The sequence below is a fragment of the Canis lupus genome, chromosome 33, assembly GCF_011100685.1.
Source record: "Canis lupus familiaris isolate Mischka breed German Shepherd chromosome 33, alternate assembly UU_Cfam_GSD_1.0, whole genome shotgun sequence".
Taxonomy (NCBI): domain Eukaryota; kingdom Metazoa; phylum Chordata; class Mammalia; order Carnivora; family Canidae; genus Canis; species Canis lupus.
Window position 1 is genome coordinate 12,304,422 of NC_049254.1, and position 61,646 is coordinate 12,366,067.

Consider the following 61,646-nt stretch of genomic DNA (forward strand, 5'->3'; position numbering starts at 1 on the left):
TTTCCAAAAAAAAAAAAAAAAAAACCAACAAATTTACACATATCTGGGTTACAATTATCAAGTTAAATTATCACATGTTGTAATGTGTTCTTACAGTGTATAACCAGTATGTAGCTGATACCCCATGCAACTCATCATATGAATTTGACAGCAGAAAAACTGGTCAACACACAGTTAAATGTGACAGATTTACTCACCACATGGGATATAAGATCTCTCAAGTTGATATAAATATTATAAATTCTTACTCATAATTTCTGTGCTTACCTTGTCACTGATCAATAAATGATTCATGGAGCAGCTTTGATCTAATATACATCTCAAAGTTAATACAGCCAAAAAGGAGCTAATTAATTACCAAACCACAACAGCTCTTATCCCATCTTCCTTGTTCATTAAGTAGTATCATCATCCACCCAGTTGAAAATTAACACCAAAATTATAGGCATTATTCTTTTTTCTTCTTTTAAAGCAAAAATTATAAGAAATAGCTTGCCTTTGGAAGATATATAAAAGAATAGAGGATTGTTCAGCCATCTATCACATGAAAGTATCTACAGCAATATTCTTTTATTATATAGTTCTCAGGAAAAGACTTATTTTCAGAATAATACATTGTACTTGTTTTTTGGTTGGTGGTGTAATAAAGTACCACAAACTTAGTATCTTAACTCAAATTCAGTATCTTAGATTTCTGAGGTCAAAAGTTAAAAATGGGTCTTACTGGTCTAAAATCAAGGAATTAACAGGGCTGTATTCTTTCTGGAGGCCCTAGGGGAGAATCAGCTTCTTTGTGTATTCCAACTTCGTGAGGCTACTTGCATTCCTTGGCTTATGTCCTTTTTTTCCATCCTCAAAGCCACCAGTGTAACATCTTTAAATTCTCTCTCTGACTGTATTTTGGCTATCACATCAACTCCCTCCCTGATCCTCTTGTCTCCCTATTATAAAGACTCTTGTGATACATTGGGCCCACCCAGATAATCCAGTATTATCTTCCCATCTCAAGATACCTAATCACATCTGCAAAGTCTCTTCTGTCATGTAAGGTAACATATTCACAAGCTCTGGCGGTAAGAACATGAATGTCTTTGGAAAACCTTTATTCCATCTACCTTACATACTTTAACCAAAATTACACCAAGCCCCTTCCACTCCCCCCACTGACAAAACAAAACAACCCCCCCAAACCACCACATTTTAGTATCTGAAAAAAAAAAAAAAAAACAGAAAATTCACACTCAGGTAAATCAGAGAGACTCAAAAATGTTTGTTTTTAATATTAATGGATATATCAGTTTTCACTAGATGTTTTATTTGTAATATTCAGTTCTACAAATGTTTTTCTGTAATAATCTACAATGTAACTACTATGTGAGGATAGAATGATTTGCATTGAAAAAAAAAATAAAGTTAGACTCCTAATTCCACAAAACTCTACAGGGAAAAACTTTAACAAATCCAAAGCAAAGTAGTCAAGAAAAAATAGATCTGTTCCCATACATTCAAAAAGAGAGTGCAACCACCCTACTTTATGAATAAACATTTACATTTGGCAATGTATGGGCTTGAGACCACTGTAAAATTCATTTCATTACTACTGGGACTCATGAGTTATATGGGATGCTGGAAATATGATCTGTGAAGTGGGAACAATTAATTGGCCTTTTATGGAATTTATTTTTTGGAGTTTTATAGATAAATTGGCTCACTATTTAAGCTTTTCTTCACTCCCACGGGCAACATCCATGTCCATCCCATGAAATAACCTGGTGACTGACACAAATCAAGGAACCCCAGGAGCTGGGTTGCCACTGCCTATGAAGCAACCTGCCTTAAAGACTGGAAGGGAACCAGCCAGGAGTTATTCTTGATTTTACTTTTCCCCCTACCTCCTACAAGTTATCAATATTCTATTTCTAAATCATATTGAAAATCTGAGTCCATCTACTTCTCTCCATTTCTACTCTCACTTTCCTTGTGAAATCATCATTATTCCTGGTGTGTATTATTACAATAACCTCTTACTGGTAACTTCCTCTCCCTTTTTGCTTTTAGAATTCTTTACATAGAACTCAGATTGAGCTTTTAAAAGAGCAAATTGAACCAAAAATATAAAACTCCCAGAAAACAATATAGGAGAAAATCTACATGACCTTGGGTATGGAGATGACTTTTTTCACACAACACTGAAGACATGACACAGGGGAAAAAAAATCACCAATAAGCTGGATATCATGAAAATGAAAAATTTCTCTGCCAAAGGAACTGTCAAAAGAGAATGAGAAGATAAGACATAAACTGGGGGGGGGACCATTTGCAAAAGACATATTTGGTAAGGGCTGTTATTGAAAATACACACAGAACTCTTAAGATTTAACAATAAAATGAAAAACCTGATTTAAAAATGAGCTAAAATCTGAACAGACACCTCACCAAAGAAGAGAGATGAATGGTAAATAAGCATATGAAGAGATGTTAAATATATCTCAGAAGAGAATTGCAAATTAAAACAGCAATGAGAGGGGCACCTGGATGGCTCAGTGTTTGAGAGGCTGCCTTTGGCTCAGGTCATGATCCTGTGGTCCTGGGATAGTCCTGGGATGAGTCCCACATCAGGCTCCCCAGGGGAAGCCTTTTTCTCCCTCTGCCTATGTCTCTGTCTCTCTCTATGACATATTTATTTATGAATGAATAAATAAAATCTTAAAAAATAAACAAACAAAAATCAAGATACTGCCATGCACCTATTTGAATGGCCAAGTTCCAAAACACTGGCAACACCAATTGCTGGTGAGTATGTGGAACAACGGAAACTCTCATTTGTTGCTGGTGGGAATGCAAAGTAGCACAGAAACCTTGTAAGTTTGATGATTTTTTACAAAACTGAAGAAAATTCTTACAATACAGCAATTACTCTCCTTGGTATTTACCCAAATTAACTGAAAACCTACGTCCACACAAAAGCCTGCATACACGTATTGATAGCAGCTTTATTCATAATTCCCAAACTTAGAAGCAACTGCCCTTCAATAGGTGAATGGATAAACTACGGTAAATCCAGATGACGGAATATTGTTTATGGCTAAAAAGAAATGAGTTATTACAACATAGAAAGACATGAAAGAAATGCATGTTAATAAGTGAAAGTAGGCAACCTGAAAAGGCAACATACTATATGATTCTAACTATATGACATTCAAAAAAAGCAAACAATGGAGATAGTAAAGGATCGGTGGTTGTCAGGATTCAGAGGGGAAGGAAGAATGAATTGGGAGAGCACAGAGGACTTTTGTGGCAGTGAGACTCTTCTGTACGTTATTCTAACCATGGATACATGTCATTATACCAAAATCCATAGAATCTACAACACCAAGAGTGAGCCCTAATGTAAATTATGGACTTCGAGTGATGATGATGTGTCAGTGTAGTTTTACTGATTATAACAAAAGTTCCTCTGGTGAAGTGACAGTGGAGGAGACTGGGCATGTGTGGGGTGAAGGGTATTTGGGAACTCTGTACTTTCCACTCAATTTTGCTGTGAATGTAAAACTGCTCTTCAAAATGAAGTCAATCTTTTTAAACAGCAGCAATAATTTTTTTAAACATTATAAAAAGTTAATAAAAGAGTCAACAATGTTATAAATACACCTAAAAATAATGCTTTACAAACTACCTAGACACCTCTTAGCCCAGTCAAGTTGACACATAAAATTAACCATCAAAATGAATAAATGAAATTATGGAGCAGGGCTGGGCTTAGGGTGAAGCAAGGCTTTCACTGGCACAAAGTTTCAGATGTGCTCACTCTGCAGTTAGTTCAAGAGCTGATCTTGCACCTGCAGGGTTTGGAGGCCATGTACAACCTTCATAGTGACCCCCCACACATGGTTCAGTGTTCCTCTCTCACTGCCTTGGAATTTTAAACAATTTTTTAACAAGTGCTTATATTTTCATTTTGTCCTGGGCCCTACAAATTGTGTAGCAGGTCTTACCTGAGAGTGAAATCTATAAGAGTGAAGCATTTAGGTCATAAAATTTAAGAGAAGCTCACACTCAGTTTTGTGTTAAGTTCTCAGCCCATACTTTCAGCAAGCTGGGAGCAGTGCTTCCTAGGCACTTCACTTGTTTCACCCTAATCTGGCCCCACCGTGAAACCCACTTTCATTAGCCATCTCCAATATTACAGAGAATTGGAAAAAGACTTGACATTTGGACCATCCCTGTTCTTAACGTCTTTGGGAAGTTTGGTAGCGGTGGTGATGGCAATGACAAGAAGCTTCAGAAGAAGATACTCCTACCCAAGGATAGATGGGAACTAGAGAGATTAATCTGAAAAATTAAAAAGACATATTCCCCCCCCAATCCCTCCACCCTATAGTTATACCACAGATCTTAGATATCTTCCATAATTTATTCAAGACACTGAGCATCTGCCTTGGTGTTGGGCCCTCTCAGAGCCTGCTCTGGCTTCCCAGGGTTCCAGACTTATTACTCATTCTTTTAAAAGCAGATTCATTGCTGTAGTCTTTTAATCTCTTGATCAGATCCAGGTTAAAAAAATAAATAATGACCCTCTTCCTTATGCCCACTCTCAGGTCCAGTATTCTAAGGGTGACTATCTTTACTCCTAGAGTGACACCAACATCTTATTGATAAGAATATCTCTAAAAGGGTCATCCCATGGATTTTTACCTTTTAAAAAATCAGTATCATTAGTTTATACCATCGTCATTACCAATGTTCAGAGGATAGATATATAGCTTTCTGAAATATTGGTCTTTTAGGTCTCTTAAACAGTACTTTAGTCAATTGAATCAATTTAGTACTTTAAAATTTATTTCCATACAGAATACCTTATTCATATTTGTTAACAGAAAGAGCAACCATTACTTTATTTCTATTTGTTGTTTATTTGTTTATTTATTTACTTATTCATTACAAGCTTTCATGTTTCATTCATCACCCGAGCATTGCATAGTATAGCCAACGTACAATTTGGAACGGAAAGTTGGAAAAAATAAATGAGGAAAATTCAAGGCAAATGGTAGTGTGATAGGTTTTGTTAGGCTCGTTGGGTTGCAGGGAATGGGACTGCACCCTACCTCATGAAATGAAAGTTTAGTTTATATATATCTCTATATAGATATCTCCCATAATCCTGAATATATGTAATATATGCAGTCTTGGAAAAACTGAACAACTAGGCCATACCTTTTTAATGGAGATTGGAACCAGAAGGTTCTTTAGAATGCAAGACAGCTCCAGGGACCAGAGCCACAGGAATTAATGGATATTTATTCTAATTGCCTGCCATTAGAGCAACCCGGCTATGCTCTGTGAGTCAGCTTCTGTCTGTTTCTTAAATTCTCTCCCAACTGGCCTCTTACCCTCCACTCCCAGGGTCACAAATTGGCAGACTAGAGCAGAATAAACCCAGGAGACAATTTTCTGTTCAGACACAGCACATGTTGGATTTTTGTTTCTTTTTCTTTTCTTTTTTTTTTTTTTTAACTGAGTTTGAATGTCTTCAAGGCAGTATTTGCATTTTCCAGTTTGCCACAAGCTGTCCACAGCTGCCCCTTTGGCTGAGGGGTGGGATGTCTCCTTTGAGGGGGAGGGTTGAGCAGAACAGGACAGACAGTCTGCTGCACCCTGTCGCAGTGCAAAGAGCAATTACTGGACGCTCCCTGATACACTTGTGTTAGCTGCTTTGTGCCTCTATTTCCTTATATACAAAATGGGAATAATACTTGGGGATAGTACCCCAAGTAGATATTTGGGGAATTAAACAAAGAGCAGAATGCTTAAGAGACCAAGTTATAGACTCTCACAATCTGGGTTCAAAGTGGTCCTTGAATGTAGTAATTTGCCACATAGTTTCATGATCTTAATTTAACCTCTCTAGCTTCTTTTTTCCTCTTTGGTCAAATAGAGATAATATCTTCCTCATATACTTATTTTGAGAATTAGACAAGGTAACCATATATACATATATAAACAGTGTCCTTGACCCTAATGACTTAGATGTGTTGAAGCGGTAAGTGGTAGCTGGTACTTTTAGCTCATGTGAAGCATCACGAACGAGGCAGCCGGGTCAGTTAGCTCTCTCCTCCTTGAAACTGTTCTGAACCATTTGACCAGTAGGAACTCCTTGTTGATCTTACATCTCAGGGAAATATTTACAACTTGCAAAGGTTTTCTTGGTTGACTAGCATTTGACTGATTACACTCATTCCATCCTACCCTGTGATCATTGTCCCTGCCTATTCCCGCCTTCCTCCTAATTCTAACAAATATCTCAACTTCTTTTCTCTTAGAGTCTGATATTCCCCTCATTCCGCCCCCCGAAAAGACTCTGATATGCCATCTCAGCACTCACATTTCAAAATCGTAACAACTAAATTTTGGCAGAAGTCTTCCAAAAATTATGTTCTGTATTTAATTGTCTTCATAATGAAAGTGTTCTGAACATGGTTTGCACTTTTATCCATGACACTAAGTCATTGCTATGAGCCTCACTTATTGTGCTATATTTTACCAAACTGCTACTTTATTATTCAAGAGCCCTAATAGCACTGCAGTTAGGATATTTTTAAAGTTCAAATTGCTATTTTTTTGTATCTGCTTCTTTGCTCTCACGCTGTTTGTGTATTTTCTGTTTTTAGTCTTATGTCCATGTTCACATAGGGAAGATCTCATATTTGCCAGTGGATTCTGATTTTTAATTCCTTACATGTTAGATCCTATTCTTCTCTTTGAAGTGAAATTTCTGGGCTTTGTAATTGACTTTTTCTTAGTTATCCAGGTGTTGCTGGGATTTTTATGTTTTGCTTTGCTTTTCTTTATCTTGTTTTTTCCTTTTCTGTACTTACTTCTTTATGACTGTCCTTATGCATAGAATTGAGAGGGTTATTGAGTGCCTTATGTAATTTGAAGAACATAGAAAAGCCTCCTGTTGGGCAGCCCGGGTGGCTCAGCCCAGGGCCTGATCCTGGAGACCCAGGATCGAGTCCCACTTCGGGCTCCCTGCATGGAGCCTGCTCTTCTCCCTCTGCCTGTGTCTCTGCTTCTCTCTCTCTCTCTCTCCCTCTCTCTCATGAATAGATAAATAAAATCTTAAAAAAAAAAAAAAAGAATAGAAAAGCTTCCTGTTCTTCACCAATATCGTATTCCTTAAGTTTCCTCACACATCTATGAAGGGGCTAAAAACTGTTAGCATTAAAATATAGTTTTAACACTTTTAGGTTCAACGTGGCAAAAACAGTATAACATACAGAACAATTCTAAAAAATTCAAATGATGAACTGAACACCTCAGATAAGTATCTCTGAACCAACATACTACATTGTTGTTTTGTTCATGTTGTCAGGTAAAAGAATTTGAAATGAAAAAAATGATTACTGGGTACTGTTATAATGGAACATTAAGCATTATGTAAGAGACCCTTATTGAGTTTTCTGAGTCTATAAGAATATGTGCCCTTCAATTTCTTTGACTATTTTGTAACGCTCTGGAGATAATTTGTAAAGAGATGATGGTGATGCAAATGTTTTCTGTTCATAGAAGTGCAAATAAATTTTGGATGATAGAGATAAAATTGATTTCTAGCTTGTTAAAGGCACCAGTTTAGTATCCATTAGCAAATTTACCTCAACATTCCTCGAGTCTATATATATCTATCTAATCTTTGATTCTCTTTTGAAATGTTTTTTAAGATCTTATGGATTTCATAAATAATGAATAGAACAAAAATTAGCTAAATAAAATCCTTGACATGTTTTATGTTTATTTTATATTTTATGAGTCATGATTTGAGCTTTTGAAGAATTTTCCTTCTATAATTTCATTTCATTCATCTGGAATGGTCTCTTCTCTCCTCTTTCTTTCTTCAATTTTTTTTTTAATTTATTTATGATAGGCACGCAGTGAGAGAGAGAGAGAGAGAGGCAGAGACACAGGCAGAGGGAGAAGCAGGCTCCATGCACTGGGAGCCCGATGTGGGATTCGATCCCGGGTCTCCAGGATTGCGCCCTAGGCCAAAGGCAGGCGCCAAACCGCTGCGCCACCCAGGGATCCCTTTCTTCAATTTCTATATAAGCTTTAGCACTAGGCTCGGTGGTCATCCTCTTAGTGATATTTTTCCTGACCTGGCAGGGTCCTACAGACACTATGACTTAGCAAAGCATTGCTATGAGCCGTGGAGAACAAGCCTGGGAATCTGCCTCTGCCCTCCTCTCTCTCTGCTCCCATGCTTATCTCACTAGCACCTGGCTGGGCCTCACTGTTGTCAGGGTTACCTGCCTTTTGGGACCTCAGGTGTGGGCGACTGCCTGGGGTGGAATCTACCCATTGGTAGCATACCAGCTCGGGAACTGGCAATTCAATGGGCCTCCTTGCTTCTGGTCACATCTTATTTGAGAGGGATAAGTCTCTGAGAAGAGAGAAGAATGGAGTGAGGTCTGAGTGTCACTGGAGCAGAGGATGACTTTGACTACCTCAGCTGCCTCTTACACTCCCACATAGGCCCCTCCACCTCAGGCTGGTTTTCTTGGTCTGGAGAATACATACTGGTGACTGCAGCTGACCCCAAAATGGCCCACAACCATGAATGGTCTACCCTAAGTAAATGCAATATGGCTGCGTAGGGCAAGAGTAGTCCCTCTTCTTAAATAACTGGTTACATAGTATCTTTTGCTTTTCATCTAGGCCTATGAAGTCTACATACTTATTATCTGAGCTTTTACAGAAAAAGTTTGTTGATCCTTGCTATAGATTGCTAAATTTCAATGTATGACTTGTCTTCCCTGAAGGATTATAAACTCCTTAGGGCAGCAAAAAAGCACAACAGTCCGTCATGTTCAATAATTATTAGGTGATTAGCTGTTTGCTATACTCTTTAGAATCAAAGTCTTCCATTTATCTCCATTTAACCTCTATAGGTTTATAACTTTAAAGACTGCTTATGCTTCAAAATAAGAGATAACCATTAAGTGTTGTTATTCATGTGAGATGTTTAAAGAGAGTTTTGAGACTTTAAATTTAAAAAAAAAATAACATATCTATTTGACAGCAATGACTAAAAGAAAGATACAGGACAGGCCCTAGGTCACAAAGAAATTTTTTTAAAGAAAATGGATTTAAAAATAGGTCTTATTTAATTATAGAATGTTAAATATTTCATGAGTTTTGAAAAGAAATAATATCTTTTCCAGAGTTTCAAGGTATCTATCTCAGTAAGTTGGACATTGAGCTCTTGCTTCCTCATCTTCTGTTTGACTTCCACATATCTAGCCTATGACTCAGGTGTGTCACATATTGGGTGTAGTCCTGAGACAGTGACACTACAAACATATTTTCTTATTGATATTTATAAAGTGAGCTAAGGATTTTATCAGACAGGGCTCATGTTTTAGAGATTCTTCTGGTCAATAAGCAGGCCCCCAGCTTTATTTTAGACAAATGACTCATGCTATAGTCTGAATTCTACTAATCTAGTCATCCTGTATTTATAAGCTATAAGGCCATATGCTCAGGGTAAATTCTATTTATTATTGGAACATACTTGTTTGAGAATTTTGGAACTGGATGAGAAAAAGCCTCAGGTGAAAGGTATGTTTGAACGAATAAGCCTGGAAAGTGGCATATCCTTGAGTATTTCATAAGATGAACTTTTGAAATTAAACTTCTCTGTCAGATGTGTTCCAGAATATCTATTGCTTGTTGTCTCCTAAATATCTATCGGGAGGAGCTCCCGGGAGGTATGTATGGTCATGTGAAAAGGCACATTCTGAAGCAAATATTAACTATGAATATTCAGCTACATCCCGTAGCTTAGTGGGATCATTCTTACTGTCTAAATTATTACTGTTAATACACAATTTTAAGATTTTCAGAAGAGTTTGCTTAACTGTTTGGAGCATGACGCCAGGGAAGTTGAACCAGTGTTGTCTGTGTATCTAAATGAAAGATAGCTTTACATGGTTAAGAACTCCATGTCCCCACCCCGCTCGCCCCCCAAAATTAGACTTTAGTATTTGTAAAGTAAGAAATGGGATGGTTCAGAGCTTCCCACCACTGATGGCATCTTCTTGTACAAAGGACTTAGACTTACAGCCCAACTCTAGTTCTATCCATTACGAAAAGTTTGTCCCATTTTACGTAAAAGAAACTCTGGAGTGTTCCTGTTCATTTAGAATGGAAATAATAATGAAAATAATCTATATGAATTTAAGACATGTTTCTCAACTCTCTATTCCCATAGGAGACTGACCAAATGAGCACACATCCTTTGAGGAAATAAAAGTCCTTTAGGAGATAAAAGAACAAGACAAGGAAAGTAGGCCAGAAACTGACATTTAGTGGGGGGGATCTAGAAGGCCATTTCCTAAGACACCCTTATTAGATATAAGATTTCAAGTAGACTTCCCCTTTTCTTTTTTGTATATGGGTGAAGGGAAATTCAGCAAAATTGAAAGAACAACTTTTACACTACTATTTTTAAGAATATAGTTAGAGAGCACAACAAACAGAAAGTTTCTGATTATTTTTTAAGTGAAATTAAATTTGGGTAGCCAGCCGGCATTGGATGGAAAGTGAAATATTGGCCTGGAACACTATCTTGAGCTGCAAATTTAAGGAGTGGCAAGAATCATGTTTCAATAGTTTCTTTTGAGGAGGAAAAAGACTATCAAATTTAAAATACATTCCATCATTGTATTTCATCTATTTCACTCAACAATTGAGTAGCAAACAAATGGACTAAAGAGCCAGCAATCTGAAAGCAAACTGAGGTAACATCAAAGGAGGAACCAGGAGAGCACAAAGAAGGGAGTCCACATTTGTTGAGGACCTATCATATGTTAGTATCAGTGCTAGTCACTTTATATTCAAATAACATTTAATAGTTACAATAATTCTACAAGGTATGTATTATAATTTCTATTTGAGATGAAGTAACAGAGGCTTGGAGCATATAAATGATTAACCCAGGTCACATAGCTAGTCAACTGTGGAGTTAGAATTAAAATCCACATCTGCATGACTACAAAGCGGATGGCCTTTTAGTGTATCATGACATTATGATAAAAGAACACACAAGTAGATCCCAATAAATATATATGAGTTCCTTAAATGCTACAGAATCATATACAGTATACTGTCATTTTAGTAACATAACCAGTAGGGATTTTTTGATTTAAGATTTCCTGTGTCTCCTGGAAATAATATTCTTTCTACTCCAGAAACCTCAAAGAATTCTTGTCTGTTCCTTGGAGTGTAAGTTTTAGTTGAACATACTTCTTTTGATCTTTCCAGGATTAATACAAATTACTCATCCTGAAAGATCAATAGTTATTGGCTTTCTTTGCATTCCCCAGGTCTGTGTTCTATGATGAGCCGATCTGAGGTGTTAGTGCAGCACAATGAAAATGATGTGAAATGGCATCGGGGACTCATGAGTGATGGCTAGGTAACTATCCAATCATGGAAAGATTTTTTTTTTTTTTTAAGTTTCAGGAAAACAGGTGTCACCTTACATGCCAGAAGAAAATATCATACTTATTTGAGAAGATGTCACCCTAGCAAAGCATTACTGAGCCATAGATGTCAGCTCAAAGTCTTATACATACATCTAATATAGTGTTCCTTGTCTTTTTAGTTTTGGGGGGAAGGACTTAAATAAACCCCCAGAATTACAGTACTGATACAATCAGGTATTCACATAAACTCTCCTTTCTAAAGGTTCATTTTGTTTTGTTTTGTTTGTTTTCCTGTTCTAAAGTTTTAATGACAATGTCAACAACTGTGACTCCTGGTGTGTTCTGGAAGAAACTACTATATAGACAAAGAGCACCTTTCTGATCACTTAGTTTGCAAGGGGTATGAAGCAAATTTCCTGTTCTTTCCTTCTCTTTTTCAAGGCTACACCTATATCACAGTTCACTCATTTAAAACTGCCCATAAACACATACTCACATTCAAAAGCAGTATGCTTGTTACAGTATACATAACATTTCAAAGAATCAAATTTGTTCATGATCTATTAATACAATCTCTTAAGATCTATTAATATTTCTAACACTTTTCTCATTCAACCTATTATGAAACAGAAAATAACAAGTTCATTTCGTTTTCCATCCTTTTTTTAAATTTTTTTTAAGATTTTATTTATTTATTCATGATAGTCACACAGAGAGAGACAGAGAGGCAGAGACACAGGCAGAGGGAGAAGCAGGCTCCATGCACCGGGAGCCCGATGTGGGATTCGATCCCGGGTCTCCAGGATCGCGCCCCCGGCCAAAGGCAGGTGCCAAACCACTGCGCCACCCAGGGTTCCCCATCGTTTTCCATCCTTGACTAGTTTTATGTGTGTCACTTACTCATGCTTTTATTCACCTAAAACCTGGATATTGGGGCACCTGGATGGCCGAGTGGTTGAGCATCTGTCTTCAGCTCAGGTTGTGATCCTGGTGGTCCTGAGATCGAGTCCTGCATCAGGCTCCTGGCTCCCTCCGCCTATGTTTCTGCCTCTGTTTCTGTGTCTCTCTCATGAATCAATAAATAAAATCTTAAAAAAAAAAAACATAGATATAAGCACCAGATATGTGCCAATCATTGTTTTAGTTCTTGGGAGCCCAAACAAAATGGAGCCCAGCATGCCCAAGACTCAAACTCCAGTTAGGGAGACATATATCCGAACAAGGACAAAACAATGGGGAAGCACACAAAAGACCAGTAATTGGCATCACAACTATCATTTTTTTCAGAGGAGGTAGCATATTGCATTTTGTTGAAATTAGCGTTTAAATTTTTATCTAGTTGCAAATGCCTATACGTTGGAGTTTCTAAGACTACCTCTTCCCAAATCATATCTAGTGTGGCAAGGACTGATCTGTTTACTTGTTTGTTTTGTTTATCTGATCCAATTATAGACTGCCATAATAAAAATATCACAGAAATATCAAATTGCTATAACAGTTTATATATTTATCTCATCGTGATCTGTTGCCAACAGTTTTCTGACCAGCATTAGCTCACAGATCCAAATTTGAGTATCACTGACTTAGCTTACCAGGCTCAGGAATGTAAATTGCAATACTTGACCTTATTTCAGTGGCACTCAGATGACAAACTGAAGAATTTCTAGGGCTATTCCCAGCACCCCTGGAAATAATATTATCTAACAGCTCCATAGGTCTTGCTGTGAAACAGGCATGCTACACAACAAGTTCTGCAGTAGGATTACTTCTGTCCCCATTTCCCAGACTGAGATCACACAGTTAGGAAGTGTCCAAAGTGACATACAAATTCAGAAAGTCCAGTTCTGACCATTAAGCTGTGCCACTGGGTGAGAGCATGGCCCTCATCATTTTGAGGCAGATTGCTTTTCTTCAGCAGAGAAACCTAATAATCCCTGCCTCATTTCCACAGAAAAATTTCCCATGAAAATGCGAGTAGTGTGCTTGTTACCTGAAAGGAGTGACATGACAATAGTGAATAGTTTTCTAAAATGCAAGATTTACTCTTTTTAAAAGAATATTTATTTTTAAGTCTTGTCACACTAAGGCCATTAAAACTAGATGAGGTTTCCTTCCCTCTGTAGGCCCCTGTGCTATGGGAGTACCCATCTGGACACCTGAGAAGAGGCAAGTTTCTTGGCCTCTGTGACAGTTTCATGTGTCAATTTGGCCAGGCTATCACAGCTAGTTACTTAAACAAACTCTAACGGGGTGTTGTCACACGCCGAGGTATTTTGTAGTTGTGGCTAACATCTACGACCAATTGACCTTAGGTAAAGGAGATTAATCTCACTAACGTGGGTGTGACTCAGCTAATTAGTTGGGAGATCTTAATAGCAAAACAAGTTTCCTTGAAGAAAAAGAAATTCTTCCTCAAGCCTGGGACATCAGCTCCTGTGTGAAAGTTTCCAGCCTGTGCTACAGATTTGAACTTGCCAGCCCTCACCATTGCATAAGCCAACTCCTCAAAAGAAATCTTTTTATTTGCATATATTTATGTATTTATTTATACGTGTGTATGGTGATATGTGATTCTGTTTTTCTGGAAAACCCTGACTGATACATCCTTCCACCTGGTTGTAATCAAAATAATCTAATTTTCCTTAAACACTCTTAATGGTATCCATGAGGAAGTCTTCCATGTATATTTGTTAGAAAATTCGACTTGAAACTTCCTGTGCTATTATATATATATATGTAGTTTTTTCATTTTTAAATTTATTTACTTTTTTACTTTTTGTTTTCAGTGATGAAATCCTCTTGCAAACTCCCGAACAAAATATAGAATCTATCACAGCCTTGACGCTCACTTCTGCATTGTAGGCTGTGCCGGCAGTTTTGAAATATTCAACTTCTTCATTAATATTTTCATTTAGAAAATAAATAGGACAAATATGTCTGAAATTATTAAGTTTTAAAGTAGAATTACCCTCTCTTAATTTGGTACCTCAATTTTATCCTCTGTGCAATAGGAATAAAATATGTCAAATTTATGCATCAGATGAATTTATATTTTAAAATATCTAAAGTATTTCGAGTAAAACGATGCATAGAAAACAGTCTTGTTTTGGTTCAAATACCTACTGATCCTTTTTAAAAGTCGTAAGCATAAAAAATGTGAAAGCAAAAATAGTCAATTATTTTATCATTAATTAATAACTTGTTAACTATCTAAAACTAAAATATTCCATTATTTATAAGGTAAATTTTTATTATTCTTTAGGCTTCATATTTTAAAGATTTCATAGAGAATTCATTGTGGAAACTATATTTCTATATAGTTTCTTTATCTAATTTAAAAAGCCAGCCACTGGTGGCCAGATACCAGTCTTGGACTGTATCCTTTTGAAGTTATTGTGTTCCTTCTGGAAAGATTTATTATGAGTCACTTTCCAGGGAAGAGATGAAAAGCTATTCATGGATTATTGAAAGTGCTTTCAATATTAAGGGAATATTACTTTTAGTAAAATACAGATTAATTCTAACAGTTGAAAAGAAACCACTTTATTACTCCAATGCAATATATATTCTGTATTTCAAAACTCTTGCACTGATGTTTCCATGCTCCATTCCCTTTGTTGTATCTTCCTGATTGTTCCATTGGAATCAGTGGAGCTGAATGATTAATTGTACCCCGAAGAAGCTCAAGGGGTATATGTGGCTACACCAAACATGTGGTATGTTAACTATCAGCAGACCAGCCACACAGCAGCTGATGACAGCAGATAGGACCTCACAACTGGAGCACCCACTTCAGATGTTTATTTATGATGCAAGACTCAAGACTACACATGCTGACTTGAAAAAGCTGGGCTTTGGGCTGCTGGGGAATGGTACTACCTATTGTTAAGCAGCTCTCCCCAAACTCCTACCAGCAGCCCATGGACTCTTTGCCTCCCTTAAAGGTAGAGACGCTGAGATAAACCTCTAATGGAAAGGATTCATACTGGGCTCAAGAAAAATCCATACATCTGTTGATTAACAGCATTAAATTAAAATTACATTTCTCTGTTAGGGTCGTGTGTACATGGACAACTTCAGAGTATTGTGCTTTAACCTTTTTAAAAAGTGGTTTCCTTCTTTTATGCTTACAAATCCACTGAAACATCTCCCAGGACTCCTGCTCTTCTGAGTCTATTTCAGAGAGTCCCAGTAGTGAGCAGAAGCAAACTGAAAGTCCAGACTCCACATATCTTTTTATTACCGCTGACTCCGGACTGCTTCAGATGGTAGCAGATAAAGTTCAAAACAGTAATTTCCCTCAGCAAATAGGAATTGGAAGTCTAGAGAGTTAATAGGGCTTTTTTCATCTCAACCCAACTCTGTGATCTAATTTCAGATAGCAGGAAATATGCCAACTTTAGCGGCTAATTAGAGTTATTCATTGGAAATTATTTGTAGCCAACCCTTAATCTCTTACAGCAAAGTGCATTGACAATGTTGGCTGCGTAAGTACTGGCAACGTGAATGTCGGAAAGGCTCTCAGGAAAGGGTGCAAGAAAAAGCGGTTGCATTTAGATTATGCAATTTGCTTGGCTGAAAAATCTCTCAGACTACAAGATGCTAATTTTGGCTAAATTTAGCGACAGCGCACGTTTTTCCACTCTACAGGCTGGAAACCCACTTTTGCAGGGGAGGGAAGCTTTAGTGGGAGTGTCTTTCTCTCACAGGTCTCCAAACTGAAGAATAATTCTGGAGCAAATGGATACTTGCATTGCTAACAAGATGTTATGAGATTTCTGAAATTTGAATTGCTTTGGGATTTAACTACAAACCTCTGCTTTTTGTTGTTACAATTGTACTCATTTGGGAGGCTGAATATTGTTTTACCAGGGGAGATCGCAGCCTAATGTGAACTTCTTGAAGTCAGGAAGTTTGTCTCTTTGGTTCACTGCTGGATCCCCAGAGCCCCCTGCAGGGTGTGTGCACACAACGGGTCACTCACTGGATCTTTATTCCGTGAAATGATTGGATGAGGCTTAGTTGCAAGTGAAGAGAGGATGCCACTGCATTGAGATCAGCTGGCAAGCCTGAATACTTGATTTCAAAGAAGCTCACTCTACCAGTGCCAGGAACATTTGGATCTCAACCACACCCTGCGCTCCATCCCTTCCTCCTCCGCACTCTCACTTCCACTATTTTATTGAAATGGTTTCATTTGAACTTTTTAAAAGCAGGAAACTCTGGCAGATTCAATGAATGACCTTTCATACCATGTTGACTCTAGGGCAAGAAAAGGTGCTTTTCCCCAAAATATCACTGCCCTGAGGCAAGATTTTTAAAAATAAAAAGCAGCTTTAAATCATGCAAGTCAGTTGCTTCCCAAAGGGCCCTTAAAAAAAAGCCAACAACAATAACAAAAACAAGAGCAAAAGCTTATATAGTCAGCAGATTTTGTCTTTAGCACTCTGACTCAATTTTTTCTTTTATATCCTTCCCTGTGTTTCTTGCCCAGAGGCACCAATTTCATTTTACCCCCTTCCCTCAAGAAAGGATTTCAGGACTCATTCACTGTGAATTATAAATGAATCTTTATTATTATCCAGAGCTATTATAATCTTAAATCAAAAGAATCTACTTCTAATTGGGTAAGAATATCTAACAGATAAGAGACCAACTCAGAACTCTGAAATCCTATTATTCATTCCCTATAATATTAACAAATATAAGCAAGAAAGAGATCATAGTCTAGTCATAGAAGGAATCGTGTAAATCAAATTATACATTTCTATAATTAGTACTAATAACGTATGTGCAATGTGACTGTTTAGAGGGTGATCAGTTTTGCCAAGGCATTTTGAAAAAAAAGATCATTATTTCATGAATCAGCCTTTTTCATTGCTAGATAGCTTTAATAATTAAGAAAAGGTTTATCCTCTTGTTGAGCTGAAGACTGCTTCCATGTGTTTTACACATCAGCCAAGTACTGGCCCCTGGAGTAGAAAAAACTCACGGTTCTTCAGATGCTTTAGCTGAGTAGGTTTTGGTTTTGTTTTGTTTTGTTTTGTTTTGTTTTGTTTTGTTTTGAAGGATTACCTATTTCCTCAACATTTCAACAGTCTTTCCTTTGTCTATTTTTAACTACTGCCCCTTCCCACCTGAAGCCAGGGACCACCCGGCATCTGTTCTAACTTACCAAGGATAGAATGAGGCAGCAGCTGGGAAGAGGCAATGAATTTTTTTCTAATAATGAAGGGACCATCATTCACTTGGTAGGACCTCTGCTCCACTTCATTATTGAACACAAGATGTGAAATTTCAAGCACAAAGCTCCTTGGCTGTCCTCTGTGACATTTGTAGCCCACAGCAATCTATCTCTGGGGTGGGCTGGGATCTTTGAAAAAGGAAGGGGAAACACCAAGCAGGCTGCTGAGTTATTTTATCCCTAAAATTCTAGTGGAAAGTTCACCAGAAATGTCAAGCGTAACAGGACTTCAAGGACCCTGAAATTCTCCTGAGAAATCCAGATAAGACATATATGACTAGGTGATATTTAAAACAATAATGTGGAATGTTAATGAGAGGATGTACGTTTACCTGCTCCTGGTGGATACAGCCTTCGGGGAGGTGATTTGGCAAAGTATCTAATGTCTGAAAATGTGCATGTGCTTTGACTCAGCAACATTTGGAGCGTGATCAGGGCTATGTGCAAAAATCCCCCTTATAAACATTTATATGGAAGCATAAGTTTTAATAGCAAAATATTGGGGCAATTAAATACTTGACCACAGAAGATTGCTTAAATTAAATTAATTTGTTTATTCGTGTGAGGAAATACCAGGAGTCATTGCAAATCATGCTGTAGAATACTTAATGATTTGGGGAAATATTCATTAAATAATAAGGAAATATAGCAGATTATAAAAATTATGTACTGTGATGTGATTTAAATTATGTAAAGTATTATATACATGCAAATGGAAAAAAACTCAGCATATGTATGTAATGCATCAATATGCTATATCGGACTCCTCAGTAACAAGGATTCGACTACATTTATTTTACTTTCTTCTCTGTGCATTTCTGGAGATTTCATACTTTATATGAGGATGGGCCGTAAGAAGTTTCTTTTATTTAACCGTGTGTGATCTGCAAATGTCCATTTCACAATATTGAGCTTCTGTAATTAGCATGAGTTATTTGTGTAATAAAAAGTTAGTATTGGGTTGTTTGTTTAAGAAATTATCTTCCTGGGACACCTGGGTGGCTCAGTGGTTGAGCATGTCTTCGGCCCAGGGTGTGATCCCGGGTCCTGCGATGGAGCCCCGCACTGGGCTTTCTGCATGGAGCCGGCTTCTCCCTCTACCTATGTCTCTGCCTATTTTTTCTCTCATGAATAAGTAAATAAAATCTTTAAAAAAGAAGAAAGAAAAAGAAAGAAAGAAAGAAAGAAAGAAAGAAAGAAAGAAAGAAAGAAAGAAAGAAAGAAAGAAGAAAGAAAGAAAGAAAGAAAGAAAGAAAGAAAGAAAGAAAGAAAGAAAGAAAGAAAGAAATTATCTTCCCAACACATAGGCTGAGATATTGATCTCCTAGCACTTGTGTTAAATACAATAACTAGAAACCAGGCCTGTGCCTTTGTTTTCCAGCACCTTCTATGTTTACTATAGTGTGGATACAAAAAAAAAAATCATTTTTTAAGTATGCTGTAAACTAAACAAGTTTGATAAACACTGGTTAGATCAAGGAGAGATTTTTTTTTCTTTTTTGTTTTTGGATGGGATGGGGAAAATAAGAGATTTTTAGTATTGTCTCTGGAAACTGTCTCAATAGGAATTCCCCCTTTTTCCCCCAAAGAATCTGTGACACCAAAAAAGGATTGGTTTACTCTGCCCTCAAAAGAATTTTCCTGCTCCTATCATTAAAAGGGAGAGCTGGCCTCACAAAATGAGATTGAAATACAAAACTCTCGTTCCGCACACCCATCCACCCCCATCTCACCACACTCCCATTTGCAAAGTCTCTCACTTCACTAGCAATCATTGGAATCCTAACTACAGAGTGTTTGAGCCAAACTGTGGGATTGTGGCATTTAGATTTGCAAGGCTAGAATTGGTGTCATAGGGTAATCATAACACTGCTAAAGCACTGAGTTGGATCATATGACTCTTTAAGACTTCAAGGAGGGAACATACCAAATGGCACAGCTCAAAAAGAGCATAGCTTACGAGGCTAATTTACTTTCCTTTTATTGGATGACTAGTGCAGCTGGTAGGTTTTGAGCAATCAGCTAAACTTAGAATTGTGGTCAATAGACAGAAAAGCCTTAACCTCTTGGCTGTGAGTCCAGATTCACATTGGTATATTGTCTACGCTTTGACTCCATGGAGAATTGGGCAACCGTCCTCAGACATTTAGAAAAGAGCTAGAAGAATCCTTGAGGTTTTATAATCTAACTACCCAGTGAATAGATTTCCACCAAAGAATACTTGATGGATGGTATCAGACAGTCTCTGCCTGAACGGAAAGAAAGTTTACTACTCCATGAGTCAGCATTTTCCATTGTTGGAACTGCAAAAATATTCCATATTAGGGAGCTGGTATGGCCTTGCTATTGATTTTTACATGGTCTTACTACTGCCATCTAAAGCAGAAAATGTTTATTTTCTCTTTCACATGATAGGCTTTCAAATACTTGAAGGCAGCTATAGCATGGTTAAATCTTAATAAATAGCAGAAATGAGAAGTCTTGAGAAACAGCACATGCTGGCAGAAACATGTTTACATTAAGTGTAAAAAAAGACTATCTGCTTTTTAGAAAAACGATTTTTTAGAACATTTTTAGATTTACAGAGTGACTAAGAAGATAGTACAAAATATCCCTACATACCCTGATATATTACACACCCAATTTCCTTACCATTAACAACTTACATTAGTATAATACATTTATTACAATTAACATACCAATACTATTACATTATTATTAACTAACATCCATATGTTATTTAGATTTCCTTAGTTTTTACCTAATTTTTTTTTGCTTTTCCAGGATCCCATCCAGGATATCACATTACATTTAATTGCCATGTTCCCTTAGGCTTCTCTTGGCTGGAGAGTTGTTGAATTTTCTTGATTTTGATGTCCTTGACAGTTTGGAGGAGTATCTGTCGGATATTTTGCACAATGTTCCTCTACTGGGATTTGTCTGATACTTTTCTCAAGTTCAGACTGGTATTATGGGTTTTGGGGAGAAAGGTCACAGAACTAAAGTACTGTTTTCATCACATCACTCCAAGGTACATACTATCAACATAAGTCATCATTGATTTTGCCCTTGGTCATCTGGCTTAGGTACTATCTGTCAAGTTTCTCCACTGTGAAGTCACTCATTTTTCTCCCTTTCCATGCTGCTTCTTTGAAAGAAGGTCACTAACTGCATTCCTTACTTGAGGAGTGGGGAGCTACAATTTCTCTTCTTTAGAGTGGACTATCTATGTAACGTATCTGGGATTCTTCTGAATGAGAAATTCATCCCTTCTCCACCATGTATTCGTTTATTCAACCATATATTTCTATCAGTATGGATCACGAATACTTATTTTATATTTCGTTACGGTTCAACACTATTTTATTAATTTTGTGGCTCAAATTGTTCTAGTTTTGACCATTGTAAACACTTTCAGTTTCCTCTCATGTTCCTTCTATGTATCTTCATCAATGTTGTTGGCTCATCAGTTATTGTTATTGTTTGTTTTTGAGCACCTTCTTACTTTTTTGGACTATAGAATGCTCCAGGATTATTTTGTATATTTAATCCTCTAGTCTTAAAATCAGACATTTCAGACATTTCCCCAAAGAGTCTAGTTTTTTTGTTTTCTTGGGGTTTGATTTTTTTTTTTCATCGAAAAATAATATTAGAAGTCAAGTTCCGGGCGCTGGGTCTGCTTATTTCTACTAGGATGTTGTTTATTTTAAGCCCTTTCTGCTGACAGAGCAAAGGGATATATGTGTGCATAAAATCCCATGTATATATGCATATTTATATACATTCCTAGATGTAAATACATGTGTCTGCCTTAAACTAAACAAAAGTCCACACTGATACCTCCAATTCTAAACCACTGCCACATGGATCATTTTACCCTCCTGTCCCTGCCCTTCTGTAAACTGCCACTTCAGCAATGACAAACGTGGCTCCTATCATCTGTATCCACTTACTTAAATGATCAGTTCTAGTATGCAAGCATAGCAGTATTAGAACTGTTTACTTTTACCCTTATGGAAAACAACTTTATCAACCAGAATATAGTGCTTATGTGCAGTTTATCTTTAGATTTGCAGGCAGGATTGTTTTAAACAAGCAAGGTTACTAAAACATAGTTCATATTTTCCAATGGCTCTTATCTTACATTCAGCAGTAACAGATTGCCACGGTTTTTATTTTTTAAGATTTTATTTATTTATTTGACAGAGAGAACAAGCAGGGGGAGGGACACCTGGGTGGCTCGGTGGTTGAGCGTCTGCCTTCAGCTCAGAGCGTGATCCTGGAGTTCTGGGATCGAGTCCTGCATCGGGCTCCCTGGATGGGGCCTGCTTCTCCCTCTGCCTATGTCTCTGCCACTCTCTGTGTCTCTCATGAATAAATAAATAAAATCTAAAAAAGAAAAAGAAAAAGAAAAAGAAAAAAAGAACAATCAGGGGGAGCAGCAGGCAAAGGGAGAGGAAGAAACAGGCTCTCCACTGAGCAAGGAGCCTGATGTGTGTTCCATCTCTGGGCCCTGGTATCATGACCTGAGCCAAACCAGACATATAACTGAGCCATTCAGGTGCCCCTGCCATGGTTGGTGGTACATTGCCAGCTTGATAATTTAAATTTTGAAGAAGCTGGGATCCCTGGGTGGCGCAGCGGTTTAGCGCCTGCCTTTGGCCCAGGGCGCGATCCTGGAGACCGGGGATCGAATCCCACGTCGGGCTCCCGGTGCATGGAGCCTACTTCTCCTCTGCCTGTGTCTCTGCCTCTCTCTCTCTCTCTCTGTGTGACTATCATAAATAAATAAAAATTAAAAAAAATTTTTGAAGAAGCTCTCCTGCCAATTTATCTATGAACTGCATGCTACTCTTTAAAGCGAAGAGGGCATGGCATTAATAAATACATTTCAACCAACTTCAAATTAGCAAATTAAGCAAATTTACCATGTTGATGGGATCATCAGCAGGTTTCAGTGAAATGTCAACAACAACAGGAAGCAAAAAGGTGGAAAAGAAAGTTGGGGGATCCCTGGGTGGCGCAGCGGTTTGGCGCCTGCCTTTGGCCCAGGGCGCGATCCTGGAGACCTGGGATCGAATCCCACGTCGGGCTCCCGGTGCATGGAGCCTGCTTCTCCCTCTGCCTGTGTCTCTGCCTCTCTCTCTCTCTCTCTCTCTCTCTCTCTGTGACTATCATAAATAAATAAAAATAAAAAAAAATTAAAAAAAAGAAAGTTGGAAAATAAGAACCCTACCACCTAAAAGGTGTCAGAGATGCCATAATTCTTCAAGGAGATCCCCCAAAAGTTTTCTTGTTGACACCAGTTCTATAGATAGAAGAGTACAGCACCCTTCTGTCTAGCCATTGGAACCAATTTTCCCAGTAAATAGAGGACAGCTGCAGTTTAGAGGCCATTTGTTGGTAAGATGTTCATAAAAGCCTGTCACTAATAAGCCAATGTTTACCAGATTAGGTGTGCCTGCCTGAATCCCCTCCATGGCCATGCTGCTAGTGCTTCCATATTCCCTTCCAACATCTTGAAACAAAAGAAAGACAAATTGTGGTGGAACAAATGCCTGACTGTTGGGCTGGAGACCTGGGCCCTTGTTCCAGTTTTGCCAATTAGTATTTGTGGACATTTGGTCAAATCCCTGAATGTTAGCTTACCTGTAAAAATAGAAGGATCATTAAATAACGTTCAAGGTGAGTCAAGCTTTTCATGATTTCCAGTAAGTGAAGCCTGTCTTTAATAAGGTTAGCTCTCAATTCTGCCTTTTTCCTTCCTTAAAAGAAGAAAGGAATTTATTCTCAACAAGGAATAACCTCTTATGCAATTCTATCTAACGAAATTCAGTTCAATATAACAAATACTGAGATTTTTATTATGTGCCAGACATTGTATTAGGCACTAGAATAAAGTCCTATTGAAGATAAACAAAGTCCCTGCCTTCATGGAGCTTTAGTCTAATAGGAAAAACAAATAATTAAACACATACCTTACAATGAAGAATGATAGAGGCAAGGACAATATTAAAATATTTAAGAGCCCTAAAGTTTTAAAAACTGGTTCTCAGGAAAAATCTGAAACACACTCACTCTAATAAGGAAATGTCTGTGAATAATTTAAGGATTGTCCCGATAGGGGAAAAGAATCTATACTTTACAGGTTAAAGCTTTAATCTACTAAATCCCCCAAATGGGCAATGTGAGTCATTGGCTAGCCTATGAGTGGATCAGAACAGCTCTTGATGGTCACTTACTCTGCCTACTTGGCATGTAGCTGGATCTATCAACCCTCTCCACGGTGCGGAGATCTATTCATCCTGTGGCTGCTCAAGACAAACCTTCTAAGTAAATTCCCTTATTAAAACGGCCATCCACCAATTTGGAGTAGAAATGCTCATGGTGAGAGCATATGCTTCCACTGACATTATTGATATAGCTGCCAAGTTCCAGCAAAAAGGCATTCAGGCATGGTTAGTGTGGGTATGGGTTATGGAAGGAAATGGCATTTCTCTACCAGGCAGGAGGCAGAGAAAATGAGCAACATTACCACATACTCTGCCTTCCAGAAGTGCCCCATGGTAACAAAAAATTGCCAACCTCTCTCTCCTTGAAGCCAAATGGGCACATTCTGTTTTCCACTGGCAGGATCATTTGGTCATTCACTGTCTTTGTCCCCTCCATTGGCAGAGGACTTTTTAGCACACAAAGAAACCCTTACTAAATTCACCCCCAAAGCATTAAATGATAGCCAGCAAAACTTGTCTTTACTGAAGACTGAAATGTCTCTAATGAGAAAAACTGTTCTCTGAAACATAATGGCCTTGGACATTATGACTGCCTCACGAGGGGGCACCTTTGCTATTATCCAAACAGAAGGCCATGTGTTCATACTTGGAGTCAGATAATGTATCATCTTTAGTAAGCTACACGAGGACACAAGGAAACATTTCCCCTGAGGGGATGCAAATCTGTGGTTTGGATCATGGGGCTCTTGGCTGAAAGACTTGCTACTTGTTTTGGGAATCATCACCTTACCTGTTGTTTCTCTTGCAGGCGCCCATACTGTTGCTGTGGTATCTTCCATTACAACCAGAATACTGCCAAAGGAGCCACCTCCATGCTAATGAAACCCCTTCCTGGCTGCTCAGGGCACATTGCAGGAAACCTGGGGCCTGTATGATTATGGGAGCCAGTCTCATGAGGGGTGAAGTGAGGGTGAAATGTCACCCTCTCATGGAGGGTGACCTACTCCAAATGGAGGAGGTCATTGAGGACAGGATTGGAGGTTACCCATAAGCTGGGCTCCTGGCCTCCTCTGCGTCCTTGGAATGTACCTTCTACATACTGATGGGACCCCCAGAGCCATTTTCAAGGGTATGGCTGTGACAGACAAATATGTGGCTGTGATCATCTGGACTATAATGTGACTTCACCCAGGTAGGGCCTCTCTATATAAACTTTCAGTTTCTGGCAGGTGGGTGCAGAGGCCCACTCATTTTTCGACCGCCCAAGACAGGCCTCATAGGTAAGTTCCCTTGTTTATTAAACCTGCCACCTGGCTACCTGGAGAGGCCGCCTCCTTCTTCCATATGTCCTTGCCCTCCATGTGCAGGGGGCCCAGTTTCACATTTCACCCAGGAAACTTTGCAAAACAACGCATGCCTTATCTTTCAGTTGTCCTTTTAGCCTCAGAAATATAAATATTCAGTATTATTGGAACAAGAAATGCCCTCAATCAGCTTGTGACTTTGCCCAGAAGCCCTGCAAAGAGGACAGCCTGCTGTAAGTGATAACAAATTCTTAATTTACTGCAATCTCTGCTTCCATCGGATCTGCTGCTGCAGCCCCGTGCCCACGCTGATAGCTCCTTATCTGCCCAGCCTCAGGAAGCAAAGGGTGGTAAAGCCGAACCGCTGCCAGTCTTCCTCCAGTCAAGCCCTTCTATTCCAAAGGTCTGGAAGAGCCAGCCACCTGTCCAGAGCATCTCCAACGTGGCTGTGGGAGTGAAAGCTCAGCATAAGGACTCAAGGACCAGGCATTAAAGTTAAAAAAAAAAAAAAAAAAAAAAAAAAGGGAAACATGTGTTTTGACTTTGAGAAAACTCACAAGCCATTTAAGTAGGAAGCCCCATTCCCCCCGGGGACGGTAGCCAAAAGTGACTAGTATTTGTGTCAGACGAACAGAGAGGGATAAATACTACTTCCTTCTAAACAGCAGGTACAAAAAAAAAAAAAAAATTGACAGCAGGTACTACTTTCACTCATTCACTTTCCTTTGAGATAACACCTTCTTCTATCTGTCACCAGATTGATTCCGAATTCACTTTATTTGTAAATCAAGAAAAGAGCTGAGTTTCTTCCTCGGTGGACCAAGTAATAATAACAACAATAATACTCAACAGCATAGTAAAATTTGTATTCCTCCTCTCTCTCTTTTTTTTAAAGATTTTTAAAATTTATTCATGAGAGACACACAGAGAGAGAGGCAGAGACACAGGCAGAGGGAGAAGCAGGGTCTGACCTGGGGTCCTGCCATGGTAAGAAGAGAAAAAGTGGGTAACGTGGTTCTACTTTTCAAGAAACTTAACCTTTAATCAGAAAAGCAGTTGAAAAGCTGTTGTCCCTGCTGAAAGCTAGTTAACAAGACTAAAATTTTCCTTGATTCCTTTGTTAATTGTCATAGGATGGCTTTTCACCATAACATATTTGTTTTCCTCTATTTTTTGGAATAAGTAATATATGCATCTGGTAAAAATTCAAAACGTGCAAAGGAATGCACAAGGAAAACAACTATTCTTCCCACCCAGATCCCTCAGCCATCCGGTTCCCCTAAATTTCAGAGGATAGTTTATGGATATTTATACATACATATAGACATATATGCATGTGTGTGTAGGCAAATAAATAAATATATATACACACACAGTGCCTTGTCTCGAATTTGGCTTTTTAAAAAATATCTACACATTGGGACACCTGGGTGGCTCAGGGGTTGAGCGTCTGCCTTGAGCTCAGGGCGTGATCCTGGCATCCTGGGATTGAGTCCCACATTGGTGGGCTCCTTGCAGGGAGACTGCTTGTCCCTCTGCTTAAGTCTCTGCCTCTCTCTGTGTGTCTCTCATGAATAAATAAACAAAATCTTAAAAACAGATAAAAAAAACTAAAACCTTCCAATATTTATTCTATTACTCTTATGTTATGTTTCATTTTTTGGATGTTTAAATTTCTGATATATCTGGAATTTATTTTATGTATTTTTTTCTAGATTGGTATCTAGTAGTCCCCTATATTTAATCTATTTTTGTATTTTCTATTTTATTCCACTGATCTGTTTATTTCCACCCAAGTACTGCTCTGCTTTCATTTTAACTGCTTTATAGTGTGATCTAGTTTTTTTCATAATTGCTTTTATATTCAGTAAAGTATAAAGTATGTGTAACTTAAAAAACATATTTTTAAATTTTTATTGGAGGAAGTGGGGCCTTCCACTTCTATCTTAAAATAGAAGGCCTTGACTGGAAGAGGGCTGGCTTGACATATATAAATTATTTCAGGAGTTATTAACATTTTAATACTGTTTAAGTTTCCAATCCTAGAACATGGTATGAATTTCTATGTGTTAAAATAGCATATGTCCTTCACTTGTATCTTAATATTGTCTTCATAGATCCCATGCATTTCTAAGTTTAGTCATAGATATTTCACCTTTCTTATTGTTATTATATATGAATCTTTTCTTTTAACATATAATTTAAGAGGTTTTCTCAGTATTTACAACTATTTGATCGTGTACATTAATTTTTCCCCAACCACTTAATTCTTTTACCACTAATAACAATTGATTATTTTTTCTTCTAAGTAAACAATTATCTAAAATAAGTAATTTTATCTAAGTAATTTTATCTCCACTTTTTAAAAAGTTTTTATTTACTTGAGAGAGAGAGAACACAAGTAGGGGGAGAGGCAGAGGGAGAAGGAGAAGCAGACTCCCCACTGAGCAGGGAGCCCAGCATAGGACTCGATCCCAGGACCCCAGGATCATGACCTGAGTGGGAGGCAGACACTTCACAACTGAGCCAACCAGGACCCCATCCACTTTTCCTATTTTCACACCTTTTCCCCCTTTTGCTTAATTTTAGCTCCTAGTAATTAGGAAACCAAGTGAAATAGGATGAGTGGTAAAATCCATGCCATTTTGTTACCTAGCACAATCGAAAGGTTTCTAATAGTTTAAATAAAGAAGGGATGTCATATTTCATCAAATAACTTTTCATCATCTGTAGAGGATCAGTTTTCCTTATTCTATTAATATTTTAAATTAAATCAAGAGGTTTTAATATTGAACCACTCCACATATACTTGGCCAATAGTCTATTATTCTTCACTCTGCTTTTATATTCTGTTTGCTGATTTTCAGTTGGAATTTTTTTTTACTTGCTTTTTCTTTTATTCTTTTTTTTTATCTTTTTGTCAAGCTTTGGTATTAATATCAAAGAACTTTCATTAAAAATCAGAAGATTTTCTCTACATGTGATCTAGACTACCTACCACTTTTTAAGATTTATTTTGAAATGAGCACAGTCACTTCTCAATGGGAGACACCTCCGCTTTAACCATGTTGGCATATTAAATTAAGGACTTACCTTTATGGCTAACCAATCTTGCTGTGCTGCAATGTTTTTTCTCATTCAGAAATTTCCATGAAGTGTCTGTGTCTACAAAAGCAAACGGTGGGATGAAATTCTGTAGAAAACTTGCCATATACGAAGCCCCTGAGGGAACTGGGTGATAGGAAGGGAATCTGACACAGCTTTTTTCCTCAGTGAATTAAAAAAAAAAAACCCTCCTTCAAGCTTCTGCACTTGTCTCAGCCCAGCATTACAAAGTGAAAGAGACTTGAAAGAAATCTCTGTCCTTCAAAAGAGGAAAATCATTAGTCCGTCTGCCCTACAACCTGGAATTACTGAGATAACATAATAAATTAGAGCTACACATTTTCTCTTAATTCTCCATCTATTGTTTTTTCCTATCAGTGTGTGGCGAACTTCAACAGGAACATAGCACTACTTGAAATTACAGAAAGTTTTAAAAGCACACTCAGCTTGTGCTTCACCCTTCAGGTACAGCAAGACTCAACACACCAGTAGCAGCCAATTGAAAATAATTTCTATTTTTGTTGATAATAGGCTCCTCTGGTGATGTTCTAATTCCAGATTTCATTAGCTTCTAATGGAAAAATGATGATATAAACTGAGACCTGATGCATTTTCCCCAAAATAAAAGAACAATGCTGTGTTTGGAACTGCCTCAGAAGGTTGTGCTGTGTCACTTCTGTGATAGACGAGTCTGAATTTACACCTTTTTAAGACTCAGTACTGTTTATCCTTATTTACTAAAAGGAACCCAAAGTACTGATAAGGAAAGTGGTAGCCTTTCCTTATCAGGACATTTTGTTAACTTGCCAGATAGCAAGTGGTTGGGGTTGGGTGTATTGTAAGAAGATGCAAAGACTCCTAAGGTGATACATGACATTTTCAGAGAAAACTTGTTAAAAGGACTTGAGAACACAATAATGTCTCCATTACCTCTCTCTCCTCTAGGACTTAGCCCAGTACCTTATCATAGAGTCGTCCCTAATGTTGCTAAATATAAAAGTATGTGCTTTGTTACCAAGGGGAAATGGGGTCATTCCACATAAGATGATATTATGCATAACTGAAACTTAACTCTTTACTAGACATTTTATATTCTAAAATTTTAGGATGTGTTTTTTTTAAATGATGAAATAGTTTATTAATATCTCTGTGTTATTTCTTAATCACTTTGATGATTCAAGATTATTATGTTGGTCCCCAAATATAGCCAGAGTCTCATGGAGGCTGGGAAACATTAGGATATTTTTCCCTTCACTGAATAATATCATATTGCTTGGTTTTCTTTGTTTTTGAATTTTTGAATCCCCCCTCCTTTTTCCCCCTCTCTCTCTACTGCCCCTTCTTGTTGTTATGAAAGGAAATGCCTATAGAAGTCAGAATTGGCTAGGTGATCTTCAGGGGGTTCAGGCAGCACTTTTCCCAGTGATGCAAGTAAAGAGGACTGCGTGTCAGTGAGCAGTTACGTGTCCCACAGTGATCCGCTCCTAGACTCTCATCCGTCTGTGAATGAGCATGTTTTTGGCATAGAGTTGGTTCTATTTAAATCTGGAGAATAAATATATGAGGTGACCCTACCATTTTTAGAGACAGTATGAGTCTGATGTTCTATATCACATAGTGTGGATATTATTAAATCTAATTTCCACAATATCCTGTAAGTTAAATGTGATTATTTTCACTGTACAGAGTAAGAAATTGAATATCATAGAGATTACATGACTTCACTACATTTACCCAGCTGGTAAGGGGTAACTTGGGTTTTTCTAGATCCAAAGTCACTGCCATGTGTTTGCTGGTTCTGCAAGCCTTACAAATGTGTCCTCCCATCCATTTGAATTCACTTCATCTGCTGTCTGAGAAACCAGACAACCTGTGGAAATATGAGTAAATTATTTTATACTTTGCTTATTTCCTAGTTCTCAGCTACATTCCAGGCAGTAGGAATTTATAAATATACATTCACCACCCTTCAGGTATGGCCAAACCATAAAATACATTGCTAAAATTCATTATGTGTCTAGCACACATATTTTGAAGATTATGCAGAAGTATAAATACTTCTACCTTAGGGAAAATCAAAACTTCTGTTCAACTGAAAATATTTTGATTATTTGATTATAGTTCACCATTTTCTTGTATATTTGCTTTGGTTTGTAAATTTTGATTTGTAATTAATATTTTCAGATACATGTTTCTGCCCACACAAAGTATCAACATGTCGCTCATTAGGAATGGTCTTAAAAAAAAAAAAAAAGAAAGGAATGGTCTTTAAAAATAATGTCCCTTATTATAAAAATACAAATATTATATTTTTATTTCTAAAACATCTTTGATGATAAAGTCAATCTATTACAAAAATGGGAAAGTGAGAGTCAGATGGGCTACATTTTTTTAAAAGGCAAAGGCTCTTTTAATGAAATTTGGTTGTTTTTTTAATTTTTTAATTTTTTTTTTTAATAAGGATGATCACTGTGAAATTTTGTCTGACTCTATTTTGCATCTACCATTATTATCATGAAAGAATGGAATGAAAGTTAAGAAAGGCCTTGCTTTCTCCCAAATTAAAAAACAAAATGCCATTAATGCAAAGAAGACTGTTGGCTGCTACCTCCTGAACAAGAAGCTCTTAGAACCTGGAACTGAGCCAAGTCACAATGACAACACCAGTTTTGCTTTTCAAATGTGGGCCAGGGATAGACATACAAGGTGAAGGACCGCAATGGCAGTAGCTTAATGAAATTGATTTCACTTAAAAGTTAATTTATTTGTTTCAATTACATTAGACTCTGATTAGCCCCTGTAAAAGTATATCCTCTCATTCTTAGTGAAACTCAATTTCCTCACAAATGTTCTAACAACAGTAAGGACAAGTTGGACAAGTCTCCAAACATATTTGAGTTATTGGGCTAAAGATAACTCTTAGCTGAATTTCAACAAACAGGCAAGGGCCTTAGTCTTCATTTATTAGAAGACTAATACAAATAAATAGAAGAATTGAGAGCAATTTGGCTAATGTGCAAAAGAGGTAAGTTGACTCTGTTGCCAAAGTACAGTATTATGAATGAATAAAACCTTCTTTAGAGACCCAAAAGCGAGGTCTTGCCTTATTCTAGCTAAGCTGTATTTAAAAAAAGCAGGCACTTGTGTAGCTGGAACATGAGTCTTCAGTTGTAATTATACATTGCTATTCCCTCTTCCCCTGTTGCCACCACTTTCCTGAAATTCATCCCCTCTTTAAAAAAAAAAAAAAAAAATTACTCAGACAAAAAGCTGGGAGGGTACATTAGTGAGATTAGCTTAGGATACACCAGGGTAAGGAACCCAAATCTTGGTTAGCAGAACCAAATCAAGTTTACTACTGTGTGATGACACTTCCAGGCAGCTCTTACCCAGTAGTGACCCAGAGATTCATTCCACTTTGGTGTCATCAGCTTCCCAGATGATGAGTTGGTGGAGAGAGAACTTCAGGGAACACACTGACTCTTACATACCTCGGCAGGAAAGTGCTGTACACAGCTGACTCATCTAGAACCTTCAAATGGTCCCCATTTACCTGCAAGGGGGCTGATAAATATGGAAAAGCACATGGGTACTTACTTGATGAGGGTAAGCAAACACGTCTGCTACAGGGGGCCAATTTTAGAACAATCCAATAAGGAGTAACAATATGTATAACAAGAGGGGTGTAATAAGAATATTTCATACCTAAGGGCTACTTAACTTTTAAAATAGGAGAAAAGCATTTTTATCATCAGAGAAACATGTTTTTCCATCGATCAATATTCACATAAAGCATTTAATTCAGAAAACTGTCAGTAAATTGCTAATTTGAAAGAAAAAAATGCCGAACAAGATGTAATCTGTCCCTTTTCACAGCTATTAGAGACATCTAGGAGCTTTCTTTCTTTTTTTTTTTTTTTCTTTTTCCAGCCATTGCATTCCATTCTATCCAGTTCTTAGAGCTTTCATTTAATTTATCACATATACGAGGAACAGTCTCAACATTCCTGTCCTCCAAACCATATCCCTCACTTTAAATTGAAGTTCAGAGCCCATTTCAGGAAAGCGTCTCAAGGGAAATTTCCCTCAATTAACTACGGCTCATTCTTTGATCTGCACAATCCCTTCCTTATCAGTTTCTGTCAGAATATTTCTTTGTATGCATTCATATTCATTGAATGCCAACCTTTCTCATCTCTTTTGAAAGATTATAAAATTCTCAGGGCATAAGTCAGGTCTAATCTCAACTATATACTTTAGGTTCCTATTATAGTACTAAGCATCTCTGCGTACTCAGCCAATGTCATTGACCTATTTACAAGGACTTGAAATTCTATGTATAGATTTAGAATCCTCTGCTTGACTGCATTAAATTCTTTGAATAATTTCCTCCTGTTTGTTAAAAAGGTATATTTCAGCGGATGAGAAATAAATCATTTAGCAGCATTTGTTTTATAGCTGCTTTCAGCTTTGTAATATTGAAGGACAAGTTGGAAGAAGTGGATACTCTAAGAGACTAATGTATTCACTGGATTCCAAAAATGTATTGTGGGCAATTCTGAAGAACAAAAGTAATTAACATTAAACAGCAAATAAGAAAAACAGCATTATCTTCAGGAAGCAGCACGTGCACAATGTCCTTGGGAGTTGAGGAAAAGTGTGTTGCCAGGAGAAACCCTATGTGTTTATTTTCCAGCTGTGGGAGCTTGTTGCAGATTCTTTGGATCTCAAAGTGGGTCCTAACCTCAGCCTGTTTGTATTTTGACAATAGCCTGTCAAGTTATAAAACAGAAATCCCTTGCCTCACTTGGTCCTACTGAAGTCTAACTTGCTTTGCATACTTGTTTCATTCTTCCAAGATCACTAAAAATAATCTAAATGGCTATTATCTACATAAGGAGGAGAAAATAACAGAACAGTTGTATCTTCTGAATCAGTAGTTCTTACGTGTTGCTGCCCATTGGAATCACCGTGGAGGTGTTGACAAATACATTGCTTGCCCCTGTCCTCCCCACCCCCTTCAAAAGTTTGGTTTTAATTGGGCCAGGGTAGAGTTGGGCATCGGTATTGTTTCTTTGACTCATTCAGGTTTTCAGTTGTGAAGCGAGGAGACTGAAGCGGTGTTCTCAATACCCTGCAGAAAGTCTGCTTCTTTCTCTTTGTGATTAGCAGAAAGAGATCAGAATCCTCCCAGATCCTTCCAAGAATCAAGCCTATCTGCTTTACTTTGACAGTTCAGTTTCCCAGAGTAACAAATAAATGCAACCCGAAAGTGTACAGGGAAGTAAAAACAACCAGGATTTCATTAAATCTACTACTCCCCAGATTTATTTACTTGATTATTTGTTTTTGTGTGTGTGTGTGTGTACATGTGGAAGGTTAGCAATATATCAGTGAAACACTTAAAAATTTGCTAAGATTCAAACCAGAAATGTGCAAACAGCACATTTATTTGCTTTATTTAGCACTATTTACCCTATGATGTTGTTCACATGGTTGTGTAATGTTCCTTTGTAAGGAATTAATTTATAAAAACCTTCTTGATTCTAATTTTTCCCTTTTATCACTATGAGAAGATATCCAAAGGTCATTGCAGAAAGTGAAAGAACTCTCTCTCTCTCAAGTTTTAGATTATGTATTATCACCGTAGGTAACTTTCCAAGGTCTTTCAGGTTTGAGAGGTAACTGGAATTATTTCCTTAATATAAAACTGTAAGATCACAGAGAGTTAATATAAAATATCAAAACTTTGATTGGATAAGAACTGCAATTTTAGATGAAGGGTCAGTAACTGGGCGTCAAGCCAATTATAACTTTCTGGAGGAAGCTTCTTTAGGTAGCACATTGAGAAAGGGAAGAAACATGGGAGAAATAGCCTTTTTAAGCCCTGAGTTCAGTATGAAGAGCTAGCTGCCTGGGTTCCATTGTCCCATGGACTGAAGGTTACCTAAGAGGCAGGACAGCAGGAGAGGAAGGACCAGGAATCATCCATCACTAAAAGAATTCATTACAGGTGGATCTATGAGTGCATCAAGTCAGGACGGCAGAATTGAAATCAGGGAACTGAGCAATCGGAATGAGAAGTTGGGGGCATTGGAGCAGAAGATGGATGATGGTCGGAAGGAAGAGAAAAAAGAGGGTCAGTAACAAGAAAGTGAAGTTATGGGAAGGACACATGTATAAGTAAAAGGATCCAGGGCTCTTCCAAGATGCTCGTCTCTAGCCAGCCAAGAAGAACCAGCCAAGAAGCAGAACTGGACAGTGAACGAAACCCTATATTTATCCATTCTTTTATTCTTGTTTCAACAGATATGTTTTGCATGCCTAATACATGCCAGGCATATGTTGGATCCTGGGAAAGTGTAGGTGAATCAAATGGACCTTCCAAACAGCTTTTCTCCTCTACTGCCTGCTATGTACTGTCATAGAGAACTACAGATGGAAGATACCTCCAAGGAGGCTGCAGCAACACTGCCCCTTCTGGTAGTTTGGGGGAGGTCAGGTCCCTTAGGGGGATTTTGGAAAAAAAACATATATGATATATATATATGAGTAACAATGCTTAATATGTGACCTTTTATGTTTGTTCTGCTAAGGTTTATGCACAGGTATGTCCAATATTAACATTTGACACTTTCAAATTATATTGATTTTAAAAGTTTTTTTTTTTGAATTTTATAGTTTCCATTGGTTTCTCTCTTGTAATAGACTAAACATGACTGATGAAAAGCCTAGATTGTGAAGCCCCTGGGTAGCTTAGTCAGTTAAGTGTCTGCCTTCAGCTCAGGAATCCTGAGATCATGCCCTGTGATGGGCTCCCTACTTAGCAGGGAGCTTTCTTCTCCTGTGTCCCTCCCCCTTCTCATGCTTATGCTCTTTCTTTCTCTCTCTCTCTCTCTCTCTGAAATAAAATATGATTTTAAAATCCTAAAACAATTCCTTAAATACCTTATCAAAACAAAACAAAACAAACCTGACCAAATGAATCCATTACTTTGATCGTATGTGGAAACAGTGAGCAAAGAGGGATGGTCTTGGATAAGGATTACCCAAAGGTATTTTCTCCCCAGGCAATGGGAGCTTCCCATTCCCTTGTGAGTCCAGTGACGGCTCAGGTATCCACTGGTGCCAGAGGATAGCAGCAACTCAGGAAAGGTTGTGTTTTTGTATCTTTCCTCCTTCCAAACTCCTGACCTTGTTGTAACTTAGATAATTTGTCTGAAGGAATATGACAATAAAGCCTACGTAGTATGGAATTGCACTAATTGGCTGTATAAAGTATCATTAGTGCTGTGCTGAACTCCAAAGGCAGAGCTTAAGGTGGAGACAAACAAAACCTGCTTCTGGCAGGCACAGAAGCTACCCATATAATGGCAGCACCGGGGGCAGTCCCATTTCCCCCAAGTCCTCCCACAGAGTTCCCTCAGCAGGGTTGCATTATGGCATTTATAGGTTCCAGGTACCAGGAAACTCTATACCATCAAAAAGTTCAAGGTTATATTTTTTATGGAGCTGATAGAAACACAAAGAAATCAATATATTGCAATATTTTCTTCCATCTAATATCCCACTTCTTTTTCTTCTGATTTTAAAGAAAATTAGACCATCTTCTGGGCTCCTAAAATGTGAATGCTAGGCAATCTGTCTACCTAATAGATGTGATGTTTCTGTCCCTGTCTCTGGGTCCACACCACCTCATTCCACTGGCCTTAACTTAGTGTGCTACAATCTCCCTTGCTTTTTTTAAAATATAAACTCAAACTTTAAGTTTCTATTTTGGAGTAAATCAGACTCTTTTCTGTTTACGAGGTTATTTTTGAGTTGCAAAAATCACCCTTCTCCAGTCCCATGTTTTTAGTGATCCCTATTTTTCCTCATTCAGTTTGGCTGTCCCAGTCAGACAGACCGAAAGCACGAGGAAACTTCTTTACCTCCACCTGTACTGTTGGAAGCCTTCAAAGTTCATGCTAACAGCTCCAGGTTGTTGAGTGAATGCATTGCCTTTGTTTTTGATCTTCAGCGTCTAGAGCAAATCTTTGTTATCTTAAGTTACTTTATAAGAAAGACTCTATTGAGATAATATTAACACAATAAAAAAGTAAAGCGAAACATAGCAATGGTGTGACAAGAGGCACAGAGTGACTGAAACATACAGAAGACAGAAGCAATAGAGATAGAAAAAATGACAAGTAGAGAGTTGGACAGGAAGCAGGAAGAAAGAAAGAAAGAAAGAAAGAAAGAAAGAAAGAAAGAAAGAAAGAAAGAAAGAAAGAAACAGAGAAACAAACTGTTAGCAATGAGAGGCACAGTACAAGGGAGTGGATAGCATTGATGGAGAATGAGCCTGGGTTTCCACCTTCCACTTCATTTTCATCTGAAGAATCATTCCTTTTACTTGCCTATACTCAAAACATTTTTCCAGGGGTCATGTTTCCAAATCTTTATTTTTACTAGCCATCACTGGAAGAAATTTCTAGAAAGAAAGGGCTCTTGGGGATATCTCCAATTACTGCTGCTACATAACAAACTATCGCAAACTTGAGGGTTCCAAATAGCCACTTTATTCTGTTAACAGCATCTGTGGGTCAGGAATTTGACATGTCTATGATCTATGTGGTCTGGGATCTAGGCTGGGAGGACTCTAGGGCTCCATGGAATGACATGGCTGGTGGGGTCTGGAATCATTGGAGGAGATTTCCTACTGGTTGATGTCAGCTATCAGGCTGATGACTGATGGATCTACCCATGACATCCTCATGTGGCCTGAGTTCCCTTTCTTCAGAGCGTGACTTCCCTTTTCTCAGGACAGACTCAGGGTAGCAGGACGTCTTACATGGTAGCTCAGACTCCTGACGTGGAGTATTTCAAGAAAACCAGATGGAAGTTGTATGGCTTTTTCTTACCTATCCGTGGGAGCCACATATCATTAATTCTGCCATTATCAGTTTGTCTAAACAGAGACGTACCCTGTCAGATTGAAGGGAAGGTGAGGTAGGTCATCTCTCAATGGGAAGAGGGTCAAAAAAATTTGTGGAGGTGTTTTAAACCACCACAGGTTTCGGCTAATCCTTTAACCTATTACATTCTATCTCAACTGAATGTTCTTGAAATCACTGGGCTCCAATGATTGTTTTCTACCTCCCACCCTGTCATCACTATATGATATGTCACCTCTCCTATGTAGAATAAAAATACTCATCAAAGTACCTCCAAATTAAGGAACCTGGATAGCTTAGTTCTGAACATGAGGGCTATTACTGAGCAAATGCCCGTTTGATCAAGGCCCTTGTTGTTTCATGCTATAGAAAAGTCCAGTGTGCTCAACATAATAGTTTTAAAAGTCTTAAATATCATCATGTCTGTGATTACATTACTTATATTATTTAATGTAAGTACGAATACAAGGCTAAAGCTACAGGCTTGACGGGGCATGTTGGTGAATTATAATGGGCTTACTTCAAGCAGAAACCTTAAATGTCACCCTCAATATTCCTCAGAATTGGGGTTCCTGGGTGGCTCAGCGGTTGAGTGTCTGCCTTTGGCTCAGGTCGTGATCTTGGGATCGAGTCCTGCATCAGGCTCCCTGTGAAGAGCCTGCTTCTCCCTCTGCCTATGTCTCTGCCTCTCTCTCTCTCTCTCTCTCTCTTTGTGTGTGTGTGTGTTTCTCATGAATAAATAATCTTTAAAAAAAAAAAGATTCCTCAGAATTAGTTCATCTGTGAGCCTTCCACATTTCAGTTGAACACTACTCAGTATACATAATTGACAAAATGGTTCCTGGTTTAATACTGACATGTCAACTTCTCTGAGAAGACTTCTATCTGTCACTACCTATAATACTTAGTCATAGAGGGACCTGGGTGGCTCAGTCACTTAAGCGGCTGCCTTCAGCTCAGGCCCGAATCCCAGGGTCCTATGATGGAGCCCCATGTGGGGCTTCCTGCTCAGCAAGGAGTCTGCTTCTCCACCTTTCTCTGCCCCTGCCCCTGCCCCTGCTGCTCGTTTTTTTTTTCTCTGTCTCTCTCAAATAAATAAATAAAATCTAAAAAAAAAAAAAAAAAAAAAAAACCACCACAACTTAGTCTTAAGTATTTCCAAGCCTTAATTATAGCCTATATACTTGATAGTCTCAAAGAAGATGAATGCGAGTGAAGGAATGAATGAGTTTCGTGTTTTAATGATTTCACACCCATTATCCTGATCTCTCAAGGTTTTATATTCTACAATGATAAAGAGTGTAGCACTGTTTCTTAAGCACACAATCTAGTACCTAGCCTTTCTTAAATGATTGAAATAGAAATATTTACTATCAACTGCAAACACAGAAGTTTGGTTGGAAGTGTGGTGGGAGGTGGGATCCCTGGGTGGCGCAGAGGTTTAGCGCCTGCCTTTGGCCCAGGGCGCGATCCTGGAGACCCGGGGTCGAATCCCACGTCGGGCTCCCAGTGCATGGAGCCTGCTTCTCCCTCTGCCTATGTCTCTGCCTCTCTCTCTCTCTCTCTCTCTGTATGTGTGACTATCAGAAATAAATACAATTAAAAAAAAAAAAAAAAAAAAGGAAGTGTGGTGGGAGGTGATAGGCTGACTGGAAATCCATAGAAATGCAGATATCTCATTTATAGCAAATTGACTTTGAATCAGGGGGGTAGAGTAAACTAGATGGAAAAGTATAGTTTCTATCTCCATTCTGTTGAGACTGGGCTTGAACCTACTTGCTAGGAAGAGGGGACTCCCTGAAGACGGAAGCACACAACCATCTAGCCTAGTGATTAGGGTGAGATAGGGGTTAGGATAATGTAAAGAGGTCTTCTGATTTGGATTCAGAAATAAAATGGAAGATTCCAAATCCCAGGATTTTCAGTTATTATCCTATAAGGAAGTTAGGAACTATAAAACAAAGAGGATGACTCTAAGGACATAGCAAGATTTTGGGATTTTTTGCAGTGTTTGTCTGCTAGGTATTTTTATTCTTTATTTTTCTGCTCTGATTTATAGTATAATTCTTTTTTTTTTTCTTTATGCGCTTTTTAAATTTAATCTCCACACCTAATATGAGACTCAAACTCACAACCTTGAGATCAGGAGTTGCATGCTCTTCCAGCTGAGCCAGCCAGGCACCCCTACTGTAAAATTCTTGAAGCTAAATATCACAGTGATTATCCAGAGGCAACCTTGTGGCCCATTCTATAGGGCAACCTTGGATAAAAGACAGGTGAAAATATAAAAAGATTTAAAAAAAGGAGTTTCAGGTGACTGCCAAGGACACAAGGATTATCTCCATCTTTCTGACTTACAACTTTAAGCAGTCAAGCATGCTTTTAGAAGCAATCCTCTCCACCCAGCAGCTACCATGGAGACACGGGCTGATAGCTGACTAGGGCTACTTCTGCCACAGCAGAAGCCCAGAGTTCTCCAGGTTTTCTTGATAATTCTCACATGCTCATAGAGTCTTTTTTTTTTTTAAAAAAAGCAGTTTTACTGTTAGCTAAGCATCCAGTGTATCTTCTTTTTGAGTGTGGCCCTCACTTTCAAGTTGGGTCTCCAACACCTACCCTTCATCAGGCTTCTCCAGCAACCATGAATTGCCCTGGGCATCTGCAAAGAACTCCGTCTACTTAATACCTCCATCTGGACCCTAGCCAAAGTAGGGAAAATAGTACTTTGTGAAAAAGACCTGAAAGTGTGGTTTATTTTAGAAACATGTCTAGATCAAGAATTGGCTTTTTGAAGACTGTACATTGGCTTCTTCTACTAAAAGGAGGTGGGAGCCTCCTTTTAATTACCTGAGGGGAAAGGATGTGTCTAGCCAGAAGCCTTGGTTGTGCATTACTTAAGGGCTTTCAGTCTTCCCCTCTACTTGGTGTAATGGGCTCTTCTGAATAATCTTTCTCCTTAATTCTCTAACCTACAATTAATCTAGGCAATCCTAGGATCAAGGGCTGAAACACATCATCCACCAGTTTTTAAGCTTCTTTGGGAAGGATCTATGCTTCTTATGCTGTCATATCTGTCACAAGGTCTAGTAGAACTCTCGAGGGCATGCTGTTAAAGTCTAGGTTTTTGAATTTGTGCAATTCTCTAGGATCAGAGGCTGTTTCTGTGACATGTTCTAGCTTGAAGCTGAGAATGTCTCTGTGAGGCTGGATACGTACCCCATCCAAGGGGACAGGATGTGCAAGTCACCAAGGGCATGCCAGGGCAGGATGTAGTTCCTCGGAGGTGGTGCCTCGGCTAGACTGTACAGGAGGCAGATGCCAGTAAACAGGACTCTGGGGAAGGGATGGGAAAGTAGCTAATTGACAGAGCCTCTCAACTAGAAGGACTAGGATGCTTTTGTTTTTGTTTTTGCTTGCCTGCAATTTTTAATTGTTTTCTATGGGAAATGCATATTACATATGTATTTTCAAAATCTTAAGGAACAATCTCTGTTAAAGTCTGGAAAAAAAGCCTCAAGTTAGACTAATCCCACATAATTTCAATGTACCTTAATTCTAATTCACAATTAAAATATTGTATAAATTGATCAGTAGTAACCAAACATGCATTTTTATTATATTTTTAAATTTTTCTTTTATTTTCGCTCTCAGCCCTCCTCACTTCCACTTTCCTACCTCATTGAACCAAATTTTCACTCACCCTCCCCTTTGCTTTTTCCATATTCGTATGATAATAGCCAAGCATGTATACATATGCACCCATGCAGACTCACACACATATACTAATGCAGAAACGTAGTTACTGTTTCATTGTTTATTTTACTCAAAAATATTATTTCAGGTTCCACTTTTCTGTATTTTTCTATTTTCGCTAAACAGCAAATCACTGAAATAGCTCTACATCAATTGTCCTCTGGCATAGCTTTAATTCATTCTTTTTTAATGGTTACAAAATGGTCTGTGATACGAATTTACCATATTTCCAATCATTTCCTTATTGAAGAGCCATTGCTTCATATTTGCTATTTGACTACTAAGAACGCACTGCAATAAATATCCTTCCTATTGATGATTTGTTTTATGGTTGGACTAACGAGCTGTTTCTATGACAGGGGGTAAATGCATTTTTAATTTTAATAGACATTGCATTCCAAAATGTCATTAGTACTTTAGATTTTACACTTGCACATCAAGTTATCACCCTTTCAGATTATTGTCAGCCTCACGGGGGTAATATGATATCTCTTTGTTACTTTATTTTACATTCATCTGAATAACAGTCCATTTGAACACCATTTTCATATACTTGGTCATTTGAAGATGATCTCTGTGAATTGATTCTTTATCCTTTTCTTTTCTGTTGAGCTTCTATTCTCATCTTGACAAATTTTCAGTGTCCTTTGTGCATTATAGAAACAACCCCGTCTGTATTCTCCAGTGCACATATTTTTTTCAGAACCTATTACACGTTTTGGATTCTGTTATCTTTTGCTACAAATTTATATGCCTTATCTCTCATAGCTTCTGGGTTTTCAGCCTTAGTTAAGAAGGTCACACTTCTGCTAACTATTGTACATGTCGTCTCCCAGATTTTAACAAAACTGTTACTATTTTACATTTTACAAATAAGACTTCAATCCATCTGAAATTTGGTATAAGAAGCAAATGGGATAGCTGATCATGCCAGGGCTAATTATTAATGATCCATCTTTTTCCTGTGGAATGAAATACAACCTTTGTCAAATATAAAAATCTTCTATTATATACTGCAATCAATTGCTAGATTTCCTTTTCCTTCTATGGATTTATTTATCTATGTCATGCTGATAAAAGAATAATTGAGTATCCATGTTTCATAGAACTTTCTATGGTTATGTTATCTCAGTATTCTTGTGTGTGAGAGAGAAAAAGCGAAAGAGAGAGCAATGAGACCTATAAAATCTATTCTGGCATATATATATATTAAGATAATATTTTTCTACAATCTCAAAAATTCCCTATTAGAATTATGATTGCAATAGAATTAAGTCCACTTGTTAGTTTTAGAAGCATAAATAATTTTTATTATATTGTCTTAGCTAAGAAACTGTTTTGTCATTCCATTTGCTGAGAAATTTGTTTTAAATCCTTTAATGAGATCTTATATGTTTCTTTATATAGGTCCTAAACCTTTGAAAATATTTGCCTAAGTATATTTGAAGCATATAGGTAAATGTTATGACAATTGTTCAATCCCAACAAATTTTATGGAATCTATTGCATAAGTCAAATATGTGATTTTGTGTGTGCATGTATTGTGCACATATTGTGCTGAGAAGATATATCCATTTCCTTTACATCATAGCCTAAATATAAATAATGGGCTCATTACCTCTCCCACCTATAATTACTTTGATTTAGACAGTTTATAATCCTATATCTCTTCAATATCTTCTATTATGGAGTAAATGTCCCTATATTATCCATTTCTGCCTACTCTTGATTGCCTTATTGGTAAATAGTCCTCTTTCCTAAAGGAGTTAGAAAATCACCATTTTTTTTTTTTCATTTTGGACCAGATCATGAGCTTCTGACTGACTCTTATCAGTGAAGTAAATCCCATGTTTTACCAGTAGACTTCTATCAGCCTGCCTATCTACCTATCCATCTATCTAGATATAAAATACAATATATCTTAATTTCAATTGCCATTTATGTATTTTTATTTGGACAAATCATTGAAGAAAATGCAGATTTGGACTTTGCTATAAAAATGTGGGGGGGAGGGGAGAAGGCTATGAACGATATTCTAAGATCCAACTGAGGAAATATACAACAAAGCAAATGCATGTGTAAACATAAATCTCACCCCAACCAGTTGGTGACCAAAGACTGAGGACCCACACAGCCATGCCAGTTAGAACTCTGCTTTGTAGTAGCTCTTTTGAGTCAGAGGCCCAAAGCTTCCAGAACAGTGGAATGAATGTTGGGTTGCACTCAAAGTTTTATTTGTCTAATAAAAATTGAGGCAAAACATAGACTCTCCAATTTAAGCCTAATATGGCAAAATTCACTTAAAGAAAGTGGATTTATGAGGATTCAATCACAGATGCTGTGCCCTCTCCTGGGCTACAGAAGTTTATGGCTCCCACTGCTCATCAACTAATCCAGAAGGGATAAATATGAGGGTCTGGAATTCAATTCCTGTTCTGTTAATAATAAGCTGTAAAAAGATGGAGAAATTAAATTTCCAACACTACATCTAAGAAAAAGAGATTATAATACTATGTGCTTTATATCAGTGGTTCTTAACTGGGGCCAATTTTGGTGGTTGTAACTGGGGGGGAGATGCACTGCCATTTAGTGGGTAGATACCAGGGATCCTGTGAAACCTCATACAATGCGTAGGATGGTCCTCACAACAGAGTTATCCAGCCTAAAATCTCAATAGTTCTGATGTTGAGAAACTCTGCTTTGTAGAAATTTTGGGAAGATTAAGTGGGATACTGCTTGTGGGGTACGTTGAACAGGTGTCTGGCCTGTAAGGATGTACATGGTTGCTGCTGTCATGATTATTCTTATTAATTATTTGAACTGGCATTTTTTTCCCTTCCACTCAACATTTCCTGGAAATACTTTGTGGGTGCCTGTGGGGAGGGATGAAGTGGAGTAAAGTACAATATGGTAATCGCTAAATTCTGCATGTAATAGAACACTACAGGAATAGCGGCATATTGAGGACAGTTTGCTGATAAGTGTTTTATAGTATCTCCAACCATTTAAACCCAAACACTCTTTTCTGTGACTGTTTTTCCTGCCCTTAGTACTCTCCCCAGAATTTGCAATTATGAGCCCTTAAAGTGAATTCCATTAAATACTAACACAAATCAAACCCAATAATTCCTATATGAAGTTTCTGTCCTGAGTTCTTTAAATTTGATCAGACATGCTATAATATGGTATCTTATATAAAATGCTCTTTTAAAGACAATAAAAGGAAAAACATTTACATACTTAGTAAATTAATAATTACTTAATCTGAAACACAAAAGGAGATAAATGTCATATATGTTATACTCCTGAGACTGGTGAGCTGCTATACAGATAACTTTAATTCTGCCTTGGGTAACTCAAGGTCTAATTGGTTCATACCAGGGCTTTTTGGTTAATGAATAAAACCTGAAGTACTTAACAAAGAGAAAAAGGGATTTTAGTTAAAGATTTTTATCAGATCAGCGAGGCTTTACAAAGTTTGCACATGAGCAAATTAAGAGTATTGACTCCATTGATATGAAGACCAAGTGTGGTGCCAGTACCAGCAACATCATCATCACCAGAAACCTGTTAGAAACATTAGGTTTCCTGAATTGGGAACTTAGTGGATGGGCTCAACCATGAGTATTTTGCCAAAGTTCTCTGGGTGACTGAAGCAGACTGAAGTTTGTGAGCCACTTGTTGAAAAACAAGCAAAACAAAATACAGAGAAGTCACCTTGTAGGGACTACTCAAGGTGAATATTTTTATATGAATTAATTTTCCACTTCTCCAGGAGGATGCAACCTTGATCCACTTTTGCTGAGGAGTCTTTATCTTAACCAAAATACGACAGATTAATTTAACTAGATTCTCACCTTCAACTAGACTTGAAACCCAATGGATGGTAAAAGAGAAGTTGCCTCATTTGGCTACCACCACTCAAGACATCCTTTTGCTGCAGCTTAGGAAGGGCCTCCTGATGTACAGGGAAAAAAAGAATTCTGGGTTTGAACAGTGTCTTCCATTTACAGTTAAATGGCCTTGAGCAAATTATATTACCCATGTTATCCTCAGTTTTCTAATCCATTAAAAATGGAGCTTAATTCATCAGATTCTATTATACATAAAATCAGGTGAGTGCCTGGTACATAGTTTTTAAAGAGATAAATAAAAACTCTTCAAGAGGAGTGAATGTTTATGGCCAACTAAAACATTTTCTATTTCTACGGTTGCTATATCCTCTAGGAAAACCAGGTTATTATAAGGTGGCTTGGTGAATACTGATTCAGAGAGGAGAGATATTTATATGTTATAAATGTTTAATGGTTCAGGCTAAGATCACCTAATGCATCCATCTCTGCAATAATAGGTACCACTTAGTGTTTACTGTCAGGCACTGTACAGACACTTCACATATACTCACTCATTTACTCTTTTCAACAGTCTTATGAGGGAAGTACAACTATTTCCTCCATCTCATACAGGAGGAAACTGAAGCACACAGACTCTATGAAACTTGCTCAAACTCACATAACAAACAAGTGGCAGGCGTGAGTAGGGACAAAAGGATAGAGTTCAGAGCCTGCTCCTTTAGCACCTGTGCTAGGAATGCAGTTCCCCAGCGTAAGCCTGACAGAGGAATAGTTTTCCCGAGCCTATTGACTCTTGGTGTAGAATTTTCCTGCTCCTCTGCTCCTTCCTTAATCAACTCCTCAAGTCTGGAAGAATGCCCAACCAGGGTTTCCTTTCTAGTGTCTAGATGTGCAGTTATTCTGACATATAGGGTGGCAGTGGAAACTCCTCTTTATATCTCAGCCCAGATAGAGATAAATGAAGACCAAACAGGAAAAGAGCTGAAGTCAACATTTGGACTTTGATTTGAAACTAAATCACAAGTATTAACCCTTCCAACTATTTGTATTTACCTTTCCATCTTCACTTGAGGAAAGAAGGGTTTTATTTTATCTAGCGCTCAGGCAATAGTTTTGTGTTAAATCTTGAAATTTGTGGGTCATAGATAATAGTTTTAAAAGCAACAGAGAGAAAGAAAAGGAGAAAGGAGAGCTTGAGATTACTTTTAAGCGATTTTATTCCTTTGGTTTTTTTTTTTCTTTCTTTACAATAAGACTTGAATAAGCACACCTTTTTAAAATTGTTCTTACCTAACCTAATTAGCTCTTGTAATTATGATACGTTTAACAGATGACTCTACTCCCTGAATCAGCTATTCTTGAAAAATAAGGCAATGGCCAAATCTATTATAGTGCATACTCTGAGCATGAAGAGGTACCGATTAGGTAAACACTGAAATAATGAGAAAGAAATGCCCTCTACCTGGAGTGTTAATTGCCATTTGGTAGAGGAGTGCATACAGAGGGTACTAATAAAACCACACTCTTCTCTGGCAATAAAACTCTCTGGTGTGGTTTTTACAAATGTTGCAAGTTCTGACTCTAGTTATAAAATAGAATGCACATAAAGCAGCAGCATCTGGTTACTGAGCTATCAGCAGCAAGGTGGATTAAAGGAAGGGACATTTTGTTCACAATATCTGTTGGTTATATAAAACATTCCATGCACTCTTCCCCATGGTTCTGGGGATACAGCAGTGAACAAAACTGACCGAAATCCCAGCCCACAAAGGACTTTGATTTTTATCAAAAGAGCTATTGGAAATACGATAGCTATTACTCTTTCCCAGCCTCCTACAATATAATATCGAGAATTTATTTCAGAATGTTTTCCATAACTGCCATAGTAACGATGCACTATGGAACCTTCATATTGGATAGTTTCCTCTTTAATGATAGGTGAGAATTTGCATTGAGATGCAACAACCATTGTGATTGGATAAGCTTTGTCACCAGACATAAAGCAAGAACTTAAGAAGCAGAACCAATGTGAGCCATTGTGCCAGTGTCCATGTTGTTCATAAAATTTCACTTCCAAGGTGCCTTTTTCAGATGCATCTCTTATGCATTCAGCCCAGTGAAGACAAAGCAAGAGAAGGAGATATCAAAAGAGCAATTCAAGCATCCATATTCAAGAAAATGTGATGCTTAACAAGCTCTCATTCTTGTCTTAACACATGAATAAGACTTTGGAAAATGATTTATAAAGATGAAACTTGTGAAGTGTTGTTTGGAAATAATAATAAGCTTTTTTTAATTAAAGATTTTATTTATTCATGAGAGACACAGAGAGAGAAGTAGAGACATAGGCAGGGGGAGAAGCAAGTAATAGGCTTTTTCTTATTTTATTAGGAAGCTTTAATTATCTTTAACATAATGGTACCAAGATAGCATGAATTGAGTCATTCATTCATTCATTTCAATAACTATTAATGGACTTCTGTTTAACAGGCTCTGAGTTATACAGGACACATATTACTAAATAAGGCATCACTTAGAGAATTTACAGTTATGGTGAAGATGAAAAGTTAAATGAGTAACTATAACAGTTTAAAGTGATTTAAGGATTGTATTAATTTTCCAGGACTGCCTGGAAAGCTTAACACAACAGAAGTTAAATTGCTCAGTTTTAGAGGCTAGATGTTTGAAATCAAGGTGTCAGCAGAGCCATTCTCTCTCTGAAGTTTCCAGAGAAAAATCCTTTTCTGCCTCTCCTTAGCTTTTGGTAACTCTCAACAATTCTGGAAGTTTCTTGGCTTATAGCTGCATCATGCAATCTCTGCATTTGTTTTCACATAACTTTTTTTTCTGTGTATCCTCTACTCTTTTTATACGGACACCATTCATTGGATTTAAGGCCCAGTCTGTTTCAGTATGTAATGAGAGTAATTTGATTACACTTGCAAAGACCGTATTTCCAAAGAAGGTCACATTCTGAGTTTCTGGGTGGGCATAAGTTTTGGGAGGACATTATTCAGCCCACTACAGGTGTATATATGATTTGTAGGAAGAAAAAATATATTGCTACAACTAGAGAGATATTTACAAAATATGAGGAACATCTCACAAATAATATAAAGCACCATTTTTTGGTAATGAATAAACCCAGAAAATAACCTGAATATTTGATAGTTGAAACTAAACACAGTGAGATTATTTGTCCCATCTCATACATTCAATATAAAAAGTTCTGACTTTTAGATATAATTACCTTTTTGGAAATATGAACTTGCAATGGCTCACTCTTAGATGCTTTTTATAATGCTTAATGGTTATGTCTGGAAATTTTCATCTGTTCACACACAATCCCCAAATTTCACTTCAGCCAATAGTTGCTGTTATTCAAATAATGGGTTAGTCTAAGCCATTCAGAAAATCTCCTCTCACTGTCTGGTAGGGATGGTAATGGGCTGTGAAATATTAAACATTTGCACAGAAAGAATGTTAACTAACTTCACCAACAAATTGGATAAACAGCCCTGTTTATATCTAGAAAGCTCATATTAAAATGTTTTTGAAAAATGGTTAGCTGATTAGAGAAGGTAGACTATTGCAGATATAAAGACCATATAGTAGGAAGGCTTTCATTTAATAGAAAGTGAGAAAGAAAGAGAAAATTGATTTGTGTGCAGGGTAGACTTTGGAATTTAAGATAATACTTTTAATATTTTTAGAGAGACAATAGAGCATGCAGAGGTTTAATGGTTGGGATAATTTTTCTAATATACAGGGACAATGGAAACAGAACAAAAAAATAAATAAAAATATTTTGAGTACCTACTACCTCTCTGACAATTTACATAGTTTTTCTCAGATAAGCCATTATAGATGAAGAAACTGAGGGTCAGAGGAGTCATGCAATTTACTAGCAAATGGAAAACTGTGATCTGACACTCTAATTTGAAGGTTTTTCTATGGATAAAAAGGACAAAATGACGTTTCTTACAAGTCTTGGCAATGATGCCAAGACCCAGGATCAGGGTGTTAAGTGAAAAAGAAACTTAGCCAAGGGAAATGATGAGGCTCCAGTAGGAGGTAGGATGGAATGCTGAGGAAAGAAAGTAACAGAGACAGAATGAATGGGAAATCGGGTGATAGAGATATAGAAGGAAATTAATAGTCTGTGGTGGAGATGGGCTAAAATTTCACCAAGCTTGTTCATGCTTCTTGAGCATACAGAAAGACTACTTCTCCTAACCCTGCCTAAAATATGTTTAAGTCTATAAAACTGAGTTCTGGCCAATGGAATGTGGAATATGGCCAAATTAAGCTATGCTTTTTGGGATCTGCCTGTAAAATATCCTATAAGACTTCTCACAATCTCTTTGCTCATTGGCTGACTAAATGTGAAAAACACAGCTGAGACCTCCAGGGTAAACCTAGAGGATGGCAAAGACATGAGATAGAAGGCCCTGGATCTTTGAGTTATTGCTTGAAATAGGCCCACCTAGGAGAGTTACCCAATTTGCACTGAATTATAATGTGAGTAAGAAATAAATTCTTTTGGGTTAAGCTATTAAAATCAAGGGGTTGTTATTTGACACTTAGTGTCAATTGTCTTGACTAAATACCCTGACTTTTGGGGCCTAAAGAGAATTTATAGATTACTTCAGTTACCTACACCCTCATGTTATAATGCAAAACAGAGAGAGAACTTGCTGCACATCACACAGCTAATTAATAGTTAATTAGCATAACTGAGGCTGTAGTCCAAGACTCACTCTATAGTCCTCTGCTTGACTAAGCCAATGGAAATAGCAAAGACTTTTCTACACTTTTCATTTTATTTCGGAATTTGACCCTATAGCAACCACATGATGATATCCTTTGAACAGTGTTAATTCTGGGGCAAGTAAAGAATTAATTGGTCTGTAGCAATGCAAACGTTGAACTGGATGTAATTAGACGTGAATAAGACGTCATTTTCATAAGGAAATGAAAGTAAGGAGATGGGCACTGAATTTTCTCAGAAGGAGGTTGTCAACAAGCAGCAGACAAGAAAAGGAATAAATTCCGGCCACCTGAGGATGCATCCCTTTGGAAACTGAGGCATAATTGCATAATGTAACACCCAGAGAGACTAATTATGGGTAACCTGAGGATAAATATGTATAGCAGTTCAAAACAAATCATTGAAAAGTTAGAAAGATATAACAGCCATCCAAAGGAGCTATTGATAGATTAAATAAAAAAAATACAAAAGCAAAATAAGAACAATACCCCAAGGATTTGAGAAGGAAGTTGAATGCATTAAATAGGAGACCAGAGTGTGTTTCAGTTTTCAGCAAAAGCTTTAATGTGCATTGGGGAATGGAACAGTAGTTGGAAGGATTAGCAAATCTTGATTTTTGAGGATTAAAGAAAACTAAATTGTCTTTTAAAGCAGAGGAGAAGCAAATAGGGGAAAGACGAGGAGCTTCATGTTCACTGAGGGAGAACCTCAATTAAGCAAATATTGAATCCATTTGAAATTCATTTCAAGCATAATTCCAAACTTCGATGCTTGGTCTTCCATCTAGATTTTGCAGAACACTAACCTTCCAGTTTTTATTTTATCTGATTCCCTGAGTAGTCCTACCAAAAAGAATCACTAAACCTGATTCATTATCATGCATAATGTATTCATGATGCCATTTAGCAAAGAAAAAAAAAAAACTACTTTTATTTGAGTGCCTTCGAAAAAACCCACAATCATTTAATTCGAGGGAGATGTTTTGAAGGAAACTCAATATTTCTTGAGACTTCAAAGTGAAATGATGTTTTGAAACCAAAGCAGAAACAAGTTTCTTTTCACCTTCCATATTAGATTTCCAACCTCAGGCCCTGACAACCTCAACCTCATTTTCTGTCTTTTCTTTGTACATTAACTATGAACCTGATTTTGCTTAAAGAATTTCTCCCTTGTAAATTAAGAACATTAGCTCATTTACTAATAAAGTGTGGCCTTTTAGATTATAAATAATTCATGGACCTATTTCTTCTCCTCTCTACCACACTCTCCACTTCTCCTTTCACTGTATATCCATACACCCTGAAGTAAATGTTGGTTGCTGTTGATGATGATGATAGTTACGATTACGGTGTCTGTGATAGATGTTAGGCACCTCTTTCCATATACTTTGGCAAATAGCAACTCTTTTTCATTGGGAATCATATGAAATTGTTCTGCCATTTGCTATTGGGTGTACATTTAACCACCAATCACAATACTTCCTCCTCTTGACCCCAGAAATTGGCTCAGGAAAAATCCTATAACATAAGTGGTAAAAGTCTTTTTCTGGTACTTTATATGGATACTATAGGAAAAACTCTCTTTCCCTTAAACCATTAGCGATAAAACATGTGATCACAGAGCTGCTGGTGGCTGGGACTCTATCTTATAGAGGAGACCCTGAAAAAATTCTCAAGCAGGTAACTTAATCATGGCTACCTCTCCTTTGTTTCAATTTTGAATATATTGAGTGCCTATTTTATGTAATATACTTGCATAAGAGACAGTAAGAGACTGAAAAATAAATGTGATGTTACCTCTTTGTTAAATTTTCAAAATAATTAATAGTCTGTGATAATTCAGTCATCAGGGCTTATTTAGCAGATCCTAAATGAGAACATATTTTCTTGCAGCTATTTGAAGAGCTCTGGTGATACAGTGGTGATCAAACAGATATATTTCCTGGACCCAAGGAGCTTATAGTTTATGAAATGAAAAGAGTTAATCAAAGAGCCACAGAAATATTCAGTTATAAACGGTGATTGATATCCTAAGACAAACCCAACATATTTGGATAGTTACATAGAAGAGAAACCTATTTGAGTTCTGGTGACAGTGTACAGTGGTGCTGGTAATTTAGTGAGACTTGAAGGCTAAAATTGGAAGCAGACAATGCGTAAACCTTAATGCTGCCATTGACTAAAATGCTTAAGGTGTCCACTACCATTCTCTATCCTTCACCCTGATACTCCCTAGTAGCCCAAAGAAAAGGAGCAAAAGAGGTTGATGCAGAGCTGCTACTGGGACATACCTGGGAAGTCAATGGAATGAGGACCGAAACAGCAGTGGTCTCTATATCCCTGGGACGGAGGTTGTGAGGGATAGCTAGTTAAGTCATATCTGGGACATTTGCTTCAGTCTAGCTACTGGTAAGAAATTTCTAATAATATTAAAATATTCAACGGAGAAAAATGAGGCTACTTTTCACAAATGTAATTAAAAATGGAATGCCTGACATAGACAATCAACATATGAAGCTTGCACCATCTCAAAAAGATGCAAGGAGGACTACATTTTTTCTTGAAGTATATAGTGCCTAGATTATAACCCTGCAAAATACTGGAAAAACATTTGAGGAAACAGAGAAGACGAGTTCGCTCAACACATTCCATCAACTATTGCATTATCGCGGGTCTGAGTTTTCTGCCATCAAACTGTTGGGTCTGACATAGGTTCTAACTATAACAAGTGCTCCATCAATGTGTTGAATGGTTGAAAGATTACAATGAGAAACAATACTCAGGTTTATAGTTAGCAGCATTGTCTAAGATTTTCAGTAGAACGAATTTCTTCTTCCTTTCTCTCTTACAGTACTTTCAGCAATCCCTACCAGAAAAATATTTGATTCTCTTGACTTATTTTTTTTACTTATAAAAAGATTGTATTAACATAAAACAAATGTCTTAATTATATTTCTAGTTACTTTTGAAATTTAATTGTTGGGTTATCAGCATCTTTAAGAATCTCACCATTGCGGGATGCTTGGGTGACTCAGTGGTTGAGCACCTGCCTTTGGCTCAGGACATGGTCCCAGAGTTCTGGGATTGAGTCCCACTTCGGGCTACTGCATGGGGCCTGCTTCTACCCCCTCTGCCTGTGTCTCTGCCTCTTTCCCCTTGTCTCTCATGAATAAATTAACAAAATCTTAAAAAAAAAAAAAACAAGAATCTCATCATTGCTATAGAGAGATTTCATTTCCCCAATTTCCCCAATTTCTACTCAAAGAACTAATAGAGTCAATGGTGACAAATATCAAGTTCACTTTTCAAAGTGTGTGGGTATTTGCTGTTCACTATTCAGCATTGTGGGAGATTTTGGTAGAATCTTGCCTGGGAATTTGGGAAAGGTATCACAGATGAGTTTATGTACTCACAAGGATTTGAATGATCCAAAGATGTCAAATAGGTAAAGATATGGGAAATGTCAATCTAAAGAAAGGAAGGGAAGTTAATAAAATTACTTGCAGAGGAAAGTAAAGCCTGATTTGTCAAGATCCCTACAACTTTAGAGAATGTGAGCATTTCAAATGTTTGTAATGAATTTCAACATCAACCATTTTCAAGGACTCTACTCTTTAAACATTTATATCAATTCTTATTGAAAAACTATAATCTGTAGAATAACCATATGGTAAATAAACTTTCCTTGATAGGGCGAATTTCTCTAAATTATAAGCTGGTGGAAGTTTTCTACAATTAAAGACAGTAGAAAGGGAAAAATAATAACTTCAAGTTGAAATTCTAGCTTTAAGGAAGCTTGATTGAGTCAAATTGTGAAATATTTAGTTATTTGTGGTTATGAGGTTTCTTTTATGATTATATTATACAATCTGTGTTTGCTGTTTATAATTATCTATAGCTCCTTTCATAGCTCCTTCTTTAACTTTTAAAAGCTTCAGGAAAAATGCAAACAGATTGTAGGAGCAGAAAGAAATAAATTCAAAGGAAAAATAGAGCTGTTTAATTTAAAGTTATATATAAAAAAGAAAATATGATTTAGAAGGTAATGGGATGGGCAATTTGAGTCATTAGAAAGTAAAGACAGAAAGCTTCAAGGAATAAGGGAAGAATGGATAAGTAGATATAGAGGGATTTACCCATCCATCTATCCATCCATCCATCCATTCATCCATTCATTTGATTCCAAACTGTCTATTTCTGATTTGTATTTCTAGAAATCCTTTGGACAACTCAATCAAGATCTTGCAACTTTCTGTCTCCTAGTAAATGGGAAACACCAACTTCTATTTAATTTCCCAAGACAACCAACTCAGAGTCATTCTTGATTTGACATTCTCCTTTGCCACTCATACAAAATTGATCATCAAGTCAATTGATTTTACATTTGAAAGGTCTCATTTGTTTTCCCTTTTTGGAGACACTCTCATTGATCATCTCTTGCGTGGATTACTATGGTAGAATTTTAACAGTTTTCTGATTTTACTTTACAGAGTTCTTCCAATTCATCTTACTTATTGATATTCAATATATTTTTCTCTTTTTAAGAAATAAATCTTCTAAATACACAAGGATATCACAGAGTATAATGTAACAGAATCATATTTAAAAATTGTTAGTATTTTACTGTATTAGCTTTAGGAATTTTTGCTTTTTAAGAAATAAAATACTACTGATACAGCTGAAGACTCCTTTGTACCTCTCCCTGTTTCCCTTTCCTTCCTATCCTTCCCAAATAAATGCAGTTCCCTGAATTGTTCTGTATCCATCCCATTCATCTTAAAAAAAAAATACTATATCATGTATGTATATATCCAAAGCATACTTTGTATAGTGTTGTTATTTTTTAAGTAAAATACATGGTATAATACCACACATATTCTTTGCATCTTGCTTTCTTCACTTAATGTTACTTCACAACACTTCAACATTTTTTTTCATTCAACATTATCAGATGTATCCCTGTTGAAAAAATTCATTTGAAATGCTGTGTAGTATTTTACATTCCCATGTCCCCTATTTTTTATCTTCAATATTTTACTTTTAGCTTGTTATTAATCATTGCCTCTTCCCAACTGGCTAGTAGTAGTAGTTGTAGTAGTAGTAGTAATAGTAATAATACTGGTAGTAGTACTAGTCAATGATTATACATCTTCATCAATTTCTTGGCTCATCGTTCCTTACAGACCCTTTGTGTTTTGGTATGTTTCCTTATTCATAAAGTATATTTTGAAACTAGTAAACTTTCAGTCTTTTATTGAAAGTAACATTCAACTTCTCTCTTTAGTCCATGCACTGTGTGGACTTCTAAAGTGACAATCATTTTATCCAGCACAAGATATTATTTCATCATTCTCTGGAAACATTTTTTATTTTAAACGTATTACTTTTGTAGGTATCTTATAATTGTTTCTGAGTTATTTTTAAGATTTCTATGACATTGATGTTTTATATTTCTTAAATTCAAGAAAATCTGACCCTTCATGGTGTTCAATATTCCTTTCTCTTTTGTTCTCTATCATGGAATTGTATTAGGCATGTTAGACATACTAAGTCTGACCTTTATGACTCAACACTTCCTTTTACGTCCCTCATAATTGTATCTCTATGAGTTACATTTTATATAATTTGTTCAAGTTCACTTTCTCCTGGTTTATTTTCTCAATGAAGTCTACCATTTAGCATTCTGTAAAATGTATGTATTTACTTTGTTGTTGCTTATAACTTCAGGGGCTATATATTTTATTTCTTAATGTTGAATTTGTTCCTACCTTACTCTTGCCTACTCTCTTTTTACACAGTTTTGTATTTTCATTGTGATTTCTACTCTTCTTGGGGGAGGGGAGCTTCCTTTGAATCATTTACCAGTTAGGTATTCATACTTCCTTTCCATATTTCATAATAAAATATTATATTATTTCCAGTTTTTGGTATTAGTTCCTCTCTTTGCTGTACCTGCCAGCTCTCCGTTTGTGGATAATTTCCTTATCTATTATGCAATTTTTTAACTCTGAATTCATTTTTAGTAGGAATCTTTGGATTCTGAGAAATCTGAAGTGCTCCGACTTAATGGAAGATCTCTATAGAGTAGTTTGTTTGTTTTGTGGCTCCAGGAGTTTCAATGCTGTGGTAGGCAGAATTTTAGATGGCACCATGACCTTTGTTTCCTGGTGTTACCCTTTCATTATGTTATATATTATATGGCTGTGATGGTCAATTGTGTATGCCAATTTGGCTAGGCTATAGTCCCCAGCTATTTAATCAAAGGGTATTCTAGGAGTTACCCTGAAGGTACTTATAGATGTGATTAGAGTCCCTAATTAGCTGATTTAAGGGCGATTATCCTAGATAATCTGAGTAGGCTTGATATAACTAGTTGCCTTAGGAACAGAACTGAGACTTCTCAAAAGAAGAAATTCTGTCTGTAGGTTAGAGTTCCAGCCAACCTTACTGCTGACTGCCCTACAAATCTTGGACTTTCCTAGCCAATCCACACGTACTCACATAAGCCAACTTCTTGTGGTAAATCCTTTAATATACATCTCTTCCTCTGTTTCTGTGGTTGAACACTAACACATTGGCAAAAGGAATTTTTCAGATGTAATTAAAGTTGGAAAAGGAATAAATTACTCAGCCCTACAGCTACGAGAAACTCAGTTCTGCCAACAATCTGAATGAGCCCCGAAGCAGATTCTTCCCCAGAACCCTCAGATAACAGCCCAGCCTAGCTGATACTTTGATTTGCAAATGACCCTAAGCAGAGAACCCAGGTGGATCTCCTAGGTCTTTTGACCTTGGAGTTAATAAATGGGTATTGTTTTAAGATACTAAGTTTGTGGTAGCTTTTTACATATTAATAAAAAAAAACAAAACAAAACAATGTAAGTGGTTTGGACCAGTATTCATACTGATTTCTTAGGTTGGCATTCAATAACCATGGATAGTATGTGAACTTCACCTGTTTATGAATGGACCAGGCTTGGGTTTAAATTTCTGGTCTGTGACTGTTTCCCCCCCATTGACCTCTGGCAGGAAGCATGTTTATATGTAGTTGCTTAACCTGGTAGATGAAATGTGACTAATCCTGTTTTTATAAAACAGGCAGCTCTTGGCTCTATGCAGGATCTCAGATACAGGTCCATATTTCATGCAGGTACAACACCATATTTCCTATTGCTGTTTAAATATTAAAGCCCTATGATCATTACCCGATTCAATACCCTCACAGATTACAATAGTATCAACTCAAACTAACAACAAGATATAAATTCTTTTGTAGTTTCTGGCATCTGGTTATTTCATCAATCTTTTGAGCTTGGAAATATTTTGATAATTTCTTAAGCTATATCTATGTAAGTTTGTACCTGGAATTGGGGAATTGTAGAAAAGGGGTCTTTTAGCATTGACTCATTCCCCGTAATTCCATATCAGAATTCCTGAATGAATGTTTAAAGAAAATTCGATCATGGACTTTTTAAGCACAGTATTCAAGGCCCCACCCACTCTGGTTTCATTGATTATGTCTGCAGTGTCTCTTTGTAAACTTCCTTATGTCTTGTTCCCTGAACAGACCATGATTTATGACTGGGTTTACTCTCTCTGGACTGTCTCACTATTTGCTTACAGAACTCATTTTCATCCTTCAAGACTAAATTCAAATATCTTTTTAAAAATAATATTTCCTCAAAATAATCAACAGAAATAATTGTTTTCTTACCGCTGTTCCTACAGAACTTTGGATATATCCCAAAACAACATTATATGGACCTGTTTATATGTTTGTGTTTAATTTCTACCCTCCTCCTGTGAACCCCAAACAAACTTAGGGCCATTTCAATAGCAAAATCCATGTGTCATTCACCTTTATAGCTCCTGGCACATGAGATGTATTCAAAAAAATGTTAGCTAAATGACAATTTCCTTAATGAAACTGATCTGGTCATAAATGTGTGTGTGTGTGTGTGTGTGTGTGTGTGTGGTGTGCATATGCACATGTATTTTAATGCTACATATTTAGGAAGAAATGTGCAGAGACTGTTTTAGTTTGCTAGTGCTGCCATAACAAAGTACCACAGAATTTTATTTTCTTATAATTCTAAAGGTTAGAAGTCTGCTATCAAGTGTCAGTAGGGTTGGATTCTTTTGAGGCCTTGGTCCTTGGCTTGTAGATGGCAGTCTTTTCCCTATGTCTCCATATGGTCTTCCTGTACATGTCTGTGTTCAAATTTCCTCTTCTTATAAGGTCCCTACTCATATTGACTTAGGAACCACCCTAATGACCTCATTTTAACTTAATTGCCTCTTTAAATACCCTATCTTCATATCCTGTCACACTCTGAAGTATTGGGCTTAGGATTTCAATATGTGAATTTTGGGACACACAATTCAGTCCATATCAGAAACATTGGGTGATCACTTGTAGGATAATGTCCAGAGACTTCTTGTCACAGAAAGTGGATTTTTCTTTAAGACTTTATTTATTTATTCATGAGAGACACAGAGAGAGGCAGAGACACAGGCAGAGGGAGAAGCAGGCTCCACACAGGGAGCCTGATGCAGGACTCCATCCCAAGACTCCAGGATCACACCCTGGGCCGAAGGCAGATGCTCTACTGCTGAGCCACCCAGGAATCCCGCAAAAAGTGGATCTTAAGAGGCTCTACCCACTCCAGGAATCTATGATCCAATACTCCTGGGAAAACATAATGGAAACCTTAATATAAGAATATATTCCTTATAACTTTATAAGTGTCTAAAAATAGAATTTTCTTAATCGTTATTTATTCTCAATTAGTTCCTTCTCTTATTATAAAGTAAATAGCATATCTTCCAAGCTGCTCCCTGTATGTCCAATGCTAATAGAACGTGTTGGCACATATGGAATAGATTTAAACATAGTGTGATTCACCACTTGTTATTTTAATGACAATTCAAATGTTAAATTTTCTTATTAATATTATTATGTGAATCAGATCACTCAATCTAAGACATTTTTATAGAAATGTCTATGAATGTGTATTTTAAACAAAATTAAATTTATTGTAACCTACTTCTTTAAACATTTTTACAATTAATTTTTTAGAAATCTCCTTCATACAATGCTTCTAAGGGTTAGTTTGATGCTTCTTTAGTAGGGGCTGGATCTCGAAAGAATAGAAAGTGATCTTTCTTATAGCCAAAATAATAAATAAATAAATGTCTATCTCAAACTTCCAATCTAAACAATTTTATTATAATTATAAGAAAAATCGGGGTCGGGTGGTAGAATGAGAATAGAACACAGTTTCACAATCACTTAACTGTATTCCTTGGGGGCAAATATTTCAGAATTTAGCACTTTTCCAATTTGACAAGAATAACACTGGGCATGTTCTGTACATCATCCCACTGGGATGCAGTGTATCAATATTCATACTAAGTGGATAAAGAATATGAAAAGCTTTATATAACTCTGGGTGAAGTTTCATTGCTAAATAAAGTCAAAATAGGTCAGAGTTTACCACCAATTACATTAAAATAAATTTCAAGATTCTAAGGTCTTGGATTTTAAAATTTTGATTAAGGGGCAGTGGTCAGGTATAAATGTTCCATGGAATATATTTTCAGGGAAAATATATGAGATCTTGAAAACAGTGATAGAAAATAATATTCAGGCAGCCGGGGTGGCTCAGCAGTTTAGCACCTGCCTTCAGCCTGGGGTGTGATCCTGGAGACCTGGGATCGAGTCCCGCATCGGGCTCCCTGCATGGAGCCTACTTCTCCTTCTGTGTCTCTGCTTCTCTTTCTGTGTCTCTCATGAATAAATAAATAAAATCTTAAAAAAAAAGAGAAAGTAATATTCTCCTGTAAATAAGAAAGCAAAGCTTGACAACAGAGCTTTCCAGGTAATTACAGATTTATTTGGAGACCTTGACTAGAGACACTGCTTTTCTTCAAATGTAGCACTTGGTTTTTAAACCTGCCCTTTTAAATGGTGAATTCCACCTGGGCAAGAATATATTCTTTCACTATTAACACTAAATAAACATTGCAATGTCAAAAGGTAATCAAACCGTCAGATTATTTGGCCATGTGCTATCACAGATCCTCTGAATTCTGTTTTCCTTGGGGAGGACAGCAATGTTTGTTAGTAATTGGACACGGTCATTCTAAAGGGAGCCCTATGCCCACAGATGCCACCATAGCTGAGGGGAATCTGATTTGCAGCTTAAGTAAAAGTCATTTAGTTCTTTTGTTGCTCTGCAAAGGCAATTAGACTAGAGCAGCAGCTGCATATAATTCTGGAATAAGGCTGAATAGGGAGTGTGTGTGTGCGTATGTGTAGCATTTTAAAGCAGGTGTAAATAAGTAATCTTTTCATTTATTTTAATTCTTTCAAAGAAGCTGACATTAGGAAAATCAGAATAGGAGAGAGCTTTGTAAAAGAACACACTTGTCATCAATCTCTGCTTTTCATTCCTGTCACCTTTAATTCCAGGACGCATTGTCATGACTTAAGTGATCCTCCACTCAAGCTCTGTGTTTAGAGTATTTGCAATGACAAAGAGCTTAAAGCTACCACACATCTTGATCTTCTACTAACAACATTTGTCACAATTCAAATAAACATTTACCTCTTTGTGCTAAATGGGTTTCTTGACAATATCTGGCCTTTGTTCTGTTTTCTGTTCTCCTGTGGCTGTTTCCCTGAATCTAACCCCACAGGCAGAGAGATGAAGACTGGGTGGTCCTGGTTAGGCCAAGAGGAAACACTTTCTATTAAAACAGCTCTAATTTTGCTTGAAGCATTTCTCCTATCACCTGCATTTTCAGCTAAAAAAAGGTTAGTCATCATCCTCATAGGTGACAAATCGATGAAATTACTGATGGCAACAGCAATGGGCTGTGGTAGTAGTTAATTATGCTCCGGCGCATGTCTTTCATTAAGGTGCGGTTTCCTTCACCAGAGCCCTCAATAAAGCATTTCTCAAGAGCCCCTGAGGAGTCTGTGCAGGGAGAAACAGTCTATCAGGCAGCTGCGGGCGGGATGTAGTGCTACAGCCTGTGAGGGGGCATTAATGAGGCTGAGTAATGCAACCTGACAAAGCCTGATGAATGGGACTCTCCGGGGGGATGGCCTGACAAATGCACGCTCCATGACAAGCATAGTTTTCTAAACAATGTGAGGCTTCATTTATCAGTTTATTGGTTATGAAAAAGAACTAGTCCAAAAGGTGGATTGGGATTTAATGAAGAAATTGTCCCCAGTGGTTAGAAGCAATATGAGTTGATGGTATTATCTAATATTGGTATTCATACTTTTCATCCTGTGGCATCAGAGAAATGGTTAGAGAGCATTACTAAAGAATTGCCGAATGGCAAATTGGGATGAAAAAAATGGTACCTCTGGACTTGACATCTCCATGGTTGCCAGATAGACCAAATGTGGGAACTGACAGTATTGGCTTCTAAAATATGCTCCCGTATCACAATCTTGACTGTGGTATTTGGAATCTTCCATTTAGAAGTCTTCTGGTTGTTTTGTGATGCTTTCTATCTAATGAATATAAGCTTAGAAAGACAATTTTAAAAGAATACTCTTCATTTGTTGTCTCCTACACTGGAAACTAAAACCTTGACTATAATAGTTAACATTGGTTTTCGTAGATCGGGTATGTGTTTGGTAACAGAAAGCAGAGGCCTTTAAATTATGACCTGTGGAGATGACAAGATTTTGTTGAGAGAGATTAAGAAATGCTTATACAGAACGAGTGAAGAGTTTGTATAGAGGATTTGGATTTCAGTCTTGTGTTCCTCTGTTACAAACAACTGGCAACAAGCCTTAGTGTACATAATGGAATAGTTCTTGTCAGGACATTGCCTTGTTCTATATCATTTATATTGGGATGTCAGCTTCTTATACTTCTAGACCCTTGTTATTAAGCTTTTTATATGACCGCAGTTTTTCAAACCATAGGTTTTGTTACCTTC

At 37.2% G+C, this 61,646-nt stretch overlaps 1 long non-coding RNA gene across 1 annotated transcript; it reads right to left on the reverse strand.

Annotated features, from left to right (window-relative positions):
• Positions 1-23,226: 23,226 nt before the first annotated feature.
• On the reverse strand, positions 23,227-29,051 carry LOC106558153. Its single transcript, XR_005383061.1, has 4 exons — positions 28,969-29,051; positions 28,355-28,426; positions 25,522-25,707; positions 23,227-23,489 (listed from the first exon to the last, which is right to left on the reverse strand). It is a non-coding gene; the product is annotated as an uncharacterized LOC106558153 (long non-coding RNA).
• Between the last annotated feature and the right edge of the window lie 32,595 nt (positions 29,052-61,646).